The sequence below is a fragment of the Babylonia areolata genome, chromosome 7, assembly GCF_041734735.1.
Source record: "Babylonia areolata isolate BAREFJ2019XMU chromosome 7, ASM4173473v1, whole genome shotgun sequence".
Lineage (NCBI taxonomy): Eukaryota > Metazoa > Mollusca > Gastropoda > Neogastropoda > Buccinidae > Babylonia > Babylonia areolata.
This window is the reverse complement of record NC_134882.1, coordinates 21,878,603-21,950,691: the sequence shown is the minus strand read 5'-3', so window position 1 is coordinate 21,950,691 and position 72,089 is coordinate 21,878,603. Positions and strand designations below refer to the sequence as shown.

General features: G+C 40.4%; 2 protein-coding genes across 2 annotated transcripts; one reads left to right on the top strand and one right to left on the bottom strand.

Moving 5' to 3' along the window:
* Positions 1 to 3,136: 3,136 nt before the first annotated feature.
* Positions 3,137 to 7,223, top strand: LOC143283903 (uncharacterized). Its single transcript, XM_076590316.1, has 2 exons — positions 3,137 to 3,266; positions 3,298 to 7,223. The coding sequence occupies exons 1-2, from the start codon at positions 3,180 to 3,182 to the stop codon at positions 3,553 to 3,555; spliced, it is 345 nt and encodes a 114-aa protein (XP_076446431.1). The 5' UTR covers positions 3,137 to 3,179; the 3' UTR covers positions 3,556 to 7,223.
* A 7,448-nt stretch (positions 7,224 to 14,671) lies between these two features.
* Positions 14,672 to 47,783, bottom strand: LOC143283902 (PDZ domain-containing protein 8-like). The gene is made up of 23 exons (XM_076590315.1): positions 46,983 to 47,783; positions 42,923 to 43,041; positions 41,107 to 41,185; positions 40,659 to 40,748; positions 39,464 to 39,640; positions 38,155 to 38,235; positions 36,757 to 36,970; positions 36,302 to 36,411; positions 35,909 to 35,995; positions 33,049 to 33,131; positions 32,452 to 32,533; positions 31,332 to 31,646; positions 30,201 to 30,350; positions 29,655 to 29,747; positions 28,344 to 28,493; positions 26,473 to 26,579; positions 25,958 to 26,176; positions 24,543 to 24,618; positions 23,783 to 23,877; positions 21,504 to 21,655; positions 19,938 to 20,005; positions 18,974 to 19,126; positions 14,672 to 17,736 (listed from the first exon to the last, which is right to left on the bottom strand). The coding sequence occupies exons 1-23, from the start codon at positions 47,130 to 47,132 to the stop codon at positions 17,080 to 17,082; spliced, it is 3,507 nt and encodes a 1,168-aa protein (XP_076446430.1). The 5' UTR covers positions 47,133 to 47,783; the 3' UTR covers positions 14,672 to 17,079.
* Positions 47,784 to 72,089: the final 24,306 nt, after the last annotated feature.

Here is a 72,089-nt window from a genome sequence, read left to right as displayed (position 1 = left end):
ACCCTTGCACAGAAGGTCGAATTTCCTCTTCAACATCATCACCATAACATTTTCAGAATACATACTTCATAATAATCACTACAGCGAAAATTAGTAAGCTTGTTGTTGTGCTTTGTTTACATCTGTTAAAGCTCACTGTTGATTGATACGTCAAACGAGTACCAGATGTAGACATATGACAAAGGAAATGTCAGAAGTTAATTTGAACCGTGCTTCGTGCCTGGGGCTTCCAGGTGGACAACGACCCCCCACTAGTGATGACCTGTTTCTCTGTCCATCTGACTGCTACCTTTCTTTGGCCTACATTTCTTATCTGTTGAAATTGTTATGACATGTAATTTCATATGTTGATACTGATCTAGTTAGATTCTAAAATCACTAATTAATGTGTGTGTGTGTGTGTGTGTGTGTGTGTGTGTGTGTGTGTGTGAACAAATGAATTAACTGAGAAATCAGCATCCATAATCAGACAGTTCAAAGCATTGTTGCCAGGACCAGAGTGGACTGCATAGCGGCCAGGAATCAGGGAGTTAATCAGACAGTTCAAAGCATTGTTGCCAGCACCAGAGTGGACTGCATAGCGGCCAGGAATCAGGGAGTTAATCAGACAGTTCAAAACATTGTTGCCAGCACCAGAGTGGACTGCATAGCGGCCAGGAATAAAGGAGTTAATCAGACAATTCAAAGCATTGTTGCCAGCACCAGAGTGGACTGTATAGCGGCCAGGAATAAAGGAGTTAATCAGACAGTTCAAAGCATTGTTGCCAGCACCAGAGTGGACTGCATAGCGGCCAGGAATAAAGGAGTTAATCAGACAATTCAAAGCATTGTTGCCAGCACCAGAGTGGACTGCATAGCGGCCAGGAATGAGGGAGTTAATCAGACGGACCGTGGCATCAGGGACAGCGTTGCCGTGAACCAGACACTGGTGACACACGTGTCCAGGACCCACCAGAAAGCAAACGTCCGTCCCTGCAACTTTATTACCCCATCCTGTCTTCCTTTCTGTCCCTTCTTCCTGCCTTTCCTCATCTCATTACCTCATCCTGTCTTCCTTTCTGTCCCTTCTTCCTGCCTTTCCTCATCTCATTACCTCATCCTGTCTTCCTTTCTGTCCCTTCTTCCTGCCTTTCCTCATCTCATCACCTCATCCTGTCTTCCTTTCTGTCCTTCCTTCCTGCCTTTCCTCATCTCATCACCTCATCCTATCTTCCTTTCTGTCCTTCCTGCCTTTCCTCAACTCATCACCTCATCCTGTCTTCCTTTCTGTCCTTCCTGCTTTTCCTCATCTCATTGCCTCATCCTGTCTTCCTTCCTGCCTTTCCTCATCTCATCACCTCATCCTGTCTTCCTTCCTGCCTTTCCTCATCTCATCACCTCATCCTGTCTTCCTTCCTGCCTTTCCTCATCTCATTACCTCATCCTGTCTTCCTTTCTGTCCTTCCTTCCTGCCTTTCCTCATCTCATCACCTCATCCTGTCTTCCTTTCTGTCGTTCCTGCCTTTCCCCATCTCATCACCTCATCCTGTCTTCCTTTCCTCATCTCATCACCTCATCCTGTCTTCCTTCCTGCCTTTCCTCATCTCATCACCTCATCCGGTCTTCCTTTCTGTCCCCCCCCCTTCCTGCCTTTCCTCATCTCATTACCTCATCCTGTCTTCCTTTCTGTCCAGCCTCCTTTTCCCGTTCTGTCTTCCTGCCTTTCCTCATCTGCAGCGTTTTCTGTTCGTCCTTTGTCGCCACAATTCTGATAGCCTCGGCCCTTTCCACACATCAGGCCTTCACGACGTGCAGACCACGACTCCAGGGACACTACAGGATCCTGCTTCTCCAGGATCTGAAAGAATTAATTCCCTTTGAGTATCGCTGCTTCAGAAACCACGCTAAAAATGGAAACACCAAGAGCTTCTGGTGACAGAAATGCTCAAAGGACTAGCTTAAAATTGCACATTTTCTGTGTGTGAAAAAACGTCCAGTTACTTCTGTGTGTTTGAAATTCTGGAAATGAAGCCACAGTTTACGATATCTTAAAAAAAAAAAAAAAAAAGGGGGGGGGGGGGGGGGGGGGGCAGTTTTTGATGCTTGTGGATGAGAGTTTTATAAACGGGAAGTCTTACTGCCATCGTGAGAAGCTTTTTAACTCTTTCTTCGTTTTTTTTCTTCTTCAAATTTTAAATGTTTCAATGCTCTTAGCAAAAGGATAAAAAGGAACCGGAAGTTTAAGCAACATCATGAGAAGCGTTTTAATTGTCCCCCCCCCCCCACCCCCCTCAATGTTTTGTTTGTAAAAGAATTTAAGAATCACTTCCAATGATAAGAGTGCATGGATGAACTGGAAGACTCCATTTAAAGGATACGGAGAAGGAAAACTTGAAAACTTGTATACCCTTCCGTACAGTGAAAACGTTTCTTTACGCTTCAAGCTCCAAACCCTTATACGCACTGCCATTGGAAACGTTTTCAATTGGGGCATTTCAGGATTTCTCAGACCAGATAACAGATGGAAGAGAGTCTATTTTAGTTCGTTATGACGTGCAGTGAGCAATTATTACACAGATTTTGTCAACAGCGCGATTTGTTAACTTGTGCAGCGTAACAACTCTCTCTTTCTCTCTCTCCTGCACTTCTGACAAAGAGATAGGGGCGTGCGAAAAAGAGGGAGAAAGAGAAAGAGAGGGAGAGATTAAACAAACAACGTTTTAATATACTTTGTCACAGTCACACAAAAAGTTCAAGCCACAAGAAAAGCCATGTTTATTTACACTGATGTGACCACACAAAACAACCCCCACACACGCGGAATGTGCCCAGAAAGTAGTGGTCATCCAACACACTGCTGAAATAATTCCAAAGTAAAACCTTGACATCTGTCAGTATATCACTGGGGGAAAAACCAGATAGGGTGAGGTAGAGAGAATGGGGTGGGAGGATAACACACGTGTAGAAAGGAAAAAGAACGTGCTGGATAAAGGGAAAACGATATATGTACACAAGTGCTGGGTAAATTAAACGGGGCAGCAACAAGTGCTGGAAAGGGAAAAAGAACTTCAGAAGTTAGCGAAAGGAAAAACAACTTCTACAAATGCTGGAAACAGGAAAACGAACATCTACAATTACCGAAGAGAGGAACATCTACAGGTGCTGGTGAGTGGAAAGAGACCATATACAGGTGCTGGAGAATGGAAGAAAAGGACATCTACAGGTGCCGGAGAAAGGAAAAAGAACATCTACAGGTGCTGGATAATGGAAGAAAAGAACATCTACAGGTGCGGGAGAATGGAAAAAGGACATCTACAGGTGCTGGAGAATGCAAGAAAAGGACATCTACAGGTGCTGGAGAATGAAAAAGGACATTTGCAGGTGCTGGAGAATGGAAAAAAGAACATCTACAGGTGCTGGAGAATGAAAAAGGACATTTGCGGGTGCTGGAGAATGGAAAAAGGACATCTGCATGTGCTGGAGAATGAAAAAAGAACACCTACAGGTGCTGGAGAAAGGAAAAAGGACATCTACAGGTGCTATAGAATGGGAAAAAAGGACATACGCAGCTGGTGAAGAATCGAAAAAGACACCTGCAAGTGCTAGAGATGGGAAAAAGACACCTGCACGTGCTAGACAAGGGAAAAAGAACATCTACAAGTCCTGGAGAACGGAAAAAGAACAAGTGCTGAAGAAAGGTCAAGGACACCAACAAGTGCTGAAGAAATGGGGAAATAACATCTACAAGTGCTGAAGAAGGGGGGAATAACATCTACAAGTGCTGGAGAAAGGGGAGATAACATCTACAAGTGCCGGAAAAAGAAACAATAGAGAACATCAAAAGGATGGAGAGGGGAAAAATCAACATCAACAATGGTCTGACAGTGGAAAAAAGAAACATATACAAAGGCCAGAAAAATGGTAAACACCTTCATCAAACCCACGATGTATCACATCAAAAGCTTACCACATCATTTTGTGACCGGCTCCAATGAAATACTGTGTACATGTTGAGACACAAAGTCACACTGTAAATAGTTACAAAAGTGTGGATCCGCACACAGGAAGGGGTGGGTGGAAGGGGACTGCAAATATCAGCACTCTTCTAATCATCTGTATTTCATGTCAGTCCCCGTGCAAAACGAGCAAAAAATAGCTAAAAATAAAACACAAGCAAAATCGTTCCTTTCTTTGCCCCAAGGTGAAATCTCTCGCAAACATAATTGAACAGAGTGGAAGGAATATACACGAAGACGCAAAACGATATCAATACCCCTTTGTCATTTTCTCTGAATCCGTCTCCTCCCTCCGGATTCTGTCCATCACCATTTTACATAACTGGGTGGTTCTGACATATGCAGGGAGCTTGCTGTTTGTAAAAAACTGTAAAACCATCATGAGACTGTCTATATTCCACATAGAGGTTAGATTGCTTCCATAGACAGTGTTCGTTGATAGACTTGTAGATCGTATAAGTAAGTTTGTTTTTGTTTTCACTATGTCATCATTTTTTTAACGCAAACATTCCGCACAATTTATGTGCATTTCTTCCACAAATACCTGGTCTCACTGACTCACATTAGAGTGGTGAACAGAATCGAGGCTTGGGTCACCAATACTACACCCACTGATGTTCTCTGTCTGTTATGTGAATCATACCAACATGCACTCCCTTAGCAATTCTCCTCTCTTCAAAATATGATGAAGACGGGTCATCAAAATGGCACACGAAAAAAGTGAGGCTGCATTCTGTGATACATATCCTTACATGTGATGTGTTTGTGTGTGCTTGTGTTCATGTTCACATTTGTGTGTGTGTGTGTGTGTGTGTGTGCGTGTGTGTATGATCGTGTGTGCACACACGTGCATGTTTGTGTGTATGTTGATGTGCATGCAGCCAAACATGCATAATGTGTACATAAGTGCCCAGAAATACATTCAAAGAAACCAGTTCAATTTGCAAGTGAATATACATGTCTTCCATCCTTTTCTTTTTTCTTTCTTTCTTTAACAGAACTGCAGAATGCTTGCATTGATAGAACTGAAACCACACAATAATCAATCATATCCAGTAACCAGCATCTTCTTTTTTCTTTCTTTAACATAACTGCAGAATGCTTGCATTGATAGAACTGAAACCACACAATAACCAATCATATCCAATAACCATTATCTTCTTTTTTCTTTATTTAACAGAACTGCAGAATGCTTGCAATGATAGAACTGAAACCACACAATAACCAATCATAGACAGTAACCAGCATCTTCTTTTTTCTTTCTTTAACATAACTGCAGAATGCTTGCATTGATAGAACTGAAACCATACAATAACCAATCATATCCAATAACCAGCATCTTCTTTTTTCTTTCTTTAACAGGACTGCAGAATGCTTGCATTGATAGAACTGAAACCACACAATAACCAATCATATCCAATAACCAACATCTTCTTTTATCAGAACACAAATCCACAACAAAATATTAATCCATCAAAACAAATGATATGTGGTACGGATGCAAATGTACTTCAGTAAAATAAATCAAGAATCTGCATTCACCTAAAACAAAAAGAACTAAACTAAACTAACCTAGAGGTTAAAAATCAACAAAGATGCAATACATATTTGCACCAAAGAAAGACATGGTTTGTAGAGGAAGGGAACATGGCCAAATCGTCAAAAGAACCAATATGTCTCAAAACATAATGTGTATGACAGTTGAACAAACTATCACATAAAGTAAGGATTGTGCTTCACTGCACACACACACACACACACACAACTACTACCACCACCACAAACAAAAACAACAGCAAAAATCTGGGAAACCATATCTTTATAAGACTGTCAGACACCTTTATCTATGCATACTCAAGTTCAGCAGACTACATGCAGATGTGGACTTGCCATGTGTAGAGATGTATTAATTCATAACTGCTTTGCCCAGTTATCTGTGTTGCTTCAAAGTGAATCAGTGTATAAAATAACTATGACTATAAAGCAATCATCATGAAAACAATTTTCGACAAACCAGAACACACACACACACACACACACACGCAAACACACTATCACTTACAGAGTAAAACCAAAGACATACACACACAAACATAAACAATGAAGTGGATAGTTATGAAGCAAACAGTGAGTAATGTCAAGACAGAAGACAGAAATTAATGCAGAGAAGAACAGCAAGAGAAAATACATCAGTCTTCTGGCTAAAATGGAGAAGAATATCTAAAGAGATGAGAGTGTTTGTTTTTTATTTTAACACTGACGCAGACACAGATCTATTTCTTACTGTTTCAAAGGCCTAACACAGGAGTTGGGTTGTATACACATCAATACATGTCTCATCAGTGGTTACAATTACTATGAGCTTGTCTCCTCATAGCTTTTGTAGTTCCTGATATAATCCGTACTATTCAGTCTTGTCATTCAAACATTCACAGTCAAAACAGGTTATTATACAGACTCTGTTGATAGACGTAAGCCAATATGGAAAAAGTAATGCAACCCAAGCATAAAAACAATCAAACAAGCACAAGTGACACTTCCACAGTTACAACTATGCCATTTTCACACCTACAACTGCTAATATTTCACCCATCAGTAGAGCTTTTGCTTGTGAAACAAAACAGATGATTGTGAATGTGCTTTTTTTCCCCAAATAAACCATAAATGTGGATGAGTTTTAAGTGCCACCAGCATAGCAAAAAGATTAACGGGATCTCTACATGTATACAGAGCAAGCAGGCCATTGGTAAACTGAAGGATGATGCACTTTGCACATAACGCAGACTAACACAGAAACATCTCAACATAGGCATGTGCTGTGCAACACATTCTGGCAATAAGCAGGACATAGCAAAATAATCTTCAATAGTTTCTGGCCAGACTACAGAACACTGCACTGCAGTGTTTTTCTACAGTCCCTGGACCATCACATTTCACACAGTTTGTAGCAAAGACAAGTGCAGGAATATCACAGACACAGGCATTATGCAGTTTAGGCAGACTGGCCGTGCCCCATAAGATAAAATGTGGAGTGTTGGCCTGGTGGTTAAGTACTCCAGAGCAAAAAGTCCTTGGTTTGAATCCTGCCTGAATCAGGGACTTGTCTTCCCTTCCATTCAATCTTGAGGAACGGCTGCTTAATGGTTGTCCCTAACAACGTTTTGTGTGTAGATGTGGGATTTTGTTGTCTGTCGTTTTTTGTCCTATCATTTCATGGGCTGTGATTATCACATTCACCCACAAGACTTTTCATGCATACTGTTTCACCACACCATTACGGCAGCCATTATCTGCTTTCAAAAGTGGGTGTGTTTATGTGTCAATAAATTGCATAATGCTGATGTGTATCAAAGGACCTTTCATGTGTGTACTTTATCTTTTCTCACATGTACACAATACATAGATTAAGGCACTTGCAGGTCTGCACACATGTTGACCTGGGAGATCAGAAAATATCTCCACCTTTCAAAGATCTTATAGGAAAGAAATTCACTCACACTGGGAAATGTAACTTACACACAGTCAACACAACACTTCATTGTACCAGCCTGCTCTCCTCTTGATGAGAGTCAACACATTACCTGAACCAACCTTACCTTGTGCACTGACACACGACTATATGCAACTTGCAATGCAATATCAAGCTGGCAATGGTATGCTCTTCATACAGGTTTGTTGAAGTAAAATATACCAGTAAGTACAATATCATTTTCTGGCCATCTATAGCAAGCTAGATTTGGAAAACCACTGTTAAGAAACAATATGATTTTTATTGAATCATATCCTTTCATGGTAAAATCATTTCTATCCATTTTTTGCAATGATTTATGACAAAAGCGAAGACAAAACACAAAAACAACAACAAATTCCTACAAACACATGCAAGGCAGGAAATAACTATTCTGTATAAACTGTTGACAAAATGCAACAATAGTGACAGTGATAATGGCATATAATTTATCATGACCAGCTTTTAGACCACAAGCACCAGATATATATCTCTGCAGTGTATTAACATCTCTGTGATATGTTGACAAGGCTCCAACATAACACTCAAGTCAATGTCAGGTGCAAAGAAATGAAGTATTCTCTGCCAAATCACACACACGTGTGTGTGTGTGTGTGTGTGTGTGTCAAATAATCCTGTTTCTTCCAGATACACTAGTATGGTGTACAGGGGGGAAAAATCTGGACATTAATTTTTCTTTTTAAACAAATGCCTGGAACTGCCAATCTCTCCATTCCATCATAAAAATAAATGCCTCCACCAGCAGAAATACACACACATGCGCGCGCGCGCGCATACACACACACACACACACTGTAACTAGCTACAAAATAGACAACACTTTTCCCTGCATGTGTAACAAAACATACTTGAAACACAGTATTAGTTTATGTTACCATCTTTTTTCCTTTTCTTTTCTTTTTTTTAAATAACATCATCTCTTTTCTCACAGAAATTTGACGCAAAACATTCATGCCAAGTATGTTCCATGACCAGACGTATAACGTTAACAGTTAGCTTGAGTTAATCACTCTGTAAAACAAAATGAAAGAGATAGACAACAGTGAACAAATTGCAAGTTCCCATCCAACTGTTCCCTCTGGCCCCTGAAACATGCTTAGTTCTTTCGCCGCCATAGGTGACTCTAGGCGACAAGACTGTTCACTGCCATCAGGCCACTTCCGTCCACATCCAGGGCTCATTTCAAAGAGAGATTTTTTCACTTTTTTTTTTTTTTTAACAGTGTTTTCTTCACATTGTTACAACACTTGATAGATACAGAACAAGTCTACTGTATCCTTTTGACACAAATTAAGTCATACGACTGAGAGCGTTGAGTCAAAACAAATGGCACTGTAAAGTGCTTTTCACACAGAAACTTAGAGCTGAAAGAATTAAGTCAGCTAAATTTGTGCTGAAACATAAACTGTACAAAACCCAGTCCACATGTACATGTATATGACCACAAGAAAATATCAAACAATATGAAACTTTTTGTTAGTAGTGCAGGAATTTCCATTGATAGCTGTAGTACTTTTTCATCACTTTCTATCATGTAAAGTACGTTTGTAAGAATGACTGATAATTGTTGCTTTATAATATATATATAACTTCCAGTTAAGCATCCATAAAAATCCTTTGTGTTATATGTGAAAACATTCTTATTAATGAGAAAATGCACTAGTCATATTGACATGCAAACAAAGAAATGCACACACACACACACACACACACACACACTAATCATGGATTCCCTTGGAGCTAACAACATTCATCAGATTTCTCTCTCTCAGTCACAGTGTACTATGTCAAAATTGTTTTCATGTCACGTTACAAAACAATGTCGTTGTGTGCGTTGACACCTGTCAAAAAATACCAAGTGTTTTATATGTGAATTCTGTGTTCATCAAATTTGGACACTCACCATTCTCTTTGAAATGTTCATGGCTTTGATGCTTGATTCTCCCCCACCCTCCCTCCTTCCCAAAGCATCCATTGGTGAAATCCACAGTAAAAACAGAGTCAAAGCCCATACAGGAAATCCACAGTAAAAACAGAGTCAAAGCCCACACAGGTGAAATCCACAGTAAAAAACACAGTCAAAGCCCACTGACAGGAACAGGTGAAATCCACAGTAAAAAAAACAGTCAAAGCCCACCGACAGGAACAGGTGAAATCCACAGTAAAAAAGTCAAAGCCCACTGACAGTTTCAGCATCAGTTTCAGTAACTCAAGGAGGCGTCACTGCGTTCGGACAAATCCATATACGCTACACCACATCTGCCAAGCAGATGCCTGACCAGCGGCGTAGCCCAACGAAAAATTTCCCGCGAAGCGGATTCGAACCACTGACCTAAGGATTGCTTTGAACACCTCTACAGTCCTCTGCTCTACCAACTGAACTATCACGCCACTGACAGAAACAGGTGAAATCCACAGTAAAAAACATAGTCAAAGCCCACTGACATGAACAGGTGAAATCCACAGTAAAAACAGAGTCAAAGCCCACTGACATGAACAGGTGAAATCCACAGTAAAAACAGAGTCAAAGCCCACTGACATGAACAGGTGAAATCCACAGTAAAAACAGAGTCAAAGCCCACTGACATGAACAGGTGAAATCCACAGTAAAAACAGAGTCAAAGCCCACTGACAGGAACAGGTGAAATCCACAGTAAAAACAGAGTCAAAGCCCACTGACAGGAACAGGTGAACACAAGTCACTGCAGCCCATGAATGCAAAAGAAATGTTTAAAAAATCCTTACAAAATATATCACACTGCACACTATCATTACAACAGCATCTACCTGTGTGGATCAGTGCATACATGATTAGAAACAGACAGCACAAACTGTGATGAAACACTTTGCTACAGATACCATTAATATGTATTTGTGTGTGTTCATATGTTCGATTGCATGCACACACACGTGTGTGTGTGTGTGTGTGGTGTGTGCGCGTGCACGTGCATGTCTGGGTGGCTCTGTGTGTCCATGTGTTTGTTTGTACATGTGTGTTTGTGTGTGCCAATGTGGGTGTATCTGTAGAGGGCAGCTGCAATGTACATATATATGTTAACATGTGTATATGCAGTGTGTGTGTGTGTGTGTGTGTGTGTGTGTGTGTGTGTGTGTGTGTGTGTGTGTGTAGTTTGTTAGTCACATTTTGGAGTATGTATGTTTACACTGACGTAATTAACAAAAGTGTGTTGTAAAGCACCTAGAGCAGATTTATGGATAGTGTGCTATATAAGTATCTATTATCATTAATACTATCATTATTACTTAACATTTCAAGGCATTACAGTGACAACATAATTGAGCAAAACCAACAGACAGCACAAACCATGATGAAAAACTATATTACAGAAACAATACAAGGCATTACAGTGACAACATACACAAGACCAAACCAACAGACAGCACAAACCATGATGAAACACGATGTTACAGAAACAATACAAGGCATTACAGTGACAACATACACAAGACTAAACCAACAGACAGCACAAACCATGATGAAACACGATGTTACAGAAATAATACAAGGCATTACCGTGACAACACAACGGAACCAATATTCGTCCAGTGAGGTGCAGTGCCATGCAGTACCGCGCATTATGATACACATTGTTACATCACGTTGTGCATGTCCTTGGGACTGGATGTCCTTCACACACACACATACCTGTGGATGCCAGCAGCACAGCAAAATCATTGTGGTGGACATGGCTTGATTGGTATAGAAATGATATGCATGACAGTCCAAAAGCCTGGGGATCACAGTCACATGTGGAGCCACTTGAGATCTCTCTCTCCTTCTGACACACACACACACACACACACACACATGGGTGGCGCTGAACTGTAGCGAAGCACTCTCCCTGGGGAAGAGCGGCCCGATTTCACACAGAGAAATCTGTTGTCACAAAAAGTAACACACACACACACACACACACACACTGTTGTAACATCATGCTGACAATTCTGTTCTGTGACAAGAGAATGTCAAGGGTAAGGTATGACAGCAAACACGAAATTAACAACAGTACCTTTAGAATGAAACATAGAGGAGAAAAGAACTGAGAAAAGCGCCTGGAAAGAAAAAAAAACCACAATTAAAATGAACAGAAAAGGAGGGCATAAGGGTTATGAACTTCATCAGTTCAACCATATCTGTCTCCTGCCTGTCTAGTTTATTATGAATGTATCCACAGCACAATGAACAGACATGACATTTTGGCCCCTTTCAGTTTGTGTTAAGGAGGCTCCCATTCTGACATCATCACTAATTTCAAAAGAGACCAGTCCTGGTGGTCAGGTTTCTACATCTCACATTTCCACCGACATGCACACACTTTATATTGATTAATCTTTACACCATTTCTGTATACAGGGGCTCTGCTTGCAGACAGACCCACAACCTTAGTTATTTCGGTTTTGTAAATTGTGCTTTCATGGTGTGAATGAAGTCCTTTTATGACTTTTTACAATTATTTTATGTTTCTTTTTCATCTTATTCAATTCATTTCAAGTACTGGATTTGTAAAGCACATATGGCCTGCTTCAGCCTGAATCATAGTGCTGAAAAAAAAAATTATTATCATCATTATTATTATTTGTTTTGCTGTTTGGGTCCTTCAGACTGGACTTTCAACATTATTCTTCAAAGCCAGCAGTGTTGTGTTCTGTGCTACGGTTCTATGATAGTCTCTAAATATTCTTACAAAAACTGCTCTTTGGTCTTCTGATAAATGATAATTCCTGAGCACTTGTCTGAGCAATACAGTATCGATCTTGTCAAAAAAGATATCTGTGTGTCAAATTCAGGCTGCTCTTGCCAGGGAGAGCTCATCTGTAAAGTTTTCTCTTTTTTCTTTTCTTTTTTTTCCTTTTCTTCTCCCTGCAGGTGTGTTTATTTTCCGATCAAACTGGTTATCCCCTCAGGATTTTGTTTTCCAATCAAACTGGTTATCTCTACAGGATTTTGTTTTCCGATCTAACTGGTTATCTCTACAGGACTGTGTTTTCCGATCAAACTGGTTATCTCTACAGGATTTTGACTGGGACAAACCAGTACACACAGTACAAAGGAAAATGGGGAATAAAAATAAAACAGTATATATCACACGGACAAGTTCATGAGGATATAATGCACAAAATATCACAAAGGTAGCCACTAAGATGAACCATACACTGGTCCATAACAGTATGGAAACCATTCCAAACTAGATAACAAAAACACACAGACACACACAATTCACAAACACATATCATCACAGTGCTGACCCAAACTTCAAAATACACTACGCTATTGCACTTGCATATAGATCTACAGATGATGCATTCAATGTGTGAAGTATACTAAGCTATTTCTGTGGATGATGCATTTGATGTACCAAATATACTGTTATGTTGCTACTGCTTATTGTGATAATTTATTAATGCTACATTAAGATGTGTGTGCCATTAACAATGATTTTGTCAAAAAATCACTGTTCTAACAACAAAGACAGACATACTCTGTGACAGGACTTCCTTTGATGAACATTTGGTCAACTGTCCAGTAACCTGTTTGATGTTGAACAGATGTGATGGAATACACTTTGTGCTCAAAAGCTGATTCATGAAAACAGAATCTCAATCCCTGTACAGACTGCTGAGAAAAGTACATGACAGGGTTCTAAATGCTCCAACACTGTGTTTGATGGGATCATTCTGGACACAGTGTGATGATCCAGGATACAGTCAAGTGTTGAGAAAAAAATATGACAAGGTTCTAAATGCTCCAACACTGTGTTTGATGGGATCATTCTGGATACACTGTGATGATCCAGGATACAGTCAAGTGTTGAGAAAAAAAAAATGACAGGGTTCTAAATGCTCCAACACTGTGTTTGATGGGATCATTCTGGACACAGTGTGATGATCCAGGCTACAGTCAAGTGTAGAGAAAAAAAACATAACAAGGTTCTAAATGCTCCAACACTGTGTTTGATGGGATCATTCTGGACACAGTGTGATGATCCAGGCTACAGTCAAGTGTAGAGAAAAAAAACATAACAAGGTTCTAAATGCTCCAACACTGTGTTTGATGGGATCATTCTGGACACAGTGTGATGATCCAGGATACAGTCAAGTGTTGAGAAAAAAGAAGAAATAAGTACACGACCACATTTCATCCTTGTGACATATGCTGTACATGTTGTAAAGAATTGGGTGAGAGTAAATTGAATTTCTAACAAAAAAGTCAGTGACATATGTATCAATGTCAGTTAACACAAACATGAAATATAATCTTAATTACAACAAAATAATGGTTGCTTTTGGGCTTGAAAATGAACATCACTGCAGTGTTATCATTCCAAAATGTGAAACCTTTAAATCTGAGGAATACTAAAAAACATACAAAGATTTTAAGTAATTTCTGCGTGTACATTTCAATCCAACTTTATTGTGAAAGGAACACAAGTAAGCAGCAAAGAAATGATAAATATTACCAAAGCTCATCAAAATATTGTTGAAGAACACAATGTTATAATGCGTAGTCATGTTGAAACAGTTCAAAATATTGCCGAGCAAAAAAAAGCATGAACTGATTGCTCTGCTTTGTAGAAAAATAAATAAACAAAAGCGAGTAATGTATCAAACAAACAAAAAAATTGCAAAACCCAAAATTGAGAGTATTGCATTATTTCTAATATGGACAAAAAATTAAAAGGGGGAAAAAAAGCAAAAAAAAAAAAAAAGCACAAGAGTAAAACTTAAAATGAACAGTGTTATGTGACACACATGTGTTCCCATGTTTTGACTAAAGGCAACAATCTACAAAATGCTGATCTGAACCTTTATACAGATGAAAAAAGATGTTATCTGGCCATGTTTCCATTCATTATTGTTGGCATTGTTGTAATGTTCTATGTAATATACAGCTTCTGTGTCTGTGAACTATCACAGACATCACATTCACATGCACTGTTTGACTGGGCTTTCTTTCTTTGACAACACACACACACACACACACACACACACACACACACACAACTAAAAAGAAACAGAAGCACATAAAAAAAATCACAGGCTTCCAACTGTCAACTATCAAAATAAACAATTACATTGTTCAAGGATTTCTGTCATGAACTGTGACCCTGACCTTTGCAAAATCAAAAGGTGTGGCACCTGCACCACCAATCTAAAGTATGTTATACATCTATAATAGTCATGTTTACTTTATAAGTATATAATAATCATGTTTACTTTATGTTATAAGTATGCAATAATCATGTTTACTTTATGTTATAAGTATATAATAATCATGTTTACTCAAGACTTCATGATAGCACGAGAACAATATTGTCCATGAAAAAAAAGTGATCATGACAGTGTACATGATACTGATATTTGACAAAGATTACAAAGTTCTTGCCCCAATGAACTCCATGGTTGCAAAACCAAATTTCTGACAGAAGCTTTAATGGATATTTTATACACCATTCTGAAGATACTCCTTTGATGCTGGATAAAGTGTTATCAGAAAATTTTACTTTGACATGGGGAAAAAACAGAAAGAAAGAAAGCAGAGATTAATTAAAAATAAAGAAAAGAAAGGAAAAGAAAGAACAAAGAAAGGAATGAGGGGGAGACCAGCAATAAAAACCAGATTGGAGCAAAATTTGGCATGCTTTCAGGGGAAGCAATCCTTCCTGAATCAATGCTATCCAAGAGGGGGAAAAACTACAGTTGTTTCTCTTGCTCCAATGACCATTAATTTTCTGGTCCCTGCAAAACGGTTTGCAAAAGCAGGTTCTTAACGCTTATTATCCAGTTCTGTAGAACTTATATACTTCAAATAGGGGAAATAAATCATGTTCCACTGTTGGTTTGGGCTGTTCTTTTTTCCTTTTGATTGAAGCGTGGTACGTGGTGCAGTATGTGTGGTGTGAAGTAGTGGGGTGGCACAAGGTGTTGAAGGGACAGTTTGTTAAGTGGGAGATGGGCCTGACATCTGTTACAGCACATGTGTGTGTGTGTGTGTGTGTGTGTGTGTGTGTGTGTGATGCATAAAACAAGGCAAGTATGCATTGCTTTACTTTTCCAACATGTCAATTATTTACTTTCTGTGAGACATGAAAGTGTTATGGAATGTATTTACCGATAAAACCATATTTGTTCAAGAGATTCTGTGTGAGGCATTGCAATTTATTCTAAGTATACATGTATATAAGTACCACAACTGTAAAGACACACAACAGCTACATCAAATTTGGTCTGTAACAAATGTTCTGGAAAAAAAAAATTACAGAAAGCAAAAAAAATGTCAATATCACATGAATGGTAACAACATGAACAAAGAAACAAAACACCAATGTACATTCTTTCTGTCAGACATCCAAAGAACAGTATGATAACTAATCATGGTTTGGTCACTTCTCTTTTTTTTTCTAAAATAAACAGAAGCAAATGTGCACTTCCAGAGTCACTGTCCCCATTAAGCAAGGTGCCAGAATGCCAAAATGTGCATTCTGTGAAGTCAATGGCCAGTTGAAAACAAATATTGCTGACAAAACATTAAGTAGTCATGGCAGTCACGCAAATAGCAGGCTGCGCTCATAAACATTTCAGTGAAACAAAAATATCTACTAGTCCACAAGACATCCATAAATAAAGTACAAGCACAGAATGATAACTCAGTTCCTGTGTACTTCAAAACAGTTCATAGAAAGCACATGGATTTGAAACATTAACCATACCACAGAACAAAAGGTGTCCAATTTCAAATTAGTATATCAGTAATAAGCAACAGAAATATAAGTCATCTGATTAAAAAAAACATAACCATCATAAAAATAAACATGTTTAAAGCATACAATCATTTAAAAAAACATGATGACATATTTAAAGCAAACAATAGATTTGTTTTCTGTGCTTCACTGGACATGCTGATCAAAGTTATCAATGCTTCTTGAACAGTTTTATAATTGATTTGCCCACAACCACTCCAACTACCTCTGATCCAATCATATCAAACCATGACAATGCACTACGGAATCCCACGGCCACTTTACCTGACAAAAATGGCGTTACAGGTGAAGAAAAAGGATTGCCCAATGCTCTGTATCAAATGAAAGACATGACATGTGTCCATGGTATTCACCTCCACAACAAACTTCCTCTTTTTCACAATCCATCATCCAAAATGCTTCTCTTGGGCACAGTGTCTCAAAATGTTCAATCATCCACAAGCTTTGAAGTAGAAGGGCCAGCTTGGGAGAGAAGAAGAAAAATCTGATGTCTTTCCTTTTCTCCCCAATGTTCGCAATGAAATCAGCATCAGTAGGCTGAAAATAATGGATGTTTAAGATTCAATTCAATTAACATTTGTTAAGTCAGTAAACCTGCGCAACCTTCAGCATAGTTGTTCAGGTTTTGACAGAATAATTCCTGGTTCCATAATTCAGACGATCTTTTAGCCAAGACAGAGAATCATAACAAGTGTTTCACCCGTCCTCACACACATCAGATAAAGGGATGTGGTCATCCCACAGATAAAGGAGAAGAGAGACAGACATGTGGTCATCACAGAGATGTACTCTCTTCCAGTTCTCTCCCTTCATCACTGTCAGTGCAGAACTCACTACTCCCTTCCAGTACAACTTTGGCCTTGGGTATCACACTTTTCTTGGGAACCTCTGTCGCTATGTCTTTCTCAACCTCTGTAGCTGTATCTTTCTCATTCTCTGTACTCTGAAAGATAGGTCGGAAGTGCTCCACTGTTAACTCTTCATCGTCATTGTCATTGACCTCATCAGAAGATGAGCTGTCATTATCATCATCAGCATCAATCAGCTCAGTAATGGCTTGTGCAACAGCTTCTTCAGTCTGCTGCTCGTCCATGGCTGTGGCTGCGTCCTCCTTATCCATACCATTGACGGCACTGACAGAGAGAGATTGGGTCTCTGCAAGACCCACAGATGTTGAAGTTTTGGCCTGGGGTGTTGGTGCGCTGGCCGTGGACATCTGTTGGCGTTGCTCTTCCTCTTGGTCTAGGCAGTGCTGGAGGCCAGCACAGTATTGCAGCAGCAGCAGCATCAGGGCTTCGATCTTCTCATTGGACTTAGTGATGGCCAGCTTGACAGCCGCGCGGCTTGAATGGGAGTCAGCTTCCTGTAGCTGCTGCGTCAGCAGAATCTTATTGGATGTTTCTTGGTCTATGTCGATCTGCATCTTGTTGACCTGTGAAGTATATCGAAACAAACGTGTGACCACACATGCATACATACACATATATCATATATACACACATATAATGAATGCACATGTAAACAGGCACATGCATGAAAGCATACACACATAAAGATAAAAACTTATGTAGACAGGCACACATGCTCACTTGTACACAGTAAACACACAGATATACCTGAATGTGCTTATATCTAGTACACTCCACAATTTTCTATGCCCTGGGTTGTTTTTTTTCATATGTTCACATTTCACTGTTCAAAAATGTTCATATTCAAGGAGCAAGTTGGCATAAAGGTTAAAACACTTATCTGCCAATACAGTGTCTGTTAGGGTCCAGGTTTGAATCCCACTCTCACCCATTCTCCCAAGTTAGACTGAAAAATCAAACCGAGCATCTAGCCATTCGGATGAGATGATAAACTGAGGTCCCATCTGCAGCACTCACTTGGCACACTGAAAAAAAAAACAATGGCAACGAAAGTGTTCTCTGGTAAAATTCTGTAAAATGAAATCGACTCTGACAGGTATACAAATATAAATGCACGCACTCAAGGCCTGAACAGTGTGTTGGGTTATGCTGCTGTCAGATATCTGCCTTGCAGATGTGGTGTAGCATGTATGGATATGTCCGAACGCATTAATGCCTTCTTGAGAAACTAAAACTGTTCATGTAGATTTTGTGTTGCAACATTCTACAACAGTCTGTTTTTTTCAAAAGCACTAATTATATCCAATATTCTATTTTCAAATTCTAGCAAAAGTCACAGATCAAAATTATACATGCCACATTTACATGCAAACAGCACACACATAGGTGAGTATGTAAATGCATAGAGTGTGCATGCTAAATAACATGCACACACACAGACACACACACAAACACACAGATATGTACATTATAACAGAACGAAAGCCAAAAACTTACACAAACCATCTGAATCTGACAGGCATACCCATTTGTGTACACTGTAATTCCGACTTCAACATGGAAGAGTAGACGGGTAAAAATCTTGATATTGTACACACACACACACACATCCACAGATATGCACACTATAACAGTAGGAGAGCTAAAAACTTGCACAAACCATCTGATTGAGACAGGTAGACTCATTTGGTTAATACTGCCCCCCTCCCCCTCCATCCCCCCACCGCCCCCGCCCCCTCCCCCCACATACACACAGATATGCACACTATAACAGTATGAGAGCCAAAAATTTGCACAAACCATCTGATCAAGACGGGCTTTGCGATCGCTCACTTCCAGCTGAGAGAAGAGCTGTCTACCCTTCTGTTTTGCTGCGTTGATGGCTGCATCGTCCAGGGTGCCATGGAGAAACTGTAGGTCTGTGGGCATGGCTGGCTCACTCGTTTCTCTGGTCTGCACAGTAGTAGTACATTCACACATTTTTTATTTCCAACATCATGTTCTGTCATCTGTGGTCTGCACGGTAGTAGGACATTCACACATTTTTATATTTCCAATATCATGTTGTCATCTGTGGTCTGCACAGTAGTAGTACATTCACACATTTTTTTATTTCCAACATCATGTTGTGTCATCTGTGGTCTGCACGGTAGTAGGACATTCACACATTTTTATATTTCCAATATCATGTTGTCATCTGTGGTCTGCACGGTAGTAGTACATTCACACATTTTTTATTTCTAACATCATTTTCTGTCATCTGTGGTCTGCACGGTAGTAGGACATTCACACATTTTTATATTTCCAACATCATTTTCTGTCATCTGTGGTCTGCACAGTACTAGTACATTCACACATTTCTTTATTTCCAACATTATTTTCTCCGTTTCTGAATGTGAACGGTGCGATCAGCATACTTCCCTTTTTCTGGTGTACACAAAGAATCCACATTTACAATTCCAATTTACAGTGAAAAAAGATCGCTTTTTGTCAATCTCTCAAATTGTTAACACATGTTGAGCTGCTTTTCATGTGTTGATTTCTCTTTCTTCCTCTCTCTCCCACTTCTCATTGCCTGTTCAACTCCAGGGAACAAATTGTTTGTGTCAAAAAATGTCCGGTTCACTGAGACAGGACTGAGATGCATATAAATTAATCTGCTTTACATCAGCTCTGATCCATCTTTTTCTTTCTTTTTTAACTACTGCATTTTAAAATGCTATGACAAAGCTTTGAAAAGACAAGGAAAATAAACAATCTTCACCTTTGATTTTTCCTTTGACTCAGAACGTCGTGATGGTTGTGGACTGGTTTCCGGTTTTGAGGTTTCCGCTGAAAATTAGAGGAAAAAACTAAGTATTTTTCAAGAAAAACGAAACTGATCATTTTGGAAACAACCAGTTCACCTTCAAAGTCAGTCAGCCACTAATGATCTTTACCTTAACCATTCACACTACCAATACCATACCATACACAAAGACTATCAAGTGGTCTATGACATGACACAATTACTTCAAATAATCTGGATCATGTTTTGATGGCAGACAAAGACATCTCAACAGTATGAGGAAAATAGCACTGTGTTACAAAATCATGCAAAACAAGAGGCTGCAAAGAAATGGCTTCAGGAGCTTTTTCAAACAAATCAACCAGTTTCATCAAAACAAATGTCAGTACATAAAATGTCCATGTCTGCCTGCTGAACACCTGTCAGTACATAAAATGTCCATGTCTGCCTGCTGAACAACTATCAGTACATAAAATGTCCATGTCTGCCTTCTGAACACCTGTCAGTACATAAAATGTTCATGTCTGCCTGCTGAACACCTGTCAGTACATAAAATGTCCATGTCTGCCTGCTGAACACCTGTCAGTACGTAACAATGTCCATGTCTGCTTGCTGATCACCTGTCAGTACATAAAATGTCCATGTCTGCCTGCTGAACACCTGTCAGTACATAAAATGTTCATGTCTGCCTGCTGAACACCTGTCAGTACGTAACAATGTCCATGTCTGCCTGCTAACACCTGTCAGTACATAACAATGTCCATGTCTGCCTGCTGAACACCTGTCAGTACATAAAATGTTCATGTCTGCCTGCTGAACAACTGTCAGTATGTAACAATGTCCATGTCTGCCTGCTGAACACCTGTCAGTACATAACAATGTCTGTCAGTACATAAAATGTGCATGTCTGCCTGCTGAACAACTGTCAGTATGTAACAATGTCCATGTCTGCCTGCTGAACACCTGTCAGTACATAAAATGTTCATGTCTGCCTGCTGAACAACTGTCAGTATGTAACAATGTCCATGTCTGCCTGCTGAACACCTGTCAGTACATAAAATGTTCATGTCTGCCTGCTGAACAACTGTCAGTATGTAACAATGTCCATGTCTGCCTGCTGAACACCTGTCAGTACATAACAATGTCTGTCAGTACATAAAATGTGCATGTCTGCCTGCTGAACACCTTTCAGTACATAAAATGTGCATGTCTGCCTGCAAAACACCTGTCAGTGCGTAACAATGTCTGTCAGTACATAAAATGTCCATGTCTGCCTGCTAAACACTTGTCAGTACATAAAATGTCTATGTCTGCCTGCTGAGCAACTGTCAGTATGTAACAATGTCCATGTCTGCCTGCTAAACACCTGTCAGTACATAACAATGTCTGTCAGTACATAAAATGTCCATGTCTGCCTGCTGAACACTTGTCAGTACATAAAATGTCTATGTCTGCCTGCTGAACACTTGTCAGTACATAAAATGTCTATGTCTGCCTGCTGAGCAACTGTCAGTGCGTAACAATGTCTGCCTGCCTGCTTACCTTTGTTGACCCCTTTGAGTCTGCTGAGTATGCGGCTGCTGCGAGTCTGTTGCCGCGGTGACTGAGTTCCTGTCTCTTCCTCCATCTGCTTGCGGGCTGCTGTGGGGGTTCTCCAAAACTCTCCGGGGGCACTGCGACGCCGCGGCCCATCTCTGTGCAACAGTCAGAAAACAAAGACAAAAAATAAAAACCAACCACTGTGGTGAAGTGGTTAACATCACACAATAACGGCTAGGACACTGGTTGGATTCCCGGTGGAGGTGGGTTTCTTTGGCCCGCAGCCAGCTCATACCCAGATTCAAGTGTGCTGTGGGCTTAAATGTGAAGACCTGGACCACACAGCCCAGTATCATCCACTACACAGATGCATCTTTGGGTGTGTTGCTGAAATTTTCTTGCCAACACTGCAAGTGTCATTATCTCTCAGGCCTGGTTAATGAAGGGATATCATTATGAAAGGAAGTGCAGAGTACAGCCTTGTCAAGCAGTCCTAAACCTATTGGACTTCCATAGCAATGCCATCATCATCACCATCCTCTTCCTTCATCATCAAAAACAAACAACAACAAAAAAAAGTCCCAAATTCTGTGGCCTTTCATGCACTGCTTTCATGGTGATCTCAGTTTCAATAACCCTCCACTCCTGTCCTTGGGATGAGTCCTGTCAAGGCCTTTGGTGTCGGCTGAGTCACTGAATGGACATTGTGGCCGAGTCCACTCTGAGTGGGGGGGAAACTCGCTCAGTCTGGTTCCATTATTAAGTTATTATTGTCATCAATAGGGGGCCTTGTATGAGGTGTCCTGAGTATGATAAATTGAAACCGGCACTACAGAACAATACCGAAGAGACTCAGCAGCAGTTGTGGGTCTTCTCTGCAGTGTGACCTCCTAGAGACCTAACACTGATTGTTCCCTGTGGACAGGCCAACGCTGGGACTGCAACAGATGGACCCAGGTGTGGCCGTGTATTTGGGACTCCAAATGTGCACTGTGGGAGTAATGCCACTGAAACAGTGGAGATGATGGCACAGCAACAACAAAAAAAGAAGAAAAACAAAGTGATGCACAGCTGTAGTAACAAAACAACTGAAATACATACAAGATCCAAATGAAAGACAGACACACAGCTGTATCAACAAAACAACTGAAACACATACAAGATTTACTTGAAAGACAGACAGACATACAGCAGTATAAACAAGACACTTGAAATAAATGCAAGATTCAAATGAAAGGAGAAACAAACTGCAATACTAATGAGACATTTTTTTAATGAATGGTCATGTTTTGAAAGTGATTGCACTAAACATGTTCAATGTTATATGTACTTGAGCCAAAAAAAAAAAAAACAATTTCTGTGAGTTTACAGACAATAGCATTGTATCTTATTTCATTTTTTCACCAGACACATATACAGAGTCCTGAAGACTGAAATAAACTGACAACTGCAAGCTTCAAACTTTCTGAAGGTGACTTAACAAATGGACAAAAGCTTTATAACTGACACACATCTTGTTTTTGCTGAGGTCAGCTCTGTAACGCCCCCCTTCCCCCACTCTCCCACCCTGCAAGGAACACTGACCTTTCTGCCAACCCAACAAAAGTGAGATGTAACCTGTTCCTTCACTCTATCGACTCACCAAAAAATATCTGCTGAACTTAAAATGATATATCTCCACCACTATTATTTCATCCAATGCACAAACACAGTCAAATTAAAAAAATAATGGCAAGTTTGTCAACAAATCTGTAATAAAAGATTTATCAGCAAACTGCACAGACCTGCCTCTGGATAAAAGTCACAAGCACAGAAATGGCTGTGATGATGGCAAACTCAAAATGGCCTTGTGGTCGGTTTGGCTCTATCTCTTTCTTAGTTATGCAGTGTGGAGGGGAAAAAATGCAAAAAAAACTTATCATAATTTTCATTTGTTTCTTTGTCTGTGTGGAAAGTGCACAGATGGGCATATAACAAAATTTGGCACCTGGAAAAAAAGTGTAAACATAATTGCTGGCACTGCTAAAGACCTAAAAAAAAAACCACAATGTACAGCAGAAGACAGGACAAATAAACAAGAACATTTTGGTCAAATAATTGTACATGCTCTTCACTTTTCTGTATGACAACTGTGAATTTTTTTTATTGGAACAGTTGCCGAAGCCAGTTTTACATCTTCTGTTTGTGGTGCACCGTAGTAACAAATCACATCACACTGCTCACACAGAGGATGATAACTACAAATAACATATGCATAACAGTTATGTAAAAGAAGTACTTACGCTGAACAGAGGGTTTCTGCCCGACACTTCTCAATGCACTTCTTGTGACTGATCATATCACATGTGTTGCACTGGAAGGCGTTTTTCATCCAGATCTGAATCAGGCGCAACATGTTACTGTCCATGCATCTTATCTTCATTTGTTAGCATGAACAGTTACAACAGATTTCAACTGAAGGTAAAGAGGGGTAGGAGGAGAATCTGGTGCTACCCTTTTTGTCTATCTCACACACACACACACACACACACACGGGTGCTACTATTTTATCACAAACACACACACACACACACACACACGCACACACACACACACACACAGATTCACCTACTCACACACATGCATACACATTCATCTACACATACATACACACACGTTCAAACACTTCACATATATACAGGAAACAGAATAAGAAGAAAAAAGAGATTTTGACTGGGCACGTTCCACTTCTCTGCTCTCTCCTGTCATCCAACATTTATCAATTAATAAAGTGATTAATCAGTAATGCATTATTCAACTCTTTAATATTACTATCAACTGGATGAAATATTTCACATATCCATCATGACTGTAACACTAGAATAATTACAACATCAGGATTTAAAGTCTGCTTCATATCCACTGCTGTTTTAGATTCTGGACATGTTCACATTACTTTCAAAAGAGTAGTTCTGAGAGTTAGGTATCACACAACCTCAACACCCAGTACGACAAAGCTCAAGGCCAGGAAACAAGGCTTAAGACACAGGTTTCTTCACACACCTTTTTTCCACAGAAGTTACAGTAGGTAGCCGAGTTGAACTGGGCTCTCGAAAACAAATGTCTCCCTTCTCCGCTCCTGTGGATTTCAGAAAAAAAAAAACACAAAGAATCATTCTCAGCTGCTTGTTCACTGAAGCAGTATACTGTAACACCATGACAACGTGAGATATTAATGGACAAGTTTTCAGTATACTGTAACTTTGAACCACTGAGCGGTATTTTTACACAAGTTTTCCATTACATGATCAGTTATGTATGCATTCATCTTCATCATTTTCTGATTTATAGTTCTCTGGCTATTCCCATCTTAAAGTAATGCACTGTGACCAAACAGAATAACTTTTGGTGTTATTTATATATTCACCTCAAGTAAAACAGGATAATTAGAATCTTTGTGGACAACTTGACATCTTTAATTTAATCATACACGCAAAATGTTTTCCTTTACTTCAGATGAATCTCACTCAGGAGACATTCTTCAAAATTATTTTAACTCTCCGATAACCCATCTGATGGCAATGACAACAATAACAATAAAATAACAATCCCTCTCCATAATACCTTCAAGTCATTGTACAAAGCACTTAACAATATTCTATTTTCAAAATCATTGTATGCAATTTGATAAGGTGTTATAAACACTGGCATTCCTAAAAGCATTCCTAAAATCATATCTTTATGCTGAACCAGAACAAGTGCAACTGAACATCATGGATGTGACTGTAGCGGTGCAGTCTTATCACAGGTGTGTGACCTCATGGTCACCTAATATGACAGCTCCCTGTGGACAACTGACACAGGGACTGAAGCAGACGAGCCCCGGTGTGGCTGTGTTTGGGAACTTGGGATGATTGCACTGGGATAATGCCACTGAAATGGCAGCAAAAAAAAAAAAAAAAAAAAAAAAAAAAACCACTGTACACAAAGAATTCTGAATGAGTGGCATGAAGGTTGATTGCACAAAAAGGCAGGAAGGGGTCAGCAAAACAACAGGAAAAGAAGAAACACGGATCACTTTCACGTCAACAAAACAAAACCAAAAGAAGAAACATAGATCACTTACACATCAACAAAACAAAACCAAAGGAAGAAATACAGATCACTTACACGTCAACAAAACAAAACCAAAAGAAGAAACACAGATCACTTACACGTCAGCAAAACAACAGTAAAAGAAGAAACACAGATCACTTACACGTCAGCAAAACAACAGTAAAAGAAGAAACACAGAACACTTACACGTCAGCAAAGCAACAGTAAAAGAAGAAACACAGACCACTTACACGTCAGCAAAACAACAGTAAAAGAAGAAACACAGAACACTTACACGTCAGCAAAACAACAGTAAAAGAAGAAACACAGACCACTTACACGTCAGAAAAACAACAGTAAAAGAAGAAACACAGATCACTTACACTGTCTCAGAGTCTGACAACTCCTCCTGGCTGGAGTCATTGGCCTCCATCTCTATTCCCACACCAGCAAGGTCAGCAGGGTCACTGGGGTCAAGGTCACGAACAAACATCTGGCGCTGCTGTTTATCCAGGTTAGAAGGAGTAAACTGAAAGCGCAGCGTCACATCACCATAGCAACGATGAGGCTCAAAGCCTATATGTCCTGCCCAAGACTTGCGGCTGCAAAATGGACAAACCATATTAGTAAAACACTGCAAAGCAAACTTAAAACATTTAATGAAATTAAAAACAGGAGCAACAGAATTGTGAAAACAGTCCGATGAAAAAATATAACAAAACTAGAATATCTGTTTGACTGATTTTTAATAGCTTAGATGGGGATTATTCTGGATGATTCCAAGCTGTTTCAGTATGGTTACAGAGTATATCAAAAAACAAATAAACACTAAGAACATGCAGAAAAACAATTTGTTTTTGTTTTCTGTTTTCCAAGATGACAGTGAAAGACTGCTAACCTGGCCCCAGCTTTGATCTGTCCTGGCTGCAGCTCTAAGGTCTGCTGGCTGTCTCCCTGCATGGTCATCAGACACTGCAGCACCACCATGTTGACAGGTACGCTCACCTGTGGGCAGGGAAACAGGGCCATCACACAGCAGTCTCTTCACATCACACAGCAGTTTCTTCACATCACAACAGTCTCTTGCCACCACACAGCAGCCTCTTCACATCACACAGCAGTCTCTTGCCATCACACATCACACAGCAGTCTCTTGCCATCACACAGCAGTCTCTTGCCATCAAACATCACACAGCAGTCTCTTGCCATCACACATCACACAGCAGTCTCTTGCCATCACACATCACACAGCAGTCTCTTCACATCACACATCAGTCTCTTCACATCACACAGCAGTCTTTCACATCACACAGCAGTCTCTTGCCATCACACATCACACAGCAGTCTCTTCACATCACACATCACACAGCAGTCTCTTCACATCACACATCACACAGCAGTCTCTTCACATCACACAACAGTCTCTGGTCATCACACAACAGTCTCTTCACATCACACATCACACATCAGTCTCTTCACATCACACAACAGTCTCTGGTCATCACACAGCAGTCTCTTCACATCACACAGCAGTCTCTTCACATCACACAACAGTCTCTTCACATTACACATCACACAGCAGTCTCTTCACATTACACATCACACAGCAGTCTCTTCACATCACACAGCAGTCTCTTCACATCACACAGCAGTCTTTTGCCATCTCACATCACACAGCAGTCTCTTCACATCACGCAGCAGTCTTTTGCCATCTCACATCATGCAGCAGTCTCTCATCATCTCACATCACACAGCAGTCTCTTCACATTACACATCACACAGCAGTCTCTTCACATCACACAGCAGTCTCTTCACATCACACAGCAGTCTTTTGCCATCTCACATCACACAGCAGTCTCTTCACATCACACAGCAGTCTCTTCACATCACACAGCAGTCTTTTGCCATCTCACATCACACAGCAGTCTCTTCACATCACACAGCAGTCTTCTGCCATCTCACATCACGCAGCAGTCTCTCACCATCTCACATCACGCAGCAGTCTCTCACCATCTCATGTCAATCTCTTGCTGTTAAACATCACACACCAGTCTCTCATCACACATAATACTTCTGTGTCACCTGACAAGCACACATGACTCATCCCCTCAAATAATTCAATCTCAAAAGAACTAAAATCCAAGCCCTGAACAACTGGACCCTATGGGCTGTTAGCAAATAAGTATGCACACTTATCTACAACCTGTGGAAAAGTCATCACATATCAAACCATCTTTTACAAAATCAAACACATGCACTATCTTATTGATAGGTATAATCATACTTGTGACTTATTATCACGCTCCCAATTTGAATAAGAAAATAACAAATAATCAAACCAGGAGGATGAGTCCAAGATCTGTACTAACTCATTCTCCTTAAACCTAGGCAGAGCAATGGAGATAGACAGATGTAATAGATGTAGTGGCCCCTGAATTTTATGCACAGATGATAGTAGTAATATGGCACAAATATTAAATTCCAACCTGCCTTGAAACAAAATAAGCAAAACTGGAATTTCAGTATCATATAACAAACCTTTGCAATTCAAGAAAGACAGCAAGACAGATTTTGTCTTAAAGAACAAAAGATACTGTTATTGTTTGATAAAATTTGTCATGCACCTGCATGCACACACACACACACACACACCTGACACACAAAAATTACATGATATGAGCTCATGTGACTTCACTTCTTCCACAAATTGAGAACAAGCAAAAAGAGCAGAACCAAAACAAGAGCCACCATCAGCTCTCTGTCTCTCACCTGACCCAGCAGTAAGTCACGGTGTGGTGGTGGTGTAGGGCGGTCAGGTTTAACATCCATGTGCTCTGTGTTGTGACACCACACACACACGTTCAGGTAGGCATGTTGATCCCCCAGGTCAAATGATAAGGGGTCGTGCCATCTTGGATTCTGGAATGGTGTTTTTTGAAAAGGGAGAGAAGTTTGATTTTTTTTTTTCAAATTCTTGCCCCAATGTCAGTAACAGGAGGAATATTTATACATAAAGAGATGTGCCAACCCCCAGTCCTCGTTTTTCTCCCATCTCAAAGATAATTTTAAAGTATGATTTGCATGCATACATTCATACATGAATGCTAAGCATACATACTCATACACATATACATACCAACATTCTCACACATATACATATATGCATATAAATTAACAAATAATGAGGCCAGACGATGAAATGATTAACAAATAGTAAACAGTGGTAACTCTCTCCATTCACAGAGTACACAACTTCAAGTCAGTGCTGCTTACGCTACCGATTCATCTAGCACACAGGTAAATAAAAGGTACATTGGAACAAACCCAGACGCTTCTTCAAAAAGAAAGCACTGGGCCTGTCCTTATACCCATCATTTGACATGTGCACACAGTAGCAAAGACAGAAGAAATGTGCAAACACAAATAAGCTTTTATTCAAGACTGGCACAGCCTCTTTAATCCTGAACAAGCCACACAGAACACATGGACAATATAGAACAAACACATGGTTGCCTCGGTTGCATGTACTTTTACAAACAAACACATATATGTCTACACCTTGTTAACTTCTACTTGTGCCTGACGACTGTGGCAGGGGGGGGCATGAGACAAGGGGGAGAGAACACTGAGGTGTCCTTCTCCTCTCGCTTCCACATGGATGGTCACACTGGTGCTCCCATACACCCACACACAGCAACATACACACACACCTTCAATGTCAGTGTGCCACTGGTGCTCCCATACACCCACACACAGCAACATACACACACACACAGCAACATAACCCACACAGCAACATACGCACACACCTTCAATGTCAGTGTGCCACTGGTGCTCCCATACACCCACATACAGCAACATACACACACACCTTCAATGTCAGTGTGCCAGTGGTTACAGCAGCAGGCCCACTCAAAGAACAAAGATTTGAGAGTTCAGACAGGCTTTCAACATGGAGTTAACTCAATCCACGCATGCATGCACATGCTCACACACACACACACACACACACACACACACACACATGTGCGTGCACATATGCTACAAAATCAAAGGCATTTTAAAATGTTAAAAATCCACCTGTGAAGCAGGCACTTCCCGAGTCTTCATGACTGGTGAAGCATCATCATCACTGTCGCTGTCTGCACTGCACACGCTTCTTGCTTCATCCTCCTGCAAACACATACGCACTTTATAACACCCATGCACAAACACATATACACATCTTATTACCCATGCACAAGCCTGTTAATGACTGAGCATGCAAACCTACAATTGACAGAGAGAGAATATAAAATGCACAACACTAGTCTTATCATACTTTAAACTGGAAATGTGCAGAATGAATGTACAGTATGATAAGTGCAATGTTAACATTCATGTCATTCAAACAGATTTATTGCATTATACTACTTACAATGTTTTAAATTAGAGTGAGCTCAACAGCACTCTCACTCAGCAAGAACGTGCATGTTTGCAAGAGTAAGCGATGGAGCTTGAGTAAGAGTGAAACTCTACAAGTCAGCCCAAACCAATAATTTCAACAGTTTTGTTCTGGGGGTTTTCGTAGTTTTTTTATGTGTGTTTTTTGTTTGTTTGTTGGCTGGTTTGGTTTTTACTTTTCACCTTGCTGTCAGGAGCAAGACTGGCACTTTTTAAAGAGTCTCTGGCAGGAGAATGGTCCTTCCTAGTTGGTCCCTGATTTGCTCGTGGTCCCGGAGCCAAGGAATTGGGGTTACTGTTGATCCCCATGTCAGCCCTCCCACTTTGTGGTCCCTGTGTAAAGGAGGATTTCTTGATGCAGCAGCAGACAAGAGACAGGAAAAAAATCAGAGAGAAAGAAAAAGAGATAGACAGAAGCAAAGAGGCAACCATGCTTCTTTGCAACAATATCAAACATTCTTTGCTGTAATTTTGGACGGACACACACACACACACACACACACACACACACACACATAAACTCCAGTCCAGTTGGTATCCTCCTTTGATGTGTTATAATTAATGTTGTTATTTATATTACATTGTTGTAGGTTAATACTTGTTGATATGTATATGCATATTCTCCTTCCCATGACACTTCATCCAATACACACCACAATCTCTTTAGACCTTTTTCTTATAATATACTTTTCTTCTGATACATAACATGAATACTTTTTACACTAATATTCACATGCATTCCCTTTCCTTTATCCACTTCCTTACTCCTTTCCGTCTAAAAACACTTATAGTGAATAGACGTTAAACTGAAGATAAAACACACACACAATAATGCTGCCACACAATTTAAATTCATTTATGCAGATTCTGCACAGAAACAGCTTCCAACTTAGATGAATAACACAAAAGTTTACCTTCCCAAGATTTCAATGAATCAGACGAAAAATCAAAGTAATTTACTGACACTACACACAATCCTTAAAACAGTTCAAAATGACCCATGACTTTGCAGTGCACTGTTAACAATATGTGAGACAGACATTCATCTCACTGTCACACACCACCGAAGGGTCAAACAGCACAACACAGAAAAACCAACCCTGTCTGTAAAACAGAAACAGCATGAAACAGAATCATCCAACCTACCTGTGAAACTGAAACAGCACAACAAATGGAAAAAACCCAACTCTACATCTGAAACTGAAACAGCATAACACACACACACAAAAAAACAACAACAACAACAACCAAACTACCTACGAAACTGAAACAGCAAAACACAGCAAACCAAAAAACAACCACCAACAACAGTACCTGTGAAATGGTCCTTCTCCTCAGCCTGGGACTGGAGGGGGGTGGGGTGGAGTCAGCGCTGCTTTTCCTGGTCCGCAAGCCACTGGAGGCCATGGAGGTGAGATCACTGGAGGACTTGGGCCTCAGCAGCTGCATGTCGCCTGACACCGGGGCCGTCAGTTTCGGTCCTCGGTCTCTAGGGCCCGGTTCACTGCTCACACTGACAGAGTCAGATGCAGTGGTGGCTGTGACAGTGGTGGAGGTCTGGATGCTGATGTTGATGAACTCGTCTCCGTCCTCTGGCTGGCAGTCTTCTACAACTTCCGTTTCAGCCGGCTGATTCAAGAAGGAGAAGAGGACAAAACATTAATAATGTTTTATTTTTCTGTACGCAGCCTGCTGAAATGTAATTCTTGTCTAATGAGATTCTATCAACTGAGTGTTATTCATAAAAAAGAGAAATTTTTGTATTTGTATTTCTTTTTATTACAACAGAATTCTCTGAGTGAAATTTGGGCTGCTCTCCCCAGGGAGAGCGCGTCGCTATACTACAGCGCCACCCTTTTTTTTTTTTTTCCCCTGCGTGCAGTTTTTTATTTGTTGTTTCCTATCGAAGTGGATTTTTCTACAGGTTTTTGCCAGGAACAACCCTTTTGTTGCCGTGGGTTCTTTTACGTGCGCTAAGTGCATGCTGCACACGGGACCTCGGTTTATCGTCTCATCCGAATGACTAGCGTCCAGACCACCACTCAAGGTCTAGTGGAGGGGGAGAAAATATCGGCGGCTGAGCCGTGATTCGAACCAGCACGCTCAGATTGTCTCGCTTCCTAGGTGGACGCGTTACCTCTAGGCCATCACTCCAAATACTACAGAAAAACAAATGTTTGGTCCTAAAATCATGAAATTATGTTCAGTATAACAAATACTCTTTTTACTTTACCCTATACATCACATGATAAAATCTACAACATTCATACTTCAGTCCTTTACTTTAGTCAAGAAAATTAAGGTATCAAACAAGCCCCGATTTTTTAAAAAATCTAGAATAGACAAACATACAAAGACAAAAATAAAATTTTGGGGACTAAAAAAAAAAAAAGTAATATTCATTCTGAAAAACAAAATGAGAAATAATCATTGCCTTGTAAAGTGATACAGCATCTTCTTGGAACTTGACATCCTGAGGTAGCTTTGCTTGAGGGCGTTCTATACGCACACTGAATCTGCACACATATTGTTTACAGGTAAATAAGACAAATCAAAGCATCTTGCATATAACTTTTACTAACAGGTAATAAAAAGACAAGCAATCAATAAAAAGACAAGCATTCAATGTGTGCAATCATACTGACATTTATCTTTATGGATCTATGTATGTACACACACGAAAGCATCCAGATACACACACACACACACACACACACACACACACACACTACCTACACACACACACACGCACAGATCAATGAGATCAGGTGCATGTCTGTTGGGCGGCACTGCACCGGTTGCTCCCATCAAGTAATTCTTACATGATCTCATACTGGTTCTTTGACCCAGCAGCACTACACCAGAGTTGGCCCCAAAAGGCACATGGTATTCCCAGGAAAATGACGAGAACAATACAGACAGACAGATAATATGTACATGACAAAGGAAAGAAAAGCAAACAAAAAATTTACTAGCATTAAAACATATGGAAGCAGAAAAAGCGATGTAATAACAGAGAACTAGGTCTCACTTTTCTCCAGCATTCTTGAACAGCTTTGCAGCTTGTTTTACAGACACAATACGTGTGGTTGCCACGGAGATAAGAACATCCCCCTGAAAAAACAAAAGGAAAAAGTAACAACAGCACAAATCTCAAATCTGAATTTCTGAAACAGAGTGGATAACAAGACAGGAAATGAACAATTCTTAAGAGATCCACATTGTGGATCACCGGATTTTTTTATTTTTTTTTTAATTTTAATAAATCCTTCCAATAACATATCCTTGAGGCCCCATCTCCCACTGAAAACGAAGTGTTATAACTCCATTCAGCATGCTAGCCTATTTTGTGTAATCGAGTTTCACTCATTCATGAAATACTCAAACTGTTTAAACTGTTTTTATTTTTGTTGTTGTTGTTGTTGTTTGTTTTTTTGTTTTGTTTTTGTTTTGTTTTTAGTCTGTTTGTGTTTTTCATTGTTTGTCTGTCATTCCCCATACATATAAGCATTTGCATTACACATCCTTCTAATATGCTGTATTATCTTCATTTTCGGGAGTTTTGGGGGGAAGAGGGGGGAGGGGGATCACAAGACATGAAATGAACAATTCTTAAGACTTAAACATAATGGATCACAAGACCAGAAATGAACAATTCTTAAGACTTAAGACTTAAATATAGTGGATCAGAAGACCAGAAATGAACAATTCTAAAGACTTAAACATACTGGATAACTAGACAAGAAATAAACAATTCTTAAAAGTTAAACATAGTGGATCACAAGACAAGAAATGAACAATTCTTAAGACTTAAATACGCAATTTAAAATGTAAAACAAGATGTACTCTTCTTCCACTCCAGACAATTAATGCAAGATGATTTTTTCACCAAGAAGAAATCCTAAATCACAAATCTATCTGAAAAGCTTCTGTTTCACTGCCCCGTTTCAGTGCCAATACTCCCACATCACTCAATTTGGGGTACACATACACAGCCACAACCGAGTTCATCTGCTGCAGTACCAAGAAGTTTCAGTTTCATTTTTCTCAAGGAGGCACCACTGCCATCCATAAGCGCTACACATCTGCTAGGCAGATGCATGATCAGCTTAGTCAGGCCTTCAGTGCATGCATATATAAGTTTGTGTAGCCTTCACAGTGAATTTTGCCAAAAGACAACACTCTCATTACCATGAGTTCTTTTTTGGTGCACCATGTGTGTGCTGCACACAGGACCTCATCTCATCCAAATGACTAGACGCTCAGTTTGATTTTCTGAACTTGGGAGAAAGGGCGAGGAAATCTTGAAATCACTGATTTTCAGTTAACATTCCTATTTAAGAAAAAAAAAACTATTAAAAAAAAGAAGAAGAAAAGACCATAAACTTAAAAAGCCAAACGTCTGCATCATAAATACATACACAGAGTGTGTAAACGTTTATCAGTCACCAACCATAGACTGTCACTGTGTCAGGCAAGTAGACCTATTTCTTTAGATGCTTATTCCTGAACATCATGCAAATCTGTCCAGACTAGATAACTGCAATTCTACCTTAGCAGGTTTACCATCTTCCTCTCTTATTAGACTACAGAAAGTACCGAACAATGCTGCATGACTTGTCCTAGCAAAAAAGAAATCTGATCATGTCACACCTCTTTTGCATCAGTTACACTGGCTTCCTATAGAGTCCCGCATTCACTATAAACTAGCGACACTTGCCTTCCGACATTTTGATGAATCTCTACCCCCATCTCTCTCCTCTGTGCTGGAAACGTACGAACCATGTAGAATGTTAAGATCCAGTTCTGAACTGTTACTTAAAGTCCCAAGAACTAATTTAAAATGTGCAGGGAATAGGTCTTTTAGGGCTCAAGTACCCCAAATTTGGAATTCTTTGCCATCATCCCTCAGAAATGCTCCTGATCTCCAGACCTTAAAGTCAGATCTGAAAACACACCTTTTCCACAAACATTTCTGTACTCAGCACTATGGATAGTCCAAAGTCTGTTCACCACATGGAGTTTTATGCTAGAGATATTTATACTCAAGTGATCCTGTTTTAGCGCAATTGATATATTTAATGTGTCTGGGTGTACGCACATGCATGCGTGTGTGTGTGTGTGTGTGTGTGTGTGTGTGCGCGCGCGGGTGTGCGCGCGCATGTATGTGTGTGTCTAAAAATGTGTGTTTTTAAGGAATGTATTTCTTTTTTAATCTAAGCATTATTTACTTGATATTTTTATTGTTTGGTGGATCATGCTTTTTTATTCATTCTGTGAACGCACTGGATTGAGCTGTTGCAATGTTTTATGTTATATTCATATCTGGCTTGATGATGTAAGGCGCTTTGAGCAGCATCAGTACTGGATATCACGCCACAGAAAAGTTATGAATTATTACTATTATTATTATTATTACAAAGTGCTGAGGCCTTTGCAAAAGCATTCTGCAGGAAAGAAATATTGGCCACCTTCACCTCCCTTCGATAATACATTCTCATATCATCTGAATATATGGAAAGAACTTTTTTCCATTTTCAAGCCAAATTTGGCGTTGATAACCGAAGTATTTCCAGACAAAATGGCAAAATAAAATACAGACACAAGCACACACACACACACACACACACACACACACACACACACACACACACAACTGAAACAGGCTCTTGGTCTCACTTTTGTTTTCACACATAAAAAAAAAATAATGAAACACAAATTAACAAATAAATAATAAATAAATAAGTAAACAATCAAGCAAATCTATCACTAACAAAGACAACAGCAAGCAGATATACCCCTCATAAAGACAGGAAAGTCTGTGTGATCATGATGAGAAAAGAAAAGCAGTATTCCATGGATTACTTTTCATCAGGACAATTTTATCTGACCTTTCTGATGTCAGCTTTTGCAGCTGGGGAGTCCACCTGCACCAGATCCACAATGACAGCCATGCCATAGCGATCCATCAGGTATTCCTGGGAACAGCATTTCACTTAACATTCAGCAGGGCACACCCTATCTGATTCACAAACTGAAAGTGAAATTGAAACAATAACACTGTCTCAAAACACCAAGAAATTTACTATGGGGTACATCTCTGGACAGCATTCATTCACAACTGCACAGAACTTTCTTTCAAAGATCAAATGTGATCTCCAAAGAAGTAACTCGCACTCACCAACAGATTCCCCCCGTTTAACTTCAACAGAGTTCCAGAATCAAAATTGCGATATTTTCCAGAAGATATCAACTGCATGTAAGTGTGAAGCTCAAAATCTCACATCTTTGAAGTTCATGCCGATGTTCTCTGCTTGACCTTTGATGACCTCCACATCATAGGTCACCCACACCTTGCGTTGGCCACGTACCAATTCTTTCCAAGGTTTCACATCTGAGAAATGAAGACAGTGCTAGGTGTAACTATTTTTCTTGAACCTATTTACTTCTAATCATAATTACACATACAAATTGCTTATACATATAACAAAGTTTAAACCAGGAGATAAGAGAAATAAGCACATATGATAGGACAACAAAACCACAAAAAAGTAGATTTTTAAGATATCTGAATAATAGTAATAACAATGAATAAACAAATACATAAATAAATAAACAGATAAATAAACAAACAATTCAATACTCTTTTAAAAAGCTGTGCACTGGCATAAGAAAATCAAGATGAGAAGACATGACAGGCCTACCACTGACACAGAACAAAAACACCAAGTCAGGTTACCTGCAGACAGTATACAGTACAACGTAGTGTCTCTGGACAAGGCTGGAAGACGGGAGCACTTAATGAAGGTCACGCACAGACGACCCACAGTGATGCACTGCCCATTGATCTTCAGTCGGCATGGCGACACCACCATTTCTGGACGTGGAAAGACCGGCTTGAAGCGCATCTTGTAGTTGGGCAAGGTGTGCTTTTTGCGGATGGTTCTCCTCAGCTGTTACAACAGAAGATCCGTGTGATTAAAACTCTTTTTCCAAAGTATGAAAAATACAAAGCAAAAGTTTCAAAAAAGATAAATCCATTTGCGATACATGCACATGTGTGTGAATGCCCGCATATCTGTGTACAAACACATGTATATGCGTATGTGCATAAACAAAAATTTGGTTGCCAATTTACACTGTTAAGGAAGGAAACAAACAAGAAAGGTATGAAGACAGACAGGAGGCAGGCTTTCCTTGAAGAGGACCAGGGCCAGGTTGCTTGAGGTGATCTTTGCAGCACTAATTTGCTTACAGTTAACAATGTTCCTAAGTATATGGAATTTACAGTGGAGGTAAGAACATTTTTAATGATAAGCAATTTTATCGCCGCTACATGCGCGCATGCAACCCACCCTAGGGCTGACTGGTAATGATCAGACTGCAAGTTGACTGGAAGTTTGTGGAAGGTTCAGCTGGGGCATTTGGTGATGGGTGTGGATGAGTGAATCATTCAGACTGGGCATGTGAGCTGGTTCACTGAAGTAACTGGTTGGTTTGATTTGCTCAGTGCTTGCTAGCTGCTTGCTGACAATGTGTAAGTTTACTTGTACAAATAAGCTATTTGACTTGAAATACCATGACATGAAACTGCATGCATGCTTATTTGAAATATTTGTATTTGTATTTGTATTTAGTTTTTATCACAGCAGATTTCTCTGAGTGAAATTCGGGCTGCTCTCCACAGGGAGAGCGCGTCGCTACACTACAGCGCCACCCATTTTTTGTACTTTTTTCTGTGTGCAGTTTTATTTGTTTTTCCTATCAAAGTGGATTTTTTCTACAAAATTTTGCCAGGAACAACCCCTTTGTTGCCGTGGGTTCTTTTACATGTGCTAAATGCATGCTGCAGATTGTCTCATCCTAATGACTAGCGTCCAGACCACCACTCATGGTCTTGTGGAGGGGGAGAAAATATCGGCGGCTGAGCCATGATTCGAACCAGCGCGCTCAGATTCTCTCGCTTCCTAGGCGGATGCGTTACCTCTAGGCCATCACTCCACACAATCCACACAACCCGCATTAATTCACAAACATATCAATGCATACTAATCATAGTCATGGCACAATGAGTCATCTAAGCTGACACTGCTTCAAAATGCAGCGCTGCATCCAAACATGCACATTTGTCACTGACCTGATTGACAATGAGAGCAGCCACCTGAGGTAATGGACGCCCTTCAAAATGAGATTCCACATCAAAACTGGCCTCGGGTTCCTTTTGAAGGAGGAGCAAACCAAACAGACAAAGTAACTTATTCACGTGCTGATGGTTTTTCAGTTCAGGAATTAATCATAACAAAGTTAAGATTTATATGTGGTGCATGACACAAGCATGTGCCGTACACATGGCATGCTACATAGGCAAGTACATGAACTTAAATTTCAGTAAAGACCATTTATAACCCTGTGCTAAAACATTTGCTACATTTTGTTTTGTTGTATAAGGCAAGCAGAAAATGAATATATGCCAACAAAGTCATTTCAGGCTGAAAATGGGCATGTACCCAAACAATGTATGTTTCATGATGGTGTATGGTTTTGATGTTCTGTGCAGCAAGCTGGCACACAGTTAAAGCAGCACAGCTGCACCTGATTGAAAATAATATGGCGATGAGTGGATCCTTTGCATTATGAATAACCACAAGTTAAACCCAAGCACAAAAAAGAGAGTTAAAATGGAGCAGTTATAATGGAAAAAAGAAAGTACAAGCAAAGAACTCTTCTATCAGGGTGTGGGAAATTCAAATCCTTTCAGGACATCAAACATGAACTACTTGAATAAAGAGCTTTTTAAACAGATATTTCTACTGCAAGGCCAGAAGCAATTTCACACTTTTCAGAGAGCAATATATGTTGTTGATTTTTTTTTCTTTTTGTTTCTACTGCTGTTGTAACCAACAAAGAAGGGACCTCTTAAGGTCTTCTGCAATACTAGTAAAAAATCTCACTAATCAATTCCTGCTGCTTAATTCATATATTAGCGTAAAATAAGTTCCATGTAAACAAAACAATAATCAAGACAAAGCACAGATTCAAAACAAAGACAGGCAGACAGAGAGAGAGAGTGTGTGTGTGTGTGTGTGTGTGTGCATGTGTGTGCACACACGCATGTCTGTGTATGCATACGCATGCACATGCATGTTTGTGCGTGTGTGTGTGCGTTTCTGTCTCACTGCCTGCACACTTTCATGAGTGTGAAAATGTTTTTGTGTGCATGTGTGCATATGTGTGTGTGTGTGTGTGTGTGTGTGTGCATGTCTCTGTGTGTGCATGCATGTGTGAGTGTGAGTTTATGTCAACATGTAGTTTCTTCTTTCCACAAGATTTGAGTGCACTTCTAATTAGAAAATTTTTTTAAGCTGATTCAGGCAAAACACGCACACATATCCAAACCTTGCAAACACAAACACAGAAACACACATGACCGCAAAGTGTTTCTGTACCTGTAGAAAGGAGAAGGACCAGTGAGTGTACGGGAGTCGTGTCAGCTGGAGACGGGCACGACCACAGAGTTTTCGAAGTGTAACAGAGATAAAGGCCATCTTATTGAAAGGCAGCATGACATCCACACCAAGGGTGAACCCTCCATCGTAGTCCACATCCATGGTGATGTCCAGGCACTGAACACACAAGTACAAGCATGAGTTCATGCGCGCACGCGCACACACACACACATGCATGCAGACACACACACACAAACACTCACACACACTATGTACAAAACATACACATGCATGCATGCATATACATATACGCATAAAAAGTAAGATTTTTTTAAATAGTTCCTGGACAAAGAGATCTACCCTACAATCCTGAGTAAAGGATCACAGTCATCATTTGTTGATTCTTTTTTACCTGGGCTTTAACCCTCTGAGCCCTGACCACCGGTTTACCGGTGGTGGGGAGGGGTGTCATAATGCCTGGCCACCAGTTGAGCGGTGCGTAAACACTTGTCGTGTTTTGCTATTGGTTGACTTATATTTAAGAGCCAATCAGAAAAACCGTAATATTCCGATGCCAGCGAATGCAGTACCAACATTGCCATGCCCCCTCACTGTGTTTTGTGCATGTGCTTCGGATAAAAAAGATCGATTTCTACCATTAAGCGTGCAGAGTCTCAACCTGACATGCCTCCTTTGATCAACTGATTCTGCATGCTCAGATTCATTTTCAACATCACTATCTGTAGCAAAATCATCGGATTCGAATTCCACCTCACTATCAGAGTAATCATTGTCATAATCTACTTCTGATAAATCATCAAACATATCAATTACTTGCTGCGTTGTGTTTAGTTGTTTTCTCGCACTTTTTGTGCCTGATTTCTGCCGTGACGGGCCAGGTTGAGACTGCACGCTTCAAGTGTTTACGCACCGCTCAACCAGTGGCCGGGCATTATGTCATTTTTCTCTGCCACCAGTAAAGCGGTGGTCAGGGCTCAAACGGTTTAATACCAATTATTTGCAAATTTTGGCTCAGGAGCTCAGGCAGAAGGGTTAAAATTGCTCAGGGACTCAGGGCTCAAAGGGTTAACACATGTGTGCACATACGCACAAACACATATACACCCATGCACATGCACACACACAGACACACACACAAAGACACACACACAGACACACACACACACAAACCAACCTCCAGTTGTTCCCCCTCCCCCAGCTCCACCTTCTGCACAGAGACTCCCCCAACCACAGGGAACTTGGTCCCCAGGCTGAAGTCACGCACCTGCACAAAATTGTAAGATGGTAAGATTCCTGTGTTGAAACCACTGGTGTCCAACGTCACATCAAATCACATTGTTTATACTGAGTTATTGCCAAGCTGACTGCAAAGGGACCATTTCAGGGCTGGGTTTTGAACTTTTTGGGAGCAGAGAGGAGGGGGGGGGGGGGGGGGGCAACAGGTGAACTGTAATACAACACCACAGCTTTTGCTGGATTGTGTTTGAAACAGCACAGACTCCAGAAGACTTTATTGTCTCATGAGAAATGATAGTGAGTGTATGGATGATCAAATGTAGTCCATCATGTTTTTGCAAGGTAAATATCTATACAATATGCAGTAAAATCCACCAATAACTTACTATGATGTGAGCCAGCAGTTTACCAGATGTTGTCTGTAACAGCTCAGCAAACTCAAAATTCATCTTCCTCATTACCCATCTGGAACATTGGTAAAAAACAGATGTAACATTTCAGTTGACATTGATATGATACACATACACAGACTGACAGACAGACACACACACACACACAAAAACATGCACACACACACACACACACACCAGTTACCAACAGATACACAGAAGATCTATTATAAACCCTATACATCATAAACATATATGCTTACATTGTTAATTCCTGTTCACAAAAGAACACAACATGCATGCACGCACACATGCGTGCAAGCACACATGCACGCAGACACACATGCACACACACACCGGCTACCAATAGATAATAGAATTTTATAATAAACCCTATACATTGTAAATAATATATGCTTTAATTAAATTTCATGTTTTCTAAAGAAAACACACACACACACACACAAACACAGAGTGAGTACAGTAACCCACACTGCACGTGTGTCAATAAAAATTGGTAAATTTTGTAAAACAAAATACAGGAAACTGCATCCGAATGAACACTCTGGGATGTACCTTGAAATCCTTTATTGAGTGTTAAAACATTTGCATTGTTGGGTTTTCTACTCTCACATGACCTTTCTGGACAATGTATTATGTTGAGTTGTATCGTGTTGTATTGTGTTTGTTGTAACTTGCATTGATTTACTCCTTCTGTCACAACCAAGTTCTCTGTGTGAAATTCAGGCTGCTCTTGCCACCCTTCTTTTCTTCCTTTTTTCTCTGGCTGCAAGTACATTTATTTTCCTATAAAAGGATTTTCCCAGAGAATTTTGCTGAGGAAAACCATTGTGTTGCCATGGCTTCTTTAACGTGGGCTAAATGTTTTTTAAACACGGGACTTCAATTTATAATCTCATCAAAAATAGCTCAAGGTCTAGTGGAGGAGAAGAAAATACTGGAGAGTGTGGAAACTGATCATGTGTGTTCAGATTCTCTTGCTTCCTAAGTTCCTTGGCAGCTGCACAACACCACCACTCACCACACCACCACTCACCACAACACCACCACTCAACTGTTTCTTCTGGAAATCATAGTTCTGTTGCTTGAGCACTTACCTTCTGGAAATCGTCATACTGTTGCATGAGCTCTTACCTTCTACCATGAGACTTTGTGTCTGGCCAGTCTTCATAATGTCCACAACAGTTGTAAAAACATCCTTTCAGTTCTTCATACACACATATATACGTGTGTGTGTGTGTGTGTGTGTGTGTGTGTGTGGTGTGGTGTGGTGTGGTGTGGTGTGGTGTGGTGGTGTGGTGTGGTGTGGTGTGGTGTGTGTGTGTGTGCGTGTGTATGTGTGTGTGTGTGTGTTTTATATTTGAAATTCAATATGATCCACCTGCTCATCTGATGTGTTGATCGTACATCTCTGTCAGCATGTGAGTGTGTTTTGTTGACATTTATGCCACAGATGCTTTTGTTTTTGTTTTTTGCTGTCGCTGGTTTTGCTTTCTCTTTAAATCAATAAACTCCATACCTCAGCTGGGTTGCATGAGCCACTTTTGAAGAGCTAAGTTTACTTTAAGAAAACAATTGTAAGTCTATGGAATTTTTGTAAAATTAGGAATCTGGAATGTTAGGACTTCCTGCTTTTTTTTTCTTTTTCATTACTGAAATCCAGCACTGCGCTTCTTAAGTATCTCTTATTTTTCCCTCCCATCTAACCCTCCACACTCCCTTTCCACAAGTTTAATTATCTCTCTCTCTCTCTCTCTCCACTCACACCCTGTCTCTCTCTTATTCACATTACCTGCGAACTGTGCTCGTGTCCCTGAGTTCCTGGAACAGAAACTGGCCCATCAAGTTCAGCCATAAACAGTTCTCTTTCTGCTGCAGTGTCCCGCCATCTTTCAGTTTCTCCTTCAACACCTGCACAGTATATGATAAAGCCTTAAAAATGGAATGCTTCAGACTGCTGGCACCACAAAGTCAGAAAGTGGTAAATAAAATCAAGTAATCAATTGTTCTATGATATATATATATATGAAAACACAAATTAATGCAAATTACAGAAGTATTATATCATGTTCCAATACTTAGGAAATAAAACCTGATTCTGTCTACATGACAGCTCTATAATACATATATAGCTCCATGGGACAGCAAAGAAAAAAGAAAGAAAAAAAAGAGGAAGAAACCATGATTACTCACATTAATGCAAATTAAGAAATATTATATGATGTTCCAATACTTTGGAAATATAACCTTCTGATTCTGCCTACCTGTTTGCATATTCATGTGTGTGTGTGTGTGTGTGTGTGTGTGTGTGTGTGTGTCTGTCTGTCTGTGCGTGAGGGGGACATGTAACTTGTTACCAGTAATTTACATTTAACTATATGTACTTAACCGTGACCCACTAGTGCAGACTCCAGCAGTGGTCTGATTCCTGTCCTGTGCAAACTACTACCCGCCTATGCAGAGAAAATGAAAGTTGCTACGGCTGATAACCTCCAGGAAGTAGGTTACCTCCCCTTTGCATTCCTGACTAGCGCCCTCTTTTTCCGGCAGCCAGTTTGACTCCTGCTCCTGTGCTCTGCATACGGCTGAGTTTTTTTCATATTTTCTGTCTGTCTATTGATTCCTTGGTGCTCGTTTTGTGTACGATGATAAATCACAACAGGTCACATAACTACTTGGCTCGACTGGGCGATCGAGCTAAAATTAAGGCATGATCACAATTGACTGACGGACACTCTAGGCCCTCTGGGCTCTGTCTACAACGCTAACCCTCCACCTCCTCCACTGCCTCTGCTCCTTCCGGTCGACTCCATACCTCCACCATCTCCTATGCCTCCTCTGGCGGCTTCTCAGGGTTTGTTTCATGATACTCAGGTCAGTGGTGCTGTTTCTCTTAATTCAATCGATCCGCAATAGGTCTCAACATGCTCCGCATTTTCTCGGCCCTGCCAGTCGGCAGTGCACGAGTCGCCCTCCTCTATCCCTTTCCCCATGCCCACAATTTCAATGAACGAGTGTGCTCCCTCTCAGGGAATCCAACACAAGACTTACGTCCTCCACTTCGCACACTCGGTCTGCTCCTATATTTCATACGTCCATGATGGCGGCCATGGCCACAGATCATGCGCCCCTCGCACAGCATGCACTCTAGGTGTGAAGGTGAACTACTAGGAAACATGCACGCCCACACGCGTGCACCCTCCCCCTTGCTCCGAGTCTCAAATTCAAGGGAGGCAACCCTTGCTTCGGCACCCCTGCCAGTGAGTGCCATGGTTACCTCCCTTGCACCGGCACTGCCCCCTCACCCACACCGCGGGTGTATGCACGGTCCCTCCAACCTCAGCGGTGGCAGTTCGTTCTACCACACCGCTGGACTCTGCTGTTACCCAGCCAGTGGTGGCTCAGACACAAGCCCCAACTGACAATCAGCATCTCATACTGTCTATGCTCAGACAAATCTGCACCACCCTCCTTCCTGGTGCTACACCCTCTCCTCCAACTGACTCCACCCCTCTCATAGGTACCACACCTCCTGCTGACCCCTCTTCCACTGACACCCCCCCACCTTTGTCTCCTACAGACACCACCCAGCAGCACCACTCCTCTGCCATCGGGTACACATACATCATGCACAGCACACAGTCACACAATCCCACTGATGATACTGCCTCTGAAGTGGAAATCCTCGATGCGGGGGATCCCGCTTCACAACAGACACAACCTTTGTCTTTCACAGAAGCAATGGACCTCCTTGCTTCCTATGTGCCTGACCGGGTGCAGTCAATTCATAACACAGGCACGTCTCAAAAAAGCCTGGCGATGGAACTGTTAGGCATCCAACCACGACCCAGTGGTCCTCAGCGGGCCCTTACCCAGTCACCCATAGTGGTTGATGCCTGCAACGCATGCTAGAGTGCGTTAGGGGCCAACCCGCCCAGGATGTCCCAACCGACTATCTTCCCAGATGGTTCTGTCTCGCTCAGATTCCTCCCTGAATTTCTTGCCAAAAATCAAGCTCCCGGCACACCCTCCCCCATACTCTTCATCAAACCGCTCTCTTCCATACTGGCCCCTGACGATGAAGACAGATTCCTCTGCCTCATCAGGGCCTTGTGTGTCTACCTCAAAAAGTCACATCCCTTCCGGTTGTCCAAATGACGCCTCTTCATCAGTTGGGACCTGGACTACTCTCGCAACATCAGCAAGATGTTTCTGTCTCCATGGATAGTCAGTATGATTAAAGGCACATATGCAGACGCAGAGTTGGAACTTGATGTCTCCTCAGCCTGAGCTCACGAAGTCAGAGCATGGTCCTCTTCCCTTGCCTTTGACCACTCAGCAAGGCTACAAGACAACATGGATGCTGCTTACTGGAAAAACCCTGCTACCTTCTTTGATTTCTACTTGAGGGACGTCTCACGCTTAAGGGATGATGGCTCAAGAGGCATCGCATCTGCGGTGGTCGCACAACAGGCCATTGCAGTGCACAGACAATAAAACAGGTGAGCCCTCCACCTTGTTGTGCCATTCTGAACTAGTGGCTCATGGTTATGTATGTGCCGTTAAAAGGAAATTTCCTTCCAAAAATTATGTTTATATAACATACTGTGACCCAAATTTAAGACCATCCTGTTCCTCCCCACTTTCTGTTCTCCCTGCACACTGCGCTGGTTACGGTGATTTGCTATCAAAAGAGGGCGCTAGTCAGGGATGCAAAGGGGAGGTAACCTACTTCCAGGAGGTTATCATCCATAGCTACTTTCATTTTCTCCGTATACGCAGGTAGTAATTTGCACAGGACAGGAATCAGACCCCTGCCCGAGTCTGCACTAGTGGGTCACGGTAAGTATGTTACATAAACACAATTTTTGGAAGAAAATTTCCTTTTCAAAAATTAATCCCCTCTGATTTAGCAGACATCACTTTGTGGTGTCAAATATATCATCTGATCGACATTATAAAAAAAAAAAAAAGTATGCTCCAGTGTGTGTGTGTGCGTGTGTGCGCGCGTGCATGTGTGTGTCTGCAATCAAGGCTCAAACAAGCAATTAAGTAGTAATGACAATGCCAGTGTCAGATGATCATGATGACCTAATCAGATCTGACATGTGTATGTGATAAGAAACTCTAGAGAGAGCTGGGTCTTCAGTGAAGAAGCCCCCATCAGTCAAGTGTTTCAGCCCCTAACTCCTTGCACTCTAAGGGTGGTCGCCACTTCAGGACTGAGTCATCTTTCTGGCAGACGTTTTAACCACTGAGTCATCATCAACCAGATCCAGCTGGAACTCTTTTCTGTTGCTTCTGCCATTGCCTTGAAAGCCCTTGCCCTCTCTCTGCCAGAAATCGACAGCTGTTTCATAAGGCTGTAGGCAGATGTGTTCACAAACCCTCTCGCACCAATCTTTATGGCGAGGACTTTGGCTTGGAAGCCAGGTTTTCTCAGGCTGCTGGCTAGACTAATCAGATCTGACATGTGTATGTGTGCATGTGGGCCTGTTCAATTCCTGAACATGTATATCATGCATATATATATATATATATATATATATATATATATATATATATATATGTTGGATGACCAGTCCTAGCAGAAACAATGAATATTAAATTTAATTTTCTACACATTTTTTTTAAGTTTGAAAACAAATAAAATATCTGAAATTCATCCCTCTGTTTATCACCAGCTAATACCTTATAAATATATATATATCTTATTCAAATTTCTTTTTGTTTTCTTTTTCTTTCTTTCTTCTTTGTGGAAAGAATATATTTATCTTGAAAACCATAAACTTCAGACCTTACAGACCAAAACTTAATGTACAGTAATTGGGTTTTCCATATGTATACTTTACCTGTGGAAGGTTGATGACTGGAAATTGTTCCCGGTCTTGTGGGTTTTGCTGTGGAATCCGGTTCAAGTACCAACGCATCAAAAACAACTGCACTATGAGCGTAAGAACTACTCCAAGGAGCACTGAGATCATAACAACTTCAAGCAACATTCTGACTGAATTTACACTGAACTTGCTGGGGTTGAAATAGAGTTTTGCATTCAACTAAAACCTGGTTATTTTTATTCTGCTGTGATACTCATGTTTTCCTGAACTGCCTCAGGTAGGCATCCCATGTCATGACTTGCTGATGTCATGACTGATGCTGATTACCAAGCTAAAAATCTGACTGAGAAAAAATGGAAGATGGGTTGACAACAACACTGTCGGAATCTTTTCAGTCGGATTTCAGCAGAACACTCGCGACACGGTTGATCGATCCAATGACCTATCATTTTATGAGATCCTCTTCTCTGTGCAATTTTTGGTTCCTATAACAACACGCCGCCTCAAATACCGCTTAAGATTTGCCCCAGATACACAGCAGACACACTGACTACAGATACACAGCTACTGGCAATAGCGAGAGGGGATAAAAACAGATGTTGCAGCACAGCTGTGACGCCACTGGCCAGCAGTGGCAGACGACAAATCCATTGAAACTGGAAAACGACTTCATCGGCGATGCAACATCGACATGTGATGAACTTACGAAGTCACAGATCAGGGTTGCGAATACATCTCTTGGTGAAAAAAACTATGACTCTATTTTTGAAACTTTTAGTGCATTCGTATCTATAGTGAAAAGTTTAAATGCACATTCATGAGCGTTCGCTTCTTCGAGCTCACAGGGCGCAGCCATCGTAATGATAATAACTTGAGCTGCGAGAGTTACTGCGGTAGCTATGCGCATAAGCTCCCTTGAAGTGTTTTCACTTTTGTTTTGGCAGTGGGTGTGAGAGAGAGCGAAAGTTGAGGACCAGACATTGTCGGACAAAGTGTAGGAAGAACAGACCAAGACAGATGAGGAGTGACTGCAACCTGACAATGTAAAACAGACTGTAAATATTTTTAAAGACTTTCAGTTTTCCTATGATTGTGTTCTTTTATATAGTAATGTACGAGTAGATAGCCTCTCCAATAAAATAGAGGAACTCAAGAGTAGGGGGAATAAAACCGCATATTACTGGACTTACAGAAACAGTTCCAAAAAACCAGAACAATAGATTAAATTTCAAAATGCACTGTAATATCCCAAATTATGATATATTTACTAATAACAACGAAAAGAGAGGTGTGGCCCTGTATGTACACAAATCTTTAAAGCACAAGAATATCCTACATTAACAAATTTTACTTTTGAAGAAAGTGTATGGTGCAAATTTGAAAGTGCGAATGATGAGAGAGTTTTAATGGGGTGTATATACAGAAGTCCACATTCATCAGAACAAAACACAGAAAGATAACTTCAATAAAGTATGTATTATGGGAGGTTTTAATTATCCAGCTATACAGTGGGATGGTACTTGGACAGGCCCTTCAGACAATAGATTTATTGAATGCTTACGTGATGCATTCCTGATACAAAAGGTGTCAAAACCAACAAGAACTAGACCAGATCAAAAACCCAGTATTGTGGATCTGGTAATAGTAAATGAAAACAATTTAGTATCAGATATCAACCACCTAGATCCCCTGGGAAAGAATGGCCATGATATGTTGGTTTTTCAGTTCCATATTTCATTGGTGAAGGAAAAAGCAGAAAAAAAGTATAATTTTGACTTAAAAAAGGGAAACTATAATGGAATGAGAGAGATGGTAAATAAAGTGGACTAGGCATCAATGGACTGGAATGGAAAAGACCTTAACCAGTGCTGGAATGACTTAAAGACTATACTTCACAAAAATATGAATAATTATATATATATATATATATATATATATATATATATATATATATATATATATATATATATATATACCAAAAGTGTCAAGTAGACAGGAGAAAAAAATCAAACCCTCATGGATGAACAATAAAATAATGAGAATCATCAGAAAGAAATATAAATTGTATAAACGTTTCTTAAGAACTAAGTCAGGTCACTCCTATCTATGCTACATCAAAGAAAGGAATAAATGCTGCAAAATCATTAAAAAAAAAAAAAAAAAAAAAAAAGATTATGAAAGAAATTTAGCCAAAAAATGTAAGCAAAGTCCTAAAATATTTTGGAAATATGTGCAATAAAAAAAGAAAATTAGTACAGGAATAGGGGTACTAAAAAAAAGAAGGAAGCTTAGCAGAAAACGATCTAGAAAAAGCAGAAACACTTAATAAATTCTTTGCAAGTGTGCATACTAAAGAGACCTTGACAAATTTACCCGACCTTGGAGAAAGCTCCAGGTCAGGAAACGTTAATATTTGTGACTTAAGAGTCACTCCATTGGCAGTAGGAAAAAAAGTTGCATAGCTTCATACGGTATTACTGGAAGTATACTGAACTGGACAGAAAACTTCTTGTCAGAAAGAACACAGGTAGTTAGAATTGGAGAAAAAATGTCAACAAATGAAAATGTTGTTAGTGGTATACCACAAGGTAGCATACTTGGCCCAGTGCTATTTACAATATACATAAATGACCTTCCTGAAAGTAAAGAAAGCAAATGCAAAATATTTGCTGATGATAATAAAATTTATGGCAATGCGCAAAATAATACTACACTACAAAAGGACTTATATAAGTTACAAGACTGGACTGATAGATGGAATCTATTTAGACTTTAGAAAGGCATTTGACTCGGTACCACATCAAAGACCCCTACAAAGCACAAGGACCAGACAAAATACCCTCAAGAATATCAAAGGAATTGAGCAGAGAGTTAACTCTTCCTTTGAGTATGATTTATAATAAATCACTCGAATCTGCTTCCCTACCGAAATATTGGAAAATTTAATGGCTGAGGTAACAGCTATATATAAAAAGGGTCAAAACATGAACCAGGAAACTACAGACCAGTGAGCTTGACTTGTATTGTGTGTAAGATTTTGGAGTCCTTTATCAGGGATGCAATAGTATCACACATGACAACAAACAATCTGTATGTAGACTGTCAACATGGTTTTAGAAAGAGAAGAAAGTGTACAACACAGCTCTTAGAAGTAATTGAAGATCTCATAAAAATGATAGATATGGGTAAACCTGTAGACATAATTTATTTAGACTTTAGAAAGGCATTTGACTCGGTACCACATCAAAGACTTTTATTAAAATTAGCTTCATACGGTATTACTGGAAGTATACTAAACTGGACAGAAAACTTCTTGTCAGAAAGAACACAGGTAGTTAGAATTGGAGAAAAAATGTCAACAAATGAAAATGTTAGTGGTATACCACAAGGTAGCATACTTGGCCCAGTGCTATTTACAATATACATAAATGACCTTCCTGAAAGTAAAGAAAGCAAATGCAAAATATTTGCTGATGATAATAAAATTTATGGCAATGCGCAAAATAATACTACACTACAAAAGGACTTATATAAGTTACAAGACTGGACTGATAGATGGAATCTATATTTTAACGTATCAAAGTGCAAAGTAATGCACATGGGAAGAAAATAGAAGACACCACACAGGACACTGAAAAATGTCAAAGTGAGAAAGACCTTGGCATAAATTTTGATAATAAACTATCTTTTGACATACATATACAGAATATAATAAATAAAGCCAACCAAATGATAGGGATAATTAAGAGAACATTTACCTATTTAGATAAAGATATATTTCTTAAACTGTATAAAGCATTAGTTAGGTCACAAGTGGAATATGGTAATATTGTGTGGCACCCATACCTCAAGAGACAATCTATAGCTATAGAAAGGGTACAAAGAAGAGCAACTAAGATATTAAAAGAATGCAAATCTATGAGCTATCAACAGAGACTTATATACTTAAATCTGCATTCATTAAATAAGAAATATTCTTATGGAAATTGACGCACAAGAGATAAAACCACGAAAGTTGAACATTCGTTACACACAAAACATGTATGTATTTTACGGAACCGTATATATATATATATATATATATATGTGTGTGTGTGTGTGTGTGTGTGTGTGTGTGTGTGTGTGTGTGTGTGTGCTGCCTGCCCCTCCTCCTTCTGCTCCCCTACACACACACACTCAAAAACAACATGCTGGACTTTGATCAATTTACTCGCTCTCCACAGTAGTAGTAGTAGTAGCAGTAGTAGTAGTGTGGGGACTGGCATTTGACTGCCTAGGCCTCACGGCCTTTTTTATGTCCCCTTCAATATCGGTCTTTTATTTGTGGGATACATATATGTTTACTTTTACATGTTCTGTAAATCACTCATCAAAGTCAGTAAATTTTTCTTTTAAATTGATGTTCATGTAAAGGAGATTTTTGAACACATTAGTATTTTGTGCAAGTTTAGTTTCCAATGGTAGTGCATTCCATATAATTATGTGCAATTCTATTAGCTAATGAATATTTCCTTAGGTTAGTATTACAGTGCTCTTTACAAATTTTCATCATTGAATGTCTTCTATTCTCATAATCTGACATTCTAAAAACATTATTCACATTGACTTCATTATAGCAATTTAACATTTTGTATATTTCTATTAAATCCCCTCTTAGCCTTCTTCCCTTTAATCATGGATGGAACTCTTGTCAATTCTCTTCATTTAGCAAATGCATCATCAATTCGACAATAGCTTGTCAGGATTTGTTGCTGAATAACAGAAGGTAACACGATGAAATCAGATTGATCTTTTCATTTCACTAATAAATATGTTAGTGCACATGACTGCGTGTCCAGCTCACATGCAGGCACGTGTCCCCATATAAACAAAAGACATTTATGGAGTGTGTGTGTGTGTGTGTATCACGGTGTGTCATGTATGTGTGTGTGTAGGGGGGGCGGGGGGGGGGGGCGTGGGGGGGGGGGAGTCTATAGGTGTCTGATGGAAGTATCTTGGGAGGGGGTTCTGCAAAGCCGGGAGATAGGTTACGTCTCAGGTATGAAGAGTTTCAGTTTCAGTAGCTCAAGGAGGCGTCACTGCGTTCGGACAAAGCCATATACGCTACACCACATCTGCCAAGCAGATGCCTGACCAGCAGCGTAACCCAACGCGCTTAGTCAGGCCTTGTATGAAGAATGTGTGAGAATGAACGTGAATGCAACGTGAGAAAGATCACACACACACACACACACACACACACACACACACACACACGCACACACACACACACACACACATGTATGATGTTGTTTAATTCAGGTGGTAACCATTCTAGCATACCCATTTTTAAATTACTTGGTGACGTCATTGATTATAAACAGGTGGTGAAGTTTTTAGGTGTTTATCTTACTTCAAAGCTGACATGGAACATTCACTTTGATTACATCTTAACAAAGGCAAGGAAAAGTATCAATTTTATGAAAATTATAAGCCGCTTACCCTGGGGAATGGATACAAAAACATTGATTCATCTTGCCATGGCCCTTGTAAGATCTAAGATAACCTATGCACAAGAAATATTTTTCAGTGCACCTAAATATCTATTACAAAAGATTCAAAGTGTAGACTGTAAGGCCATCAAAATTGCCCTCGGAGTGCCCTCTCATGCATCCAATCAGGAAACATACAAAACAGCCGGAATTCTTCCCTTAAATGAACATCGTGAGTTAGCAACAGCAAAATTCGCTGTGAGATACACTTCAATGACAAAAAAATTCATTGCTGATGAACTGACAGTAAGATCTGACATTGATTTTCCTAAAAGAGCTAAAGCCATTTCATCACAAGAAACAGTGGCAACTTACATTTCAAATCTGTTAAAAGAATGTGATGTTAACATGAAAGAGTTAGCTGCAAAACCACATCATTCTCCTGTTCCTTTTTGGGGAAATGTTGAAAGTGGATTTTGATATCACTTATTCTGAAACAAAAAAGGAAGAAAACATCAATATCACGACAAGTACTGCCAGAATTCATATAACAGAAAAATATCAGAATCATCTCCATATATTTACAGATGGATCTGTTCTTGATGACAAAAATGCTGGTGCGGCTTTCTATATTCCTGCCTTTAAAGTTGAAAAATCTTACTTCATTGGAAAGCATCTTTCCATATTCACAGCTGAGCTAATTGCTATTATACAAGCTCTGAACTACTGAGTGAGCCATCAAATAGTTTTCTCGAAAATAGCATTCTTTGTTGATTCCAAATCAGTACTTTATGCTCTAGAATTATTCAGCCTTGAAACAAGACCTGACTTAGTTATTGAGGCAAATCATTTGGTACATTGTTTAAGAATTAAAGGGACTGAGGTCAGTTTTTGTTGGGTACCTTCTCATGTGGGCATTGATGGCAATGAAACTGCCGATAAAGCAGCTAAAAGAGGAGCACAAGATTCAGAAAAATCGACAAAAATACATGTCCGTCTTTCCGTAAAAGAGGCATGCACTTTGTTAGAAAAATCAGCATGGGGTCGATTTCATAACCAATGGAAGTTAAAGTTTTTAAAACATAAAGGAACATCATTCCCCGAGAATATTATTAAAGAAAAGATACCGAATCCATCAGCTTGCTATACAAGATTAATAACCTCTACTTTCTTCCGTATAAAACTTGATGCGCTGAAGATAAAGTATAGTAAAAAATATTACATGCATCTGTGGTAAGCAGTTCAGCTTGTATCATTGTTTGTTTCACTGTCAGCAGTTACGTACCTTCTTGCCCAAGTATTTCAAAGAGAATAATAATTCTGCAGATGATTTTTGACGAGGTTCTTATGGTCGAACTTTCACAGGCATTAGATCATAGCCCTATTTCTACATTCCTTTAATGCACTTCAGAATTGTGTTAATGGTTTCTGCTTATTATCATTATTATTATTGAATTGTTACTGTTAAAAATTAATGTAATTGCATGTTAGTTATGCATTTTACAGTAGTTTTCTAGTTTACCTTTTTTCTGTTTTCCTCTTCCCTGACCCCCCCCCCCCCCCCCCCCCCACCACCCCCATGCCCCCCCCCCCCCCCCCTTTTTTTAACGTCTAATATCACTGATAGTGAAAAGACGCTAAACTAAAGAACGAACACACACACACACACACACACGCACGCACGCACACACACACACACACACACACACACACACACAAAATGTAACATGCTTTGCTTCTTGTCGAAAATAATGTCAAACAATTTTTTCCAAATATTTTGCAGTCTAGGAAGCAGGAGTTCTTTTTCTTTCTTGTTCTTTTACTTGTGTGTGTGTGTGTGTGTGTGTGTGTGTGTGTGTGTGTGTGTGGTTTTGCTTTTGATGGGCATATGTTGTTTGTTTTGTTATAAGCCTTGAGTAGATACGTTGCACTGTGGAAGGGAAAACGACTTACTTTTGAAACAACGTGCCAATTAAAAGTTGGCGATACGGCAATATTGAAAACTGTGACGGCATCGTTCTTTTATGAACCTTTTCAACACTGAAAATCACGAAACTGTAAAACGTAGCCATCACCTCCTTTTTCCCACCCCCACCCCTACACACTCATGCGAGGGCACGTACACACACACACACACACACACACACACACACACACATACATGAACTTATAACAGCAACAACAGTAAGAAATAAGTAACGAAAATGTGGCATACCGGTGACATAAAAGTTCGCCATAGGCCTGAGCCGATAAACACAAACCGGATTCAATGATGTGATTGAGACACTGTGACAAGGCATTAAACATTTACACCGCATGATATGGGGAAATATTCTGATTAATGGACGAAATGTTAATACATGATGTTTGAAATACAAAGAGCTCCATAATCCGGAGTGTAGGAAAGGGTCAAAACTTGATTATGACACTCTTATTGCAAATAACAAACAACCGAATTGCTGTGAAAAATGGAACAATGAAATAACCAATGTTAAGTGGGAAAATATATTTGAGACAATATAAAATATAAAAGAAAGTAAACTGAAATGGTTTCAATTAAGAACAGTTCATAAAATACTGGCAACAAATATAATTCTTGAAAAAATGAGTATCGTTGAAAACAACAACAACAAAAGATGTACATTTTGTAAAACCGAAAAGGAAACCATCAGCCACTTGTTCTTCACATGCAATGTAACGTCTGCCTTCTGGAAAGATATAGAACATTATAAATGACAATTGCACGAACACACATAACTTTGTATTGTCAAAAGAATTTATGTTATTATGCTCGAACTGTAAGTTCAAAAGAGATGACGTTCTCATCTACATAATAATATCTGCAAAGTTCTTTTTGTACAAATGCAAAGTTGAAAGTACGTATCCTCTGTTTTCAGTTTTTTAGAAAATATTTTAAAATGAGATACCAAACTGAAGAATACACTGCAAAAAGAAACATGCTGTACAAAGATTTTACCTTTAAATGGCACCATTACAAAGCACATTTTGAGTCAATTTCATGAGAAAAAACAAAACAAAACAAAAAACAAAAAAAAACAACAAAAAAAACAAAGAAGAAGAAGTGAAGAATACATGCTTATCTTTGCGATTCCACCAAATACAGCAATATGCTTGGCTTAGATCAGATACACGTTCAGTTAGATATTGATATCCTCTTGTATAAGTTCGAGTATGTGTACTTTTAGACACGATGCAGGTGATATTTCTCGTTACCTGTTTGTTTGTTTGTTTTCTCTTTGAGTATGTTTTTGTTGTGTGACATTATCCCTTATTAGCCATGTCAAAGTTATATATCAATGATGCAGTCCATCGGAATGTTCTAACATTTCCTGCGTTTGGATATATGTAACCATAGGACACACCATTTTTGTTTTTCACTCCATAGAAAAAAAAGGCAAAGAATGGAAAATGAATTTAAATGATAGGCCTCTCTCTCTCATTTCCCCCCTCTCATTTACTATGTTGTTTTCAGTTGTCGATGTTTTGTTGTGTGTTTTCCAAATGAAGGCTACTTGTGCATGTAATATAAAAAATTAAAAAAACACAATAAAAAATGTGTGTGTGTGTGTGTGTGTGTGTGTGTGTGTGTGTGTGTGTGTGTGTGTGTGTGTGTGTGTGTGATATTCTGATTAATGGACGAAATGTTAATACATGATGTGTGTGTGTGTGTGTGTGTGTGCGTGTGCGTGCATGCGTGCGCGTGCGCGCGTGTGTGAGTGTGTGTGTGGGTGGGTGTGTGGGTGTGGACGAAATAAATCTACAATTCTTGGGGATTTTTTTCCTTAAATTCTCGAACATATCATACTGCAGCACTGACAATGTAACTTAGCAAATACGAAGCAGCGCATATGAATCAGTCATCAGACAGACACCTAATTAGGGAAACCTCACCCAGAAAATAATAATTATGTTCAATAATACAAGGAATCATGTATATGGATACTATTAATTATCAGCTTAAAAGCATAGGAATTAGTTAGACCTTAAAATGAATAGAGTACATAGAATGGGAAGTGTCAGTGTGTGTGTGTGTGTGTGTGTGTGTGTGTGTGTGTGTGTGTGTGTGTGTGTGTGTGTGTGTGTGTGGTGCCATCGTGAAACTGGAACACCATGTGAACGAATTTTTCTGGGCAGCCGAACTTTGACATGATCTTCCCCAGGCTCCTTGGACTGACAGCACTGAAGACCTTTTTGGAGATCAACAAAGTTGTAAAACGTTCTTGGTTTTGCTCCAGACTCTTATCCTGGAGCTGACGTGCTGTGAAGATCATGTTGATAGTTCCACGAAATTTTTGGAATCCGGACTGCGTCACTGGCAGCGTTCCTCCACGGTGTGAACGATAGGTGATTCAACAGGATTCCAGCAAGAAAATTTCCGGCTGTCAATCGGAGAGAAATCCCGTGGTGGTTTCTGTATACTTGAAAATTGCCCTTCATCTTGTTTTTTGTGTATTTAGGATGCATCCTTTGTTCCATATTGTTTACCTGCTTCCAGAATGTCTGGAACCGCACAGTGTATTCTTTTTTTTTGTTACTCTCTCTCTCTCTCTCTATTGATAATTATTCATCGAACGTGAACACACATGATGAGTTTCGACAGCACCACTGGACCGCCGGCTTTGTAGATTTCTGCCCAACCACTGCCCCCATCCCAACCACTGCCTCCAGCCCACCCACTGCCTCCAGCCCAACCACTGCCCCAGCCACCCAGCCCCCATCCCAACCACTGCCCCCAGCACCCACTGCCTCCAGCCCAACCACTGCCCCAGCCAACCACTGCCTCCAGCCAACACTGCCCCAGCCAACCATGCCCCACCAACCACTGCCTCCAGCCCACCCATGCCTCGCCCAACCACTGCCCCCATCCCAACCACTGCCTCCAGCCCAACCACTGCCCCAGCCCAACCACTGCCCCCAGCCCAACCACTGCCCCCATCCCAACCACTGCCTCCAGCCCACCCACTGCCTCCAGCCCAACCACTGCCCCCAGCCCAACTCATGATTCCCCATGTGATGAAGTATGCTCCAACGAATTTTTCTACTTCAAATTTACAACGTCTGCATCGGTCAGTGAAATCAAACAGCAGTTTGCGAATGTGAACGTTATCTACAGTTTCAAGCTGAATTTGCTTAAAAACTCTGATCACTCACCAAGCTCCGTCAACAACGTTCGTCACTTGTCATTCATCAATCAAAATAATCAAATGATGTGAAATGTAATCAATCCCTTTACAGCAAATCATTGACATATATTTTGTGCCTTTTAGTTTGTTTTAATTTTTTTTCAGCAAAATCCTTGCATTAACTGGAATGCTACGAACCTTTGCCAAGAGTGGAGAAAGTTAAAGGACCCATTACACGTTGTAGTCAGGAAGAAAGAGCTGCACATCTCTGTGTCCATATATATATATTGGTTGGAGAAACAGGAAGAAACATTATTAATTCGTGGAACATGTTTGTAGACAGCAAAACTTTCCAGCAATAATAAACAAATCTAAAGAACGCTCAGCAACAAAGAAGAACATTGTATTTACAAGATATATTTTGCAAGAAAGAAAACAGCAAAATGGAGAAACGTTAGATAACTTTGTGACAGATTTGAGAAACCTTGTCAAGGACTGCAAACATGACAAACCTGACCGAAATGGTGCATGGCAAAAATTGTTTCAGGCATTCTCTCACAAGACATCCGAGAAAACTTTTGATACAAGATAACATACTTACATTGGACATTGCAATAGAAATAGCCACCACACATGAAGCTAAAAAACAGTAGTTACAAACAATGGAGAATGAAGAAACATTAGCAGGTGCCGATATCGTTTCAAATTGAAGACGACAACCCCAATACAAGGAAAACCTTTCTCTGCCAAACATTCACCAGACTGGACATAAAACAAAACTACCAGCTTCAAAAACTGTGGAAGCAAACACCGACCTAGAGAATGCCCTGCTTTGGGCAAAATTTGCCATCACCGCCGTAAGTACAACCGCTGGTCTTCAGTGTGTATGGCAAAGAAAAGACAAAACCAGAACAATCCACACAGAAAGAAAACATTCCACACCTTGGAGGGCGGCAGCGATGAAGAGGGAGAAAATATGTTCATCAACACAATAACCAGTGGAAAAGACAAACAAGACACAGTCTATGCCAACCTGTCAACCAACACAGGTGATACTGTCAGATTCAAAATGACATTGACGCACAAGTTTATGTAATTCCTTTAGCCATGTACAAGAAAATGACAAATCCACACCCCTGAAACCCTGTTCAGATCGACTTGTTGGCAATACAGGCCAACTACTGAAAATCGCTGGTTGCATCTAAATCAAGATGATATATAAAGAACAAACATACCAAGGTCTATTTCACGTTGCTGACACATCTTCATAAGATGTCCTTGGTCAACAAGCCTCACTGAAACTACAGCTAATCAAGCTCGTCCAGTCTGTCGAAAATGACCCAGCTACCAAAGTAAGATTCCTTCAGGAATACAAAGATGTATTTTCAGGACTTGGTGCCGTGAAAGATGAGGTATCTGTAGATCTGAACAACAATAGCAACAGTAGTGCATTACCAACGGTTCGAATCAAGTCAAGTCGTTAGGTAAAAACGCATGCGCTGATCTATCACACAAACACATACACATTTTTAGACAGAGGAACGAACTTTTCCTGGTGCAACCAATCGTAGAAAGCCTTCAAAAACAGAGTAACTACATTTGACGATCGTACAACCTGCTATGTGTACAACACACACGTTGAGCTGGTCGCTTCGACTGGACCGTTCACAAGTAGGCCAACCTATCCTGAGTGTTGTGTCAAAAGTTACTGTCATTAGAATTATCTTCCTTGACGCTCACAGAATAGAGAGGGCACCAGAGGAACAACAACGGTCTGGGTCACAGCACCTGACAGTCTCGTTTTTGTTTGTTTATTTTTCAGTAATTAAACACATTCTTCGTTACACACGAGATGTGTTAATCTTCTTATTTGTCCGAGCGACAACACAACAAAATGGAGACGAGGGTGCGATTCATCTGTGCCTGGTCAGCTAAGTATTATATCTGAAGATTTTCTTGAAATGTTGTCGATCGGATCGAAAGACCGTTTATTTTGTCAACAGTCATGTTTTCGCCACCGAGCTTTTCGAAGTTTTCAGTCTTCAAAGATGAACAGTCTGTTGGTACAAGACGGACAAAATGGATTGCTAAATTCGAAAATATGCCTTGTGGTCTCGATATCACCGACAACGAGCACAAGAAAGCTCGATTTTTTGTTGCACTACATCAGTGACAAAGCGTACGATATTTTTGACAGCTTCACTGAAGAGCAGAAAGGTGCAGCTGACGGTTACGATGTTGCAAAAAATTCGCTTCAAACATATTTCACCCAGAAGAAAAATATTGATCATGAAACGTTTCGTTTTCTTAAAGCAGTGCAAAATGATGGTGAATCAATTGACACATTTTACACAAGACTTCATTCTTTAGCTTCTTCGTGTGAAATTGAGAATGTGGACAGAGAAATCCCCCCACAGATTTTACATGGATGTAAATCCTCAAGACTCAGAAGAGCAGCACTTCGTGACAACTTGTCCCTCAGTTAGGTTTTAGCTGAAGCACGTGACCTTGAACTTTCAGAAGTTAGAGCAGCAGAAACTGTCATCAGCAACAAATACACTCAATACACTTCAGCTACACAAATCGGGCAGACAAAACTACAAATTACGTAACCCGTCTCAGTCAGGTGGTTCTTTTCATGATAGCCGTCAATCATCCGCATCATCACGCGGCCATGGTTCATTTTCAAGAGGTGGTTTTTCACATAATCACAGTACACCAAAAACATTTCATTGCTCCAAACCCAGTGGCGCAAACTATGGTAACACATGCAGTGGAAATATATGCCGCTATTGTGGTGGTACTTTTCCTCACAAAGGATATTGCCCCACCAAAGGAAAAGAATGCCGCAAGTGCCACAAAATTGGACGTTTTACAAGTCATCACAGAAAGTAAGACAGACTGACTTTACTTTTGAAAGGCAGCCAGATAGTTCCAGTGATTAATCTGTTTTCACTATTGACGAAAACAAAAATACACACAAAACTTACATGGCTGACACATACATTACTGACACTCCAACAGAATCCATCATTGATACTGGAGCTACTGTTAATGTCATTAGTTCAGACTTCTATGCAAAGATAGGTTCTGCTGCAAACTTCAAGGTCTCAATTCAATTCAATTCATGTTGTTTAGAGCCCAGCCGACCGTTTAGGCCATCTCAGGGCTGTTACCACGTTTCAACAAAAAAATCTTCTCAAGACTGTAAATAAAATATCTTATTTAAAATTTTTATGTTTACAGCCCAGCCAGCCACTTAGGCCATCTCAGGGCTGTGACCACAACAAATCTTTACAGTATGCCTTTTTTTTAAAAAAACATGCAATTAAAAATATCTAAATCTTGTTAAAAATATTTGTTTCTCTTAAAAAATCCATTACTGCCCAGGGAGGCACATCCCTGAACAGTGTTCTCAAGGACTCAGCTGTGTAGTGTTTATGTCGGACCTCGTTCAAATCCCAGCAGTCAATTAATAAGTGTTTCACAGTAAGAGGTTCATGACAAGGGATACATTAGGAGCTTCTTCATTTTTTAGCAGATAGGAGTGTGTGAGGAGTGTGTGGCCAGTATGTAATCGGCACATCACCGTTTCCTCTCTGCGGTTACCAGAAAAAGATGGAAGGTATTCTTTCAAATTTGGTCTAATTTGGAACAGTTTGTTGTTGGTATTGTTGTTCCATTCTTCTTGCCAGAGATTGTTTCTGTAACTTTGAACTTTTGGTTTCAGGTCAGAAAACGGAATTGTGGAATTGGATTTGGTCTGCTTTGTTGCACTTTTGGCTAGTTGGTCAGCCATCTCATTTCCAAAAATGCCCGAATGACCCGGTATCCAAACAAAGACAATATTATAGTCATCATTTTTAAGGGAGGTGTGCAGCTCGTGGAATTTTAGAAGCATGGGATGATTTGTATTGCGGCCAGAGATGGCCTCCAGAGCAGACAGAGAATCAGAGAGGATAAGAAAGTTTTTGTTTTGTGACTGATGAATCATTTTTAGAGCTAAAACCAAAGCAGTGAGTTATGCAGTGTAAACTGAGCTGTCGTTTGGAAGATGTTTAGATAAAGACGAGTTGTTGAGAGAAGGGGATACAGCAGCACAGCCAACACCTTCCTCAGACTTTGAACCATCAGTAAAAATGCGCAGGAAGTCTGGATACAACTGGCATAGTTCAGCATACAATGATTTATAGATCAGGGAGTTGGTGGACTCTTTTTTGTAAGAAGACAGGTCAAACCTCACCTCAGGAGTTTTTATCATCCAGGGAGGACTGTCCGGAAACTTGGAATCATCAGAAATGACATCAGTGTTTATGTCCGCATCCTCCAGGTGTGGAAGAATGCGGATGCCCAGAGGTGGAATGCAGGACTGGTTATCTTGAAATTTTTCTTGAGATGGAGGATTCATAACAATGTCATAGGCAGGGTTTAGTGGATCAGATGAAAGTTTCAGATAGTAATTTAAAGATAGCTTGAGGCGTCTGAGGGTTAATGAGGGTTCTCCGGCTTCAGCGTATAGACTATGAACTGGGGTCGTTCTAAATGCCCCCAGACACAGTCTTAATCCTTGATGATGAATGGGATCGAGCTTCTTGAGGTAGGAGTCTCTCGCAGAGCTGTATACAATGCTGCCATAGTCAAGCTTGGAGCGCACAAGGGCCCGGTACAGGCGTAGGAGGGTCCGACGGTCTGCACCCCAGTCCGTGTGAGCTACCACTTTGAGTGCATTGAGAGCTTGTTGACAGGATTTCTTGAGATATTTGATATGGCTGAGGAAATTCAGTTTTTGGTCAAAAATGATACCAAGAAATTTGGCTTCTTTGACAGATTTGATTTTTCCATTTTTTAGTTTTATTTCTGGGTCAGGAAAAAAGGTTCTAAAATTATGGAAATGGATACACTCTGTTTTGGAAGAAGAAAACTGGAATCTGTTGTTCTCAGCCCACTGTTGAATTTTGTCTACACATAACTGCAGTTGACGTTGTATGCATGGAAACGATTTCCCTGTTGCGTACAGAGCAAAGTCGTCGACAAACAGTGAAGAATCGGATCCATGGCGAACAGAATTTATAATGCTGTTTATTTTAATATTGAAAAGTGTAGGAGAGAGAATGCTGCCCTGTGGAACACCCTGCTCCTGCGTGTAGAAGTCAGACAAAGAAGAACCCAAGCGGACCTGAAACTGTCTATTAGATAAAAACTTTTGGATGAATTTTGGAAGGCGACCACGGAAACCAAGGTCATGAAGGTCAGATAAAATTCCATATTTCCAGGTTGTGTCAAACGCCTTTTCCAGATAAAAAAAATATAGCTACAACATGTTGTTTGTTTACAAAAGCATTGCGGATGGTAGACTCAAGACGGATCAGATGATCAACTGTAGAGTGGTGTTTCCTGAAACCACACAGCTCAGCTGCTAAGAGCCCCTCAGTTTCTAGGTACCACATCAAGCGGGAGTTGACCATTTTCTCCATGAGTTTGCAAATGCAGCTGGTTAGAGCAATAGGTCGATAGTTTGAAGGGTTGCTCGGGTCTTTGCCAGGTTTGGGAAGTGGAATAATATGGGCTTTTCTCCAGGATGGAGGGAAGTAATCAGTGGTCCAGATATGATTAAAAACTTTTAGGACTGTTTGAAGACAACTTTCAGGTAAATGTTTTAATAGGCTGTAATGAATTTCATCGGGCCCAGCTGCAGAGTCATTGCATGACTGGAGACTCGACTTCAATTCATCCAGCGTAAAAGGCAGATTGTAAAGTTTGATACCATCAAAGTCAAAGTCACAAGGAGATTTTTCTTTTTGAGTTCTTAATTTTGAAAAGGCAGCAGATCTGTTGACAGCAGAGTTTTCCTGTAAAGTAGACGCTAATAAGTTGGCAACTGCTTCTTTTCCTGTAATTAGGCGGTCGTTTAGTTTCAGGTGATGGAAAGAGGGGCAGGTGTTTTTACCCTTGATCTTTTTTATAACTTTCCATACTTTCTTGGTAGATGTTTTAAAATTTAGTGTGGAAACAAATTTTTTCCAGGAATTGCGTCTGCTCATTTTGTAGATATGTCTTGATTTCGCTCGGAGACGTTGGTGGGCTCTAACGTTGTCTGTGGTTGGTCTTTTAAAGACCTTACGTTGAGCCTTTTTCCTCTCCGAGCAAATATCTCGACAATCTTGATTAAACCAAGGTGTTTTGGGAAGTTGAGGTGATCTACTGGAGGTAGGAATAGCCGTTTTTGCACTATTTAATATTACATCTGTGAGAGATTTGACAGGATCATCAGAGTTTATTATGTTGTTTTCATCCATTTTTGAATGAACTATGGCAGAGAAAAGGTCCCAGTTGGCTTTATTCAGAAGAAAGTGTTCTGGAATAGAGATAGGCTCACGAACAGTGGGAGAAACAAGAATAGGGAAGTGGTCACTCCCATGCAGGTCATCATGTACTTTCCAATCATAGTCAAGGACTAATGATGGGTCACATACAGACAGATCCAAGCATGAGAATGTACCATTTCTAGAGTCAAAGAAAGTGTGAGATCCATCATTTAAGACACAGAGATCAAGATCAGAGAAGACAGTTTCCAGTAAGCGACCTCTGGAAGATGTGCGGTCACTTCCCCAGAGTGGAGAATGACCGTTAAAGTCACCCAGGAGAAGAAATGGTCTAGGTAATTGTTGAATAAGATTTTCAATGGCTTGTTTTTGAACTGGGATAGAAGGGCTGAGATAAAGGTTGCAGATAGTGATAGTTTTATGTAAACTAACTCTAGTTGCTACGGCTTCAAGGTCTATGCCCTACAATATATGCACATGGATCAGTAGTGCCTCTTCCTCAAAGGTCTTTTTTTTCTTCTACAGGCATTACTTACAAAGACAGACGTACACATGCAAAGTTTTATGTTGTTGAGACACACGATTCACAACATGGCAGTAACATCCTGAGTGGTGAAACAGCCTAAGCACTAAACATCGTCCAGTTTGCTTTTTCCTCAAACACCCCTGTAAACATTCTTGATAACTTTCCAACTCAATTTGATGGCAAAACAGGAAAAATCAAATTACACATTGATCCTGAAGTTCAGCATGTTAGCCAGACACACAGTCGAATCCCTTTTCATATACGAAAAGACAATGAAAGTGAACTGGAACGCCTGGAGAAGGCTGACATTATTCAGAAAGTTGAAGGTCATACTCCATGGCTTAGTCCAACTGTGATTGTCCCAAAGAAGTCTGGTGGTGTCAGATTGTGTATTGACATGAGAGAAGGAAACAAAGCCATAAAAAAAAGTAAAACACCCGATACCAACAATGGATGATTCCAGCTTGAACTTGCCCATGAGAGTTGGTACATCACAAAATATTGTACACACACGCTGGACACCAAAGATACAAGAGGTTGCTCTTTGGCAAGAGGTTGCTCTTTGGAGTCAATGCTGCTGCAGGCATTTTTCAAAATGCCATCTCAGAACAGCTGACTGATATTCCTGGTGCCAAAAATCTCAGCGACGACATTATTATTCACAGGTAAAATCAAGAGGAACATGATGCTAGTTTGCGAGCAACGTTACAGAAGCTACGATTTAGTGGTGCGAAGATCAACAAATAAAATTGCATCATCTCTGTTGATAATCTGACATTTTTGGTCACATCTTTAGTGCAAAAGGTGTATCAGCTGACCCAGACGAAATTCAAATAAGCATCAACAGCAAACCTCCAACATCTCTCAGTGAAGTCAGATCATTTCTTGGTATGACCCAATATGTTTCCTGATCCAAAGTATGCAGCACTTACTGCACCTTTGAGAAACCTCACCAAGGATTCTGTGTGGAAATGGGACACATCAGAACAGCAAACATTCGACCAACTCAAGCAAGTTCTCACAAGCGCTCATGTGTCCTTCTTTGACCAAAAGAAGCAAACAGTAGTTCTGGTCGATGCTAGTCAGGTCAGTCTTGGCACCATGCTGACACAGGAAGTAAAAGTGATCTGTTACACCAGCCGTGCAGAAAAGTGCTACAGCCTACGTACCAACTCCACGGGCACAACCTGATCACCGTTGACAGTGTCAAGTACTTGGGCGTCACCATCATGAAAGACCTGCGCTGGAACGAGCACATAGACACCGTGTGCTCCAAGGCCAACAAGACTCTTGAAAATTGGCTCGCGTGGGATCAAGGAGACGACGTACACGATCTTAGTACGGCCTATACTGGAGTACGCCACTACAGTGTGGGATTCCCACACGCAGCAGAACATTGTCAGGTTGGAAGCTGTTCAGCGTTGCGCAGCCCAGTTCGTCATGAGGCGCTACCGCAGCACTTCTAGCGTGTCGACCATGATCGACGAACTGCGGTGGCCCTTCCTTGAATCCAGGCTCCGGACTGCCCGCCTTTCCATGCTATACCGCATCCAGCATGATACTATCACCATTAGCAGCATCAGGGACAAGCTCCAGCCACTACCCGCTCGCCAGAGAAGAGGCCACAACCAACACCTCGCTCTGCCTCAGTGCCAGACCCAGTACCAGCAGGCGTCCTTCCTACCACGGACCATCAAAGACTCGAACTACCTCCCCCAGGAAGCCAAGGCCATTGACACGTTTGTGTCACGGGCCTCCAGTAGCCCAGATTTTCTTTGTCTTTTTTCTTTTTCTTTTTGTGTGTCCCCCCCCCCCTCCCCCCCCCCCTCAGTACGAATCCGACCTCCCCTCAAAGTGACAGAAAAGTCAACATGATGACTGAGGTCACCACGATGGAAGAACAATATGACAAAAACAAGTTGGAAAATCGGTGACGTCCTATGACGAAAGGACGGATGACGTCAAAAATACAAAGTCTCGAAGAACGCGTTCCGAACAGAAAGAAGTGGAAAATGGGAAATTAACCAAAGCGGTGATTCTCCACCACTCCGTGCTCAATCGTACACAGGAAAAAAGACTGGACAGATCATATCATTTCAAAGCCACCATGCAAAAAGGAACAAAAATCCTAATTTTATTTATTATCCTGGCAACGGAAGTCCGATTACACATCCAGAATGAATACCACGACCTTCAGAATAAATACCACGACCATTTACTGATTTACACAGACTAGGCAACAGCCAAGCGGGTTCAGCTTTCGTCATACCAGAACTAAAAACTTAACGATCATACTGTATTGGTAAAAATGGGTCAATATTCACAGCTGAACTCATTCCTGTTCTTATGGCTCGAAATTGTGTTCTTGACCTTCCAGTTTGCCTTTTACAAGTCCTATTTTGCGTTGATTCTAAATCCGTATTGCTTGCTTTGAACTCATAATTATTGTAAAAATAAGTCTAAGAGTATGACAGAAATCAGTCACATTGTACACCTTTTCAGTTTGAAAAGAACACATATTACTTTTTGCTGTGCTCCTTCACACCTTGGTCTTTCCTTTTATGAATGGGCTGATGGGGCTGCAAGAAAAGGTGCAAAACACGAACAGGGAACCACTGAACTATACGTGCCTCTTTCTGCACAAAACGGTCACCGATTACAAGAACGAGCATCATGGAGCAAAGTCATGGACATATACCAACAACATGATAAAACTTTAAGTGATGATATAATCATGTTTATAAACTGAAAACTATCAACCAATCAATTACATACAGTAATTTTAATCAAATCAAGGTAGATCCATACATTATTGAGCAGGAAAAAGCTGAACGCTTTTGTAAGTAAATTTAGTAAACATATAAAATACATATGTGGAGAACTCATCCCTAACACTAACAGACATGTAACATTTGAATGTCAGAGGTTGAAATCCATTTAGTCAATCTCCTACCACCCAGTTTGAACAGGTCGTCAGGGTTTTCGATGCAGGCAGGCTTAGGGCGATCCTCAGGGCCAGACCAGGTGGCGACTTGTTCCGACAGAAGATCTTGCCACACATTCCCCACGGCGGGCAGACTCTAAACGTACCCGAGCAGTCTGGCTCGGAGCGGTGTCAGGTCAACATTGATGAAGATGGGACTGTATCCGTCATCATCCCTCAGGTTTTTCTTTGACATTTTCGCTTCCTGCCTCTTGCGCCTGGACACAAATTTGACAGTCACAGGCCTGGATCCGTTCTTGGTCGTGCACACTCCATGACAGGCTGCAATGTCACTGACCTTCATTCATCCCAGCACCCTTCAACACAGCCATGACCTTGAGTTCCACCTCCTCTGCTGTCTCCCACTTCGTCAGCTTGATGCCGGCGATCCTGATGGATTCCCTCCAGGTGCACTGCTGTAGTCGTCGTTCTGGTACATCAGCCGACGTATGCCCGCCACAAGTTTCCCGTCAGCCAAAGGGATCAACGTGACTGGTTTGATGCGATCCTCCAGCACTGCAATGACCCATTGATCTATTTCCAGATTAGTGGCCATCAGCCCCTTCATCACCTCCACAGCAACGACCACGACAGTCAACCAGAGGGGTAGCGAGGGTGGGGATGACTTCAGAGACAGCAGCAGCTTCCCCAACGCCCTCCTTTGGCCTGAACGCCATCCTCGCTTCATTCACTCTCAAAGGATTATCTCACGAATGGCGTGTGTCTACGATGGGCTCCTTCCCTCCCTCTGGCTGTCATGTCTTCCTTTTGATTACTGGCTGTTTTGAAGCAGAAAACGTTGAATTAGACATATTTCTCCGTGTTTTCTCTACTCTTCATGATTCGCTAGGCTATTGCCTTTATCTACAGATACTCACGAATATCATTCCGCACAGTTTGACTGTGAGAGAAACAGCAACGCAGCAACTGTCACACGCAGCTGGGCTGCAGGTTTACAAAGTAAATCTGAGATCTAAATATCACACTGTGCAAAGATTGCGTGGCAGTGCCAAACAACACGATTTCAAAATGTCGGGCCGGCAGTGAGCGAAACTTTCACTGAGACTGCGAAACGAGAATGTCTAGTTTCGATTCACAAGTCTCAAAAGCAAACAGATCTAAATCTAACACTAATACCAATAACACAAACAGTGTGAAAAATTACGTAGCAGTGCCAAAACAACGCGGCTTCAAAATATCCAGCTGTCAAGCCGTCACACAAAGGATGTCAACCCGTCACACAAAGGATGTATCACTTTCTCAGAAAGGATGCCACAAGCTGTACAGCACTGTTACGAAATACTAAAGAATAACAATGTCTAAAATCTCCAAAATTAAATCTTTTACGACCGCTCAAAACGCCGTCCATCCAGGTCAAGGCACATCACTCTCATCCTTGGGCTTTTTCTTGAACTGGTTTACATACATGTATGGCAGACTGCTCGATATGGAGGAATGGTGGAGAAAGGGGGAGGGAGAGGTCAAAGATTTTGTCAGGGTTGGGGTCAAAAGAGGAACATGCTCACAGATGAAGCCCAGGCACCATGACGAGATGTATGACGGTTCTGTGTCCAGCCACACAGCAAAACACACACACACACTTTTTTTTTTTTTTTTCAAACCTGAATATTATAGATATATACCTCTATGTTTGAACTGAACCTATCAATGTCTTCAACCCCACCCCCCCACCCCACCCCCCAAGAAACTGTCAGAAACTTTTCTCCGTAATTATATAATTATAAAGCTTTCAATTTCCGAGAACCATTAGGCTACATTATCGGGGTACTGATATTTCTGCACCATGATACATAGCTTGGGCCAATTTACGTTTGGAATTGATGTTATATTTTCAAAATATGTTGCATTTTGGTGTTTTCATTACATCATAGGCCTGTTCGCGGACACCATAAGGGGCATTGGCCTATGTATGAATAGAATTAATAATTCTCTCTCTCTCTCAACTACTCTCTTCCTCTCTCTCTCTCTCTCTCTCTCTCTCTGATGAAGGCCATTCAGTCAAAGTGCAGCATATTTTATTTATGTAGCCAATGTTTATCCTAAAGTCACTCAACGCTGAGCTTTCTGAGTTCTTTTCATGTTTTGGACTGTTGCCAAACCCATGAAGCATTACACGCGGTATTCCAAATCCGTTAGGATTTACTGGCATTAGACGATGGAGATTAACCAACACAATAGCTATGGCGATTAACTATTAGAACTAGGGCTCAGTACTGAGACACTTTCCCCTCAAACAAACAGCAGAGGTGGTGAAAAAGGTATGTGACAGTTTGGCATTATCAAATATAGCATCACTTAACTAACTAGTTTGTGGTTTACCATACAGTCCTATCACCGTAGCTAAAACATATTTTATAATCATCGAATTTCCTCGCGTTATTTACGAGAGTGGACGTGGACATGGGAGACAAATATCTTCGCCTTCTGATATTTGATCACATTTAGTGTTGCTGCTACTGCTGTTACTGCGGCTGCTACTGTTACTGCTGCTGCTGCTGCTTGTCTTGTGGTTATTGCTGTTGTTGTTGTTGTCGTTTTTGTTGCCGCTGTTGTTGTTGCTCTCGCTGCTGTTGTTCTGGTATTTGAGATCCCAATTTCATTTGTGACCAAAGCAAAAACTAAATAAATAAATAAAAATAAAAAAGCATAGGAAATGGTTAGGTGTTATTTGGGATATCAGTGAAACAGGACTGTCCACATCCATCAATACAAAACGTTTCCAGTTGCTTTGCTTTGTTTTGGTTTGTTTTTCAAAACAATATCACAAACACGTAAGCAGGCACATGCGCACAATTATTACATACATATTCGCATGCGCGCGCGCACACACACACACACACACACACATATTCGTACGCACACACACTGACACACACACTCTTGCGCGCGCGCACTCACACACAGACACACAGACACACACAGACACACACACACATTCGCATGTACACCTACACACACACCCGAACCCTCACTCACGCACACACACACACACACACACCGCACCGCCGTACCATAAGGTGTTTCCTTGGCTGTGTTATTTTGAAAAAAAAATACTTATTTCGTTTAGTCAAACAGTAAATTTTACAATCATGTATGCATTATACACTTCTCTCTTTCTCTGTGTGTGTGTGTGTGTGTGTGTGTGTTTGAGTGTGTGTGTGTGTGTGTGTGTGTGTGTGTGTGTGTGAGAGGGAGAGAGAGTATGTCTGTGTGTGTGCGTGTGTGCGTGCGTGCGTGAATGTATAAATGCGTGTCCGCGTGATGACAGTGTACGTGTGCGCGTATGTGCGTGTGTTTAAGAAAGATGGATTATGGGGCAGGCGGTCGAACAGACAGGAAGAAAGGACAGAGGAGGAGGGGGAATTCAGATTCAGTGTCAGAGGATTTATTCATTCAATGGACCAAGGCACTTTATGAAGGGCTAAATGAACAACATGCACAACATCAAACAAAATGAAAATAAATAACCAACAATGTATCAATACATACTATTTCAGAAACGCTGTAGTGAAGCATCTTAAAAAAAATTAGTTTCACTGAATTTACACGCATGGTGCAAAAATAGTGACGATTTTCATGCCTCGTCTTGCCAAGTGGGTATCATCAAAATCAATTCAAAATCAGTTTTAAAAGACATGGTTGCCGATTGTAATTAGGTGTGTTTATATTTTTCAATTTCTAATTCTCCAAAGAGCTGGACAACGAAAAACAAAATGCACTTCATCTTCTCCGGTGCACACAATGGACAAATTAAATCATTGTCAATCAAATATCTATATTTGTTATAATGTGTTGCTAAATCTGATACCTCTAGCCCAAGGGAATGTAGAGGGGAGAGAAAGAGACTCAATGAAGACAGAAGACGATTTAAAAAAAAAGAAGAAGTTTTTACTCAGTTCACATGTACAAGGTGGTATGCAATGTCATGTGTCTTTAAGGCTGAAGAAGATTTATTCCCTTCAGGATTTAACATGATACAAGTATAAATGTTACATGTCATTTATCAGATTAAGAAACAGCAATCTCAGTCTGGATTTAGAAATGAAAGCAGAGAATGACGGATTCCAAAACAAACGTTGGTCGACCATTGACATCACAAGTTCCCTGTGAACTGCTGCCGACGCTGGGACGCGACAAACAAAGCGGAAGTCGCTGTGTAACGGGGGACTCCACTGAGTAATATCAATGCCACTGGAACGCTGCTGATGATGAGAGGCAGCACAGAAAATATCGATCACTGATTGGCTTTGCTACTTTTATTCGCCAGTAAAACTTTAATTTAGGTCTACATTCCGTTCACAAATAAAATCTGTTCGATATTTAATTGGATTTCAGTGCTACTTTTATACTTCATTAAAACATTAATTTACCATTTGTATAAGGTTTATTCCTTCCATTATATCGGTTTATACCCTCACCTAATTCCATACCTTTTCTCCATCTCACCTAATTCCATACATTTTCTCCATATTTCATGTCTCTGTGCTGTATCATTTCTAATCCTTTCAAACAAATGTTTCCAGATTATAAAACAAAACAAAAACCAAAAAAACCAAACAAGAAATGATTACGACTTGACCAAGATCACGTCCCTTGCACTAGGCAGGATTCAACGTGGCCTCTACCATCTGGCTACAGAATCATCACTGCCCCT

Excerpts from the sequence above, each read along its gene's own strand:
- LOC143283903 (XM_076590316.1), top strand. The coding sequence starts at position 3,180 with ATGGAAGAAAAGGACATCTACAGGTGCCGGAGAAAGGAAAAAGAACAT. Across the intron at positions 3,267-3,297 it reads GAAGAAAAGAACATCTACAG|GTGCTGGAGAATGCAAGAAA; the intron begins GTGCGGGAGAAT and ends GGACATCTACAG.
- LOC143283902 (XM_076590315.1), bottom strand. The coding sequence starts at position 47,132 with ATGTTGCTTGAAGTTGTTATGATCTCAGTGCTCCTTGGAGTAGTTCTT. Across the intron at positions 24,619-25,957 it reads TTGTCAGACTCTGAGACAGT|GAGCGGAGAAGGGAGACATT; the intron begins GTAAGTGATCTG and ends TGAAATCCACAG. Across the intron at positions 19,127-19,937 it reads AGTCAAAGGAAAAATCAAAG|ACCAGAGAAACGAGTGAGCC; the intron begins GTGAAGATTGTT and ends ACTACTGTGCAG.